The sequence below is a fragment of the Peromyscus maniculatus genome, chromosome 12 (assembly GCF_049852395.1).
Source record: "Peromyscus maniculatus bairdii isolate BWxNUB_F1_BW_parent chromosome 12, HU_Pman_BW_mat_3.1, whole genome shotgun sequence".
NCBI lineage: Eukaryota > Metazoa > Chordata > Mammalia > Rodentia > Cricetidae > Peromyscus > Peromyscus maniculatus.
The window spans coordinates 20,364,211-20,436,014 of NC_134863.1; the positions used below are offsets into that span (position 1 = coordinate 20,364,211).

Sequence of the window (71,804 nt, forward strand, 5' to 3'; positions counted from 1 at the left end):
CCTCACTTAAAGCAGTCAGCTGCTTTCCTAATCCAAAGTCCCCAAATCAACATTCCACCACCAAGCAGCATGGGCGGGCCTGTCACAGCAAAACCCCACTCCTGGTACCAACTTCTGTCTCAGTCACTGTTCTGTTGCTGTGAAGAGACACCAAGACCAAGGCAACTCTTAGAAAGAATCTTACTGGGGGCTTGGTTACAGCTTCAGAGGTTTAGTCCATTGTCACCCTGGTGAAAGGTATGGCAACATGCAAGCGGGCACTGGAGTAGTAGCTGAGAGCTACATCCTCTTCCCCAGGCAGAAAGACTGGGCCTGGCATGAACTTTTGAGACCTCCAAGCCCACCCACAGAATCATACTTCCTCCAACTCGGCCACACATCCTAATCCTTGTGATCTTTTCAAACATTTCCATTCCCTGGTGACCAAGCATTCAAACATAGGAGCCTAGGGGGACCATTATTGTTCAAACCACCAATGACCCCTCCTCCAGCATTGGGGTTACAGGTTTGTGTCGTTGCACCCTGCTTGTTACCTGAGTGCTGAGGATCTGAAACCTGGTCCTCATGCCTACACAGCATGTGCTTTACCAGCTGAGTTATCTCCCTCGCCCTTCAAGGAGATCATATTTGAAAAGAACTCAGAGGAGTACCTGTCACATGTTAAGCATTCAATGAATGTTGTTTCAGTACTTTTATAAAAAATTTTTTTTAAAAAAAATATTCCTGACAGAAATTTTACTTCGTCCATCATGCTGAATTTTCCACAGTGGGGTATTCTGTGCCCTGGCGGGGATGTATGGCTGCCACCATGGTCTAGTCACAGAACTTGCAGAGCTGAAGTTCTGTGCCCATTAAACAACTCCCTCTTCTTCCACCACAGCTTAACCTTCTGCCTTTGGGAATGTGACTATTCCAGAGACTTAATGTAAGAAGAATTAGGAAGCATTTTCCTCTTTTTGGCAACTAGGTCTAGTTAATACAATGGTCTTAAGATTCATGCATGTTGTAACATGTGCCAGGAGTCCCTTCTTCTGCAGGCTGAATAATATTCAGTCCTGTGTTAACTAACAGCAGCTGTAGTGGGTAGCCATTCCAGCTTGGATCTGGAAGTTCCAACCCCCATTGAGACTCTGGCAACTGTCACGCCTACGAGGCGGGGCGAGGGGAGGCGCCTGAGGACCTGAGAGCTGGATGGGCCAGCGCTCTCTTTGTGCGCTCTCTTGGTGCCGGTGCCGGGACGCAGGACGGTGAAAGGTGGATTGTGCAGAGCTCCAGAGAACACCGCTGGATTGCAATACACCTTCCCCAGACCCTGCAACCTACCCATTACTTAATTTGTGAGTTACACCATTAAATAAATATCCTTTTAACTACGTGGAGTGGCCAAAATAATTTCTCCAATAAGCAGCTTCCAAGTGTCACCCAAAAGTTGACTTGTTTGCACCTTAATTCAGTGTCAGGAAGGACAACCTAGTGGGAAACTCTTGAGTCCCTAATTTTTATTATTATTATTAATACTGTCATTCGCCCAAGCCCTCCTATGAAGAAAGAACTCAAGCTCCTGCTCTTAAGTCAATCAGCCAAGACATCAGCGTCTCCTTGCAGGTTTCAGTTCTCTGGCCTCTCATGCCCTGCACCAAACGTAACCACATTCCAATCCTCAATCTCCGTAGGAAAATACACAAAATATTCTCCTAGGTAACCAATTTTCTTTAAAGGTTTGGCCAAAATTTGAGGATGGATTGTCATGCATGGTTTCAACTCTGTTCTACCAGAAGGAACATTTTTCCTCCAAGACTTACTGCTATCCCTGGAATCATGAAAACCTTGTTATCTTCTATTTGCAGAGTAGTTTATTAATGTTGCCAATTTCCCCCCAAACTAGCCCAGGGCCCCCCCTTTTTTTAATAACGAAAGACCCATTAATAGAATTTCCATAAGTAAAAAAAAATTTTTCCTTGAAGATAAATCCTACAATTTCCCTAGAACACAGCTGTGGTTGAAGTCAGATTTGGGAGAGACAGGGAGGGAGAGATATTGATTGTTTTCTCCTACTTCCAAAAGAAATGACTGGAAACGCTAGTGATTTTTAAAACAACCCGGAAGATTGTTCAACAGTTTTATTTTCAGCCTGTCAGGGATAAACCAGAGTACACAGAGAACACTTAATTGATTTTTCAAGGAACAGCAACAAATCCATAGCCAGAGCATAAACGGGGTGATACCTGAATGCTCTGTAATCCATGATGTTAACAATTTAGGTTAAATAAACGCACCTGAGTTTTAGCTTGACATTTTAGTAAGAGATCTGAGCATGGTAAACAATGATGCGCTGGCATCTTCTATGCCAGCCTCTTTTCATAGCACAATTGAAGGATCTCAAGAAGCAAACATGGCCATTTGTGAAGCATTTCTTTGCTTGTTTGCAGAATTATAAGTCTGTCACTACAGCCGAGGTACCTACAGCTGCAAGAAAGGGAGGCGGGCCTCATCCCCTGGCTCTTCTGTGAAAGAGACTGTGTGGAGAAAAAAGACAGGTATTTATGGCTGCTTGCCTTTCTCTAAAAATCTTTTCACAGTACCTTCACTTCTGAAAAGTTGGGTGAACAATTTAAAATTTCCCCATTATTCAAAAGCCATAAAATACTACATATTTTATATCGGCATTTAATGAGTTTGCTTTAAGGACTAATTTGATGTGAAATTAGCCAGAACTTAATTGAGTTACAAAAATAGAAAATGATGGATCAGATGCCTGTGTGATGGGTACATATGAGTCAACCACATCAAAGTCACCAGGTGGGGACTGGCAAGGAAGCCGCCTGCTTTGTTTGTTTTGAACAATCAGAGGGATGAGTAGAAGGTGGGCATATTAGCAGGTGAGAAGGAATCCTTTTCCTGAGAGGATTTAGCCACCCTTAACTGGGATGATTTTTCAGTCCTTTGGTATTTATAGAGACCCTCTCATTGGTACCAAATTTCAAGAGGAAGAGTCCTAGTTCATTTAAGCTACAGCTCTCATAGGAGGAAATGCAGCTTCCCAGCCTTCTGGCTTGACAGGGAGCTGCCACCGGCTGCAAGGACTGACAGAGACACCTAACTGATTATCTTGGGATAAAAGCCAAGAGCCAGACGTTCACAGTGCTGTGCTGGACAGCTGGGGGAGCACAATGGAGCTTCCTAGTGAGGCTGTTGGTCAATATGCATTACGCTGTATGATTTAATTGTAATTTAACCCCTACCTTAAACACTTTGGGAAGTTTTCAATCTATATACAAACGCATAGATATAAACGCAGACATGTTATATGAATGGGCAGCACATACAGATACCATGGAACAATTAAAATCAGTTCCTATTAATGTACCAAAAAGCAAACGGAGATAAGGAAGGTAGATGAGATGCTCAGGACCTGGGTGATGTTGGAAGTGGTGACAAGTCAGTATTGATGGTGATGAGGGTGTTATATATTAGGTTTATTTTATTTTCTTAAAAAAATGGCTAGTCACAATGCTAGGGGCACATTGCATTTGACTATCACATTCATTTTGCTCCAAGAGTCTTGCATTTGAGTTAAAGGGAAGAAATATAAGTGGTGGAAAGCTGTATATAATTTAGGGTTTAATTGGTATCTGTCTGTGGCAGGTGCTATTTGTTTCAAGTAACTATTTTTTCATGATAGTTACACATGTTACACCTAGGTAAGTGATAGCTATATTATCTACCATCTATCTATCGTCTATCTGTCTGTCGTCTGTCTAATCTGTGCTGGCTAATTTTTGTTAACTTGACATAATCTAGAGTCACTTGTAAAAAGGGAACCTTAATTGAGGATTTGCTTCCATCCCATTGGCTGTGGGCAAGTCTGTGGAACATTTTCTTGATTAGCGATTGGTGTGGGAATGAGGAATGCCCAGCCCACTGTAGGTAGTCCCACCCCTGGGTGGGTGGTCATGTGTTGAGTAAAGAACAAGCTGAGCAGAAGTAGGCACAATCAAACAAGTAAACAATCAGCATTCCTCTGTGGTTCTGCTTCAGTTCCTGCCTCCTGTTCCTGTCTTAGCTTCAGTTGATGATGGACTATAACCTGTAAGATGAAATAAACACTTGTCTCCCCAAGATGCTCATTGGCCATAGTATTTATCTCAGCAACAGAAAGCAAACCAAGGCACTGTTATTTATTTATGTTTTTATCCTGAACGAAACCAGAAAATCAGAAAGTTAATTCAAACTGAAATTCTTTCATAGTATATATTAATTGTGCAAAGTAATAGACCTCCTTATGATACTTCACACACATCGATAATGTACTTTTATCATGCTCGCACCTCCATTATCTCCTCTTCTCCCCACCCCACCTGCTGGTCCCCTTCCTCTTAATCAAATAACGTTTAAAAAGCCTTATTAAAATGTAATTTTGAGTATACAAGGCACTCATTTAAAACATATAACTCTGTGATTTGTTACCTGTATGTCATCATAGCACAATTAAAACATGCAACTGCTCAGAAACTCTATAGTCTTTATCCATCACTCCCAAATCCCCCATCTCCCTGGCCAGATGCAATAATCAATCTGCTTTCTGCCTACAATATGTTTATTCTAGGCTTTCATATGAACAGAATTTTATAATCTGTGGTATTTTGTAACCAGCTTCTTTCCGTATGCATAGCGCTGCTTTACGCACTCAATTCCTGTTTTGGGGATGAATCATATCCCCTTCTACAGATATAACACTCTTGTTTAGTTTCTTGACTGATGAACATTTGGGTCGTTCCACCTTTGGGCTCTGATGAATAATGTATATGAATGTTACTATCCTGAACATTGACATACACATTTTTGTATGGCTGTATGGTTTTGTTTTTCTTGAGAATATACCTATGAATAGAATTGCTGGGCTATGTGGAAACTCCAAGTTTCATCATTTGAAGATCTGTCCAATTGTTCTCCAAAGTGGAAGTACCATTTACTTTCTTATAAGCAGGATGTCTGTGTTTTGGATTCTCTGCACACTTGGCCAAACTTGATTGGTAGTACACTTTCTCTTTAGACTACCTGCCCACAAATAATGACATGGAAACTTATTATTAATTACGAAAGCTTGGCCTTTAGTTTAAGCTTGTTCCCAACTAGCTCTTATAACTCAAATTAACCGGTTTCTGTTAATCTACAGTTTGCCACATGGCTTTTACCTCTCTCCCATTCTGTACACCTGACTTGTTCTATCCATCTTGCTGGCACTTCCTGCCTCGCCAGATTCATCCCAAGTTCCTCTCTCTGCCTGAAAGTCTTGCCTAACCTCTCCTGCCTAGCTATTTATTAAATTAATCAGAAAGCATCTTTCCATACAGTGTGATCAAATATTCTGCAACAGCTTGATTTTTTTTATTCTAACCATCATAGAATGTTACGTGTCATCTCGTTATGGTTTTGATTTGCATATTGATGTCATATTAATGAGATATGTCATTGATTTCTGCTCTAATCCTTCTTTCTGTTTGTTTTAAGTTTAATTTGGTCTTATTTTTTCAGTGTCTGCTATTGGTTGCTATGCTCTTTTGGGGGGCCCAACACCCAGCTCCCAAATAAATCAAACACAGAGACTTAACTATAAATGCCTAGCCTTAGCTTGGCTTGTTTCTTGCCAGCTTTTCTTAACTTAAATTAGCCCATCTACCTTTTTGTCTCTAGGCTTTTTCCTTTTCTTCCGTGTATCACTATTATTCTGTGGCTGGCTGGGTGGCTGGGTGGCTGGGTGGCTAGCCTCCTCCTCTCCTTGTTCTTTTGCTCCTTCTTCTGCTCCCAGATTTCTCCTCCTATTTATTCTCTCTGCCTGCCAGCCCTGCCTATCCTTTCTCCTGCCTTGCAATTGGCCATTCAGCTCTTTATTAGACCAATCAGGTATTTTAGACAGGCACAGTAACACAGCTTCACAGAGTTAAATAAATGCAACATTAATGAATGCAACACATCTTTGCATCATTAAGCAAATGTTCCATAACATAAACAAATGTAACACACCTTAAAATAATATTTTACAGCCATCCCACTCTTGGGCATATACCCAAGGAATGCTGATTCATACCATAAAGATACATGCTCAGCTATGTTCAGGGAGCACTATTTGTAATAGCCAGATCCTGGAAACAACCTAGATGCCCATCAACGGAAGAATGGATGAAAAAAATGTGGTACATATACACAATGGAGTACTACTCAGCAGAGAAAAACAATGAAAGCATGAAATTTGCAGGCAAATGGATGGAACTAGAAAAAATCATCCTGAGTGAGGTAACCCAAACCCAGAAAGACAGTCATGGTATGTACTCACTCATAGGTGGATTCTAGATATAAAATAAAGAACAATTAGACCACAACCCATAGAACCATGGAGGCTATATATATAGCATGGAGGTCCCTAGGATGACTGTGGCTTATAATAAATTTCGGTTTTACTCAAAATAATAATAATAATAATAATAATAATAATAATAATAATAATAATATACAGTTCTAAGTTTAGTTTGGTCTTAGTTTTTCAGTGTCTCCAGATGAGATGTTGGGTTAATGATTTGAGAGCTTTCTTCCTCCTTAATATAGTCACTTATGTTATATTTCCCCCTAACTTTCAGCTGCATTCTTAAAGCTTTGACAGGTCTTCATTTCCATCACCTTAAAATGTTGCCTTCTTTCTCTTTCAATTTATTCAAGTCATCCTTTATTTAAGTGTGTTTTAGTTTTCATATACTTGGGATATTCCCCACATTTTCCATGACTCAGCCTTCATGTTTCATTTCTCTATGGTGAGAGAACACACTTTCTCATTATTTAAATACCATTAAATTTACTAAGGCATTCTTTCTTGGATTTAATATAGCATTGGTCTTGAAGAGTAGCACACACTTGTTCTTGAGGAGAATGTGTGATTTGCTGTTGGATGTCTGTTAATTTAGTTTCTTGTGGGTTTTTTCCTGTCTAATTTTACCAATTATTCAAAGTGGGTCCTTGAAATCTCAAACTTGCTTTGTTAGATTTCCTTGTTGTCTTTGTTTTTCTTGGTGTATTTTTGTATCTGTTATCTGGTGTGCATATATTTATAGTTGCTGAATCTTTATTTGTTTTACAGTCTATGTGGTCTGGCATTGGTGTCTCTCTCTCCTCCAGTTTTCATGGACTTGCTATTTGAGTTTCTGGTCTTTTTTTTTTTTTTTAAGAGTCAATCTTTTTGTGTCTTTGCATCAAAAGTACACCATCTTGTAGATGACATGCAGTTGAAATATGCTTTTGGAAATCAATCTACCAGACCCACCTTTTGACTGGACTCTGGTCCATCCATGGTGTCACTGGTCAAGAGCCTGTGGGACAATCCTCAAGGATTGTGCCTCCTACACAGTGGCTGCTTTGTAAGAATTAGCTGATACTATGTTTATTCTCCTATAGCAGTTTTTTCTGGTCGTTTATACCATAAGGCTTTTAATGCCTTTAGCCAGATAGACTCATCATCACGTGCAGACTATTGGTCCTGCTGCATGTCTAACAATGTAGAATTGCCCCAGTGCTCAGGGTTGTAATGAGGAAAGCCAATGCCAGGCAGCTGAAAGATGCACAAGACACCTAGGAGGGAGCTTTTATTTGGCTTTTAGTCAGTGCTGGCAGGTTCCATGCGACTGAACTGAGTGCAACGCGTGGGCGCATTAAGTGGTACCAATGATAACTGCTGTTCAGTGCCCTTTGAGAGTGGACTACACAGAAATGGTCCAGGTTTCTAGGGCCCAGGTTGGCCTTTCATCTGGTATCTTAGTTAGGATTTCTAGTGCTATGATGAAACATCTTGACCAAAAAGCAAGTTGGGGAGGAAGGGTTTATTTGGCTTACACTTTCACATTGCTGTTCATCACTAAAGAAAGTCAGGACAGGAACTCAAGCAGGGCAGGATCCTGAAGGCAGGAACATATGGAGAGGCCACGGAGGGGTACTGCTTACTGGCTTGTTTCACATGGCTTGCTCAACCTGCTTTCTTATAAAAACCCAGGACCACCAGCCCAGGGATGGCACCACCCACCATGAGCTGGGCCCTCCTCCATTGATCATTAATTCAGAAAATGTTGCACAGCTGAATCTCATAGAGGCATTTCCTCAACTAAGGCTCCTTCCTCTGATGTCTCCAGCTTGTGTCAAGTCGACCCACAAAATCGCCAGTACATCTTGGTATTGAAAGATGTCTCAGGCTGTATTCTTCACTCTCCCTCCCTGAAGAAGACACTTACAGAAAACCTCAGCCCTCCCAGGAAGGTGTGAATAAAGCTGTACCATAGCCCTCTATCTGTCCTGGTAAACTTGCTACTTTACGTAAAGTTTTTGAGTCCTTCACAACCTCTGAATCCATAAAGGTCAGCAAAACAGGAGGGAAACACTCTTGGCTTGAGCTGCATAGATGTCCAGCTTTCCAGCCCAGCCTGGAATTCAGCCTCTGAGGACCAGCCTCTGCCTTCTCAGCTCTGCCAGAAAACCAATCCGCAGGGAAGCTGCTGAGCAGCACCCCCCCACTCCCACCCCCCACCCCCACCTCCGCATGTCACAAAACTGCATTTTCACAATGGTCTGGGAGCAGGCCCGCTGACAGCAGGTGAGGCAGGGCAGCTGCTTTTTATCAGCAGTATAATTTGGAGCTCGGAGCTCCCAGAGGTCATCCTGCACGTGCCCTGGAGGACACAGTCAGTCCCTTCACCTTACAGTCCATCACGTCCGAGGGCTCACGGGGACCTCGCATCAGACCAGGGAGAACTGGCGCTTGTGATGAGCCAAATGATTCCCCCGTGGGGACAAGAGTAAAGGGAGACTGGGGGGGGGGGGGGATAAGCAAGGGCAGCGTGTTCGTTTTCTCCATTCATCCACTATGTACTGAATTGCCCTACAGCAGCAGTTCTGAGGTAAGAGTCAGGAAGAGGCTTGGCGCTGAGCGTTCCCAAAGAACAGGAGAAGGAAGAGCAGAGACACACAGATGATAGGAGGTGTATTAGAAAGTTATGAACCGCGCTGGGTTCATGCTCAATGGATTAAGCAATTGCTGTGCGAGCGTTCAGGCCCCCAGTTCAGAACCCACATAAAATGTGTAATCCTGGTGCCCCCTCAGCGAGACGGGAGGAGACAGGAGAATCTAGGGATCTTGTGGAGGGGTGGAGGGCTGCTAACCTGTCTTCTGCAGCAGCGTGCAACAGAAGACCCCCTGTCTCAAACCAAGTGGAAGGCAGGGTGTGACACCCGAAGATGGCATCCATCATCATAGAAATGCTGTGGCTCCTGAGCACCTACGCTCATGCACAGACAAATCACACCCCTCCCAGTCTCTCTCTGTCTGTGACACACACACACACACACACACACACACACACACACACGCCAATTAAAGAAAAAAGTCATGACAAAGGAAAACACCACTTGCATGTTGAAGTGGTGCAGAGCTGCCCTTGACATACAAGGAGCTCTCACTTTTGAAACAGGTGGCGGGGGGTGGGGGTGGGGGTGGGGGTGGGGGTGGGGAGGGTATGACGGACATGGAAGCGAGCTGCCGTCTGTCAGGGCCAGGGAATTGTAAGTTGCTCAGAGCAGCTGGAACATATGGCATAGAGACCTAGGGTGGCTGTGTCAGAGAGGGAGGGAGGGAGGCGTGGGGATGAGGGCTGAAAGGTGGGGCCATGTGATGCCAAGGCTCACGGACTTACACTCTGTCTGCTGGTGGTTGAAATGGTCAGTGAAGGCGGTGACATGATCGGATCCATTCTTTCCAGGATGGAGGTGTTGGTACTCTTTGCCTTCAGACCCCAGGTGTATCATACGTGATGGGATGGGTTGGAATGGACAGCGTCCTGACAGACTTAAGCTTGAATACTTGGTTACTACTTTGGGGCACCATCTGGGAGATTGTAGAGTCTTCTCTTGGATGTGGGGCTTGGCAGGAGAATATGGGATGGCAGGGGTGTGGCTAGAAGGTTACATCTTAACCATGGTTCCAGCCTCAGTCTCTGCTTCACAAACTGACGATGTAACGGGCTGGGCAACAGACTCTCTGTAACTCTGCCTTGCCTTTGTCACCGTGGTGGACTGAACCCTCCTCCACCTGTGAGCCACCATCAACCCTTCCTTCAGTGGCTTCTTGCCGAGGGTTTGGTCACAGCAATACGGAGAACAATGAATATACACGACACGCCTCATGTGCTGAGACCACCATAATGCACTAGGAGGCGGTGAACAATGAACTCAGAGTGTGGGGCTCTGACGGCAGTGTCTCGTGTGCTCTCTGTGCACCTGACAGAGAAGTGACAAACTGTGTAGTAGCCTGCCAGGGAGCTGCCATGCTGTCAGCTCTAAACATGCATATGCCACACCACCCACCAGAAGCCACCTCCCTACACAGTACTTTTATGCAGCCTCAGGCTACAGCCCCTGAGCTGCCACTACGAGCTGGCTAAAACCCATGCCGAGACTCAGTAGCCCCAGGATCCCTGACAGTTGCTCTAACTGTCTGAAGGGAGTCGGCATTCAAGGTCTAAAGCTAAGAAAACAAGCACCAATTATCCCTGGGAAGAGCAAAGACTTGCTTAAAGATGAACCAGGGACCCTGCTCCTGGCAGCCTTGGAAAATGCCTGGTTAGCCGGCTCCGTGGTCCTAATTGGCATCCGTCAATCAGTTTGGGTAGAGAAAGAGGTCACTTGAGCAAAGCCTGTGGCTTCATTGATTCAGTTTCCTGGATGGAATGATTTGTTCCTGGCTAAGTTTTCTAGCCAGTTCAATTGAGAGAGAGAAAAGAGAGAGAGAGAGAGAGAGAGAGAGAGAGAGAGAGAGAGACAGAGAGAGAGAGAGAGACAGAGAGAGAGAGAGAGAGAGAGAGACAGAGAGAGAGAGACAGAGAGAGACAGAGAGACAGAGAGACACAGAGAGAAAGAAATTTTTTGTATCAACATTTACACAGGCCAATACCTTCAATAATTTTTGAAGCAAACATCATGCTATAATTTCTTACTAACAGGATTTAGAATTCTATTTATATGGAAATAAAATATGTTTCATCTCCTTTCCTAAACTGGTTTTATCAAAGGCCCATTTCCACTTGTTCTTCCAAGTTTCTGTTTACCAGCCATGTATGCACTCCAGAGATAGCGGTGATAACTGCTCATACATACTACATCTAACTCGCCAGGCAATGTTCTAAGAATTTACTACTTGTTAAACTGCGACAGTGCCCACCTTCGCCCAAAGCAGTCCATCTTCATCAAGATAAAAACACAAGAGATCAGGGAGCTCGAGCCCCCGCCACGGTTACCTGTCACCCACTCTGCCCAGCAGAGACAGAATGCACCTTCCCGCCTCTCCTGACACAGCACGGTCAAGAGTTCATCCGTGACAAGGACAGGAATGAAGTTGAGAATCCAATTATCTCCTCAGTCAAGTGTTCACTTCTCATGGTCAATCTCTCCTTAATTTTATCTTTAATAATCGAAAGCCACTTCTAATAGATCGGCAAGCCTGCTGATCTGATATTGAGATGGACTCGTGAATCCGCAGCAGGCCGGCATGCTCATCCCCTAGGCCACATTGACCGAAGGATTTTTACAGTCCCCGATGGTTTTAATTAGCTCCAATCACCTGCTGCCCATTGTGCTATTTTATAAGAGCTGTTGTGCATGGACATGCAAATGTCTTTCATTTCCGTTGTTTGTCCCACATCTCCAACGTGTGAAAAGCGCCAGAAGAAAACACGAGTGGTGTGTGCTACCTGGCGGCGGCATTTAGAGCCTCACACTGTCTTGCCCTCTGATTCCAGGACTCTGGCACTGTGGAACACCGTGGGACCTTCTAGCAGGTCTTTCTTTGGACTGCCAGCTCCCAAATAATGACATGGAGACTTTTTATTAATTCTGAAAGCTTGGCTTTAGCTTAGGCTTATTCCCAATGAGCGTTTAGAAATTTTAGAACTTAAATTAACCTTTTATATTACTCTAAGTTCAGTCATGGCTTGTTAACTATCCTCAATACCATACGTCCAACTTCCTCCACCTCAGACTGGAGAATCTCCGTGCCTCTGGTTCTTTCCCAGAATTCCTGTTTCCCCGGAAGTCCTACCTATCCTCTCCTGCCTAGCTATTGGCCACTCAGCTTTTTACTAAACCAATCAGAAGGTGCCTTAGCTAGGTGAGGTAAGACAGAGACACATCTTCACACAGTGTGCAAAAATATTATCCCAACAAGATCTGGTGGCATCTTAAGCCTGGCACTATCTTACTGATTCCAAGACTCTGGCCTTGTGGAACACTGTGGGATACAACCCTGAGGCGAGAAGAAAGGAAGATCTCCTGGCTTCCTCTTCCTGCTCTTTTGTCCTGGGCAGATTGCTCTCTTGCCTGTTCTCTGACTTGTCAGGCCTGCAGAATGCATCTTCATTCTTTCCAGCATGGATAGCTCATGGGAACCAAGAAGAAGAGCTTCTACTTGGGGCATGGAAATGCTAGTGTGATTTTTAGATCGCTTAAGGACTTGGAGGGCACTGCCACTGGCTACAGTGTCAACCTGCCAAGAAAAAAAGCTTTGAAGAAGCTTTTAAAATGAAAAAACAAAACAAAACAGTACTATGTAGTTATCTTAGCGTTTGGTTTGAAATGTTATATAATAGCTCCATCTCCCAGGTTTGGAAGAAGGCTTAGCTAAAGTGCTTGCCTGCCTTCCAAGTGTGAGGACCTGAGTTTGCGTCCTTCAAAGCCATCTAAAAACTGAGCAGGGACAGTGGCTGCCTAAAATCTCAGCAGTCAGGATGCAGAGACAAGGGATCCCCAGAGGCAGCTGCCAGCTGGACTAGCTGAATGACCTGGTGAGCTCTGGGTTCAGTGAGAGACCCTGCCTCAGTATGTAAGGTAGAGGGCAGTGGTGATTGAGAAAGTCAGCTTCAGGATTCCACACGCACCCACACATATCACATATGTTCCCACACGCCTGCAAACATGCATACACAGATACACACATTCACCCCCCCCCCCGACATATATACAAGCATCTCTCTCTCTTCTCTCTCTCTCTCTCTCTCTCTCTCTCTCTCTCTCTCTCTCTCTCTCTCTCTCTCACACACACACACACACACACACACACACACACACACACACACAAATCAAAACAAAAATTGGTCTTTGTTCTCTCATAAAAGGCCGGGTGGTGGTGGCATACACCTTTAATCCCAGCACTCGGGAGGCAGAGGCAGGCAGATCTCTGTTAGTTGCAGGCCAGCCTGGTCTACAGAGCAAGATCCAGGACAGGCACCAAAACTACACAGAGAAACCCTGTCTTGACAAAAACCAAAACAAACGAAAACAAAAAACAAACACCCCCCCCCAAAAAAAACAAAACAAACAAAAAAATCTGAAAAACGATCTGAACTAAAGTAGGCAATGTCGGCCTCTCTCTTCCACCCCCCCAACCCCCCAACCCCCGTGCCTGCCACCAGCATGCCAGCCTGGCTCGGCGGACCTTCTCTCTTATCTTTTCTTCTTTTGGCTGGTCTGAGGGAAGCATGACTCTGGCTGTTTCTCGTCATCTGACCACCCTGTTCTCCTCTTGTTTTACCGTCTGTCAGCCTCCCTTAATCATGGAAATACATAAGCAATCTTCCCACATAATGACTTGAGAAGGCTTTCATTTCATAAGAGTTATTAAATTGGAAAGATAAGTTATATGAATGACCGTGTTTTCAAGATGCAAAGGGCAGAAAAAGCCGGAGCACTGTCAGATGGAAATGCCTGTAAGTACGGTGATCTCCCGGATTACAAACCCTCTCCTCAGCCACGGGAGAGCTGCAGAGTGCAGTACTAGTCCTGGCATTTTACCGACATTCTGATGTTATTAATCTTACTGTTCTCATCTGCATGTCTGCCTCTCCACAGACTAGGAAATCAAATACATTCCCAGCTCCCTTGTAGACAGGGACAGCCCTTGACCCAGTTCTAGTCAATACAATGTAAAGGGAAGCCAAGCCTGCAGGGGAATTAATTCTAGGAAAGATATTTGTCTCCTATTAATAGAGAAATGCTTGTGGGGCAAGACTTGTGCCCACTGATTTCTGTTTCTGAAAGTGGCACATGAGCATGTGATGGGGGGAGCTGCAGCAGCCTTTTTGCTTCAAGGAGGCGAAGGTGCCTGGAATTGCTGAGAAGCTGGCGGAGAAATTTGTATCGCTCACTTGCAGAAGTATTCACATAACCTATGCTCATTATGTATCAGACATCATGCTGATTCTATAAGGTAGAACCCACATCCCTGTGTGTGAGGCACTCCATTCCAATGGTGCGCAGAGTGGCCACTAGTCAATATGTGAAAGGCAGGCTTTAGAGTTACAATAAAACCATTGATGTAAGTGAGTGTGTGCGATGTTTTATATACATTGATTAAAGAGTCTCGCTGAGACCTGACATTTGAGAGACTTGGAACATCAGGGCATGTAGTTCTTCAGGAGTCAGGAGACAGGAAGGAGGAAGTGCCCCCAAGAAAAAGGAACAGCACACACAAGTCTGGTGGGGAAACAAACACATAGACCCTGGAAGCAGAAGGAAGGTCAGAAGGGACAAGCTTGAGCAACTGGAAAGTACAGGAGATAAGAGAGATCCTGGGGCCTGACCTTAGAGGTTTGGAAACTGAGGAAAATTGGCGTCTGGAATATAAAGTCCCTGGAAGGTTGGGGTCAGGGGAGCAAAGTGGTTTTTGAAATTCGACAGTAGCTTTTTGACTACTGGATATGACCACCTGAGAGGACAGAGGGAACAGGCAGAAACATTCGAGAAATATCGGAAGAAGTAAGAGTGCCTGGCATAAGGTAGAAGAGGTGAGAGGCAGGAAAAAGAGAACTGAATTTACTCACATGTCAGCCCTACAAGGCTTGGCTTTGAAATCCTTGCCTGCTGACAACGAACCATCCTCTCCCTTAATGTGCCTTTGCTTACAGCTCAAAGTGTTAATTCAACCAGAGTCAAACTAGTGTCCATTCTCCTGTTCCCTCCCCCGAGTCTTACAATGCAAACAGAGTCATGGGAACAGCAGGTCGTACTAAAGATTTGGACAGAAGTTTCAGCTATAACACTCACTTGATTATTAAGCTCCATTAAAATATTAATTAGAAGAAAATGAAATTTGAATCCCAAAGAGCTAAAACATATTGGATAATCGTCACAAAGGGCCATCCACGGGCAACAAAATCATAACTCAGACCTTCTTCTGAGTCCGGGTTAGAATACAGAACCACCGGAGCTACTCTGCCACCGATGTCCCAAGGGAAGTGGCTGAGCCAGTGTCCACACAGGGTGGCAAGACCGTCCCAGGTGCTTGCTAAGCCTTTCTTAGTACTCACTGTGTTCCCCTGTGTGGGCAGGCCCACAAGGGACAGGGTCGGGAGGGGGTGTCCTGCCTCAGTGGCTCTCAGACAGCAAGCATGACAGAGGAGAGGGTCAGTTTGTTGACTGGACCTTGACATGGAGAATTGCACTGGAGCCAAGAGAAACCTGGCACATGACCAACAGGACCATTTAATGTCATCGAGAGCAATCCGTGTGACTATCTTCGTAGTGGGGAAAAATAAAATAAGTCAACTGCAAGATTGTGTAGACTGTGAGCACTCCATATTGAAAAATAACCACAAATAAATCTTGGAAAGCTGGGGCAGTTTCATCACAATGGAGCCGCACAGCAGCTACACAATGCCAGTCCCATAAAGACTTAAATACTTCACCAAGCTATTGAAACATTTTAAACAGGTTTGAGTGCAGTGTTAGTGTCAGCGCTATGACAAATATATGCAAGTCTTCATCAGAGTTTCCATTACTGTGATAAATGCCACCACAAAAAAACAGTGTGGGAAAAAAAACCCTTATTTCAGCATATAGGTCCATATCACAGCCTATCGCTGCTGAAGGAAGTCAAGGCAAGAACTCCAACAGGGTGGGAGCTGATGCAGAGACCATAGAGGGGTGCTCCTTACTGGCTTGCTCCTCGTGGCTTGCTCAGCCTGCTCTCTTACAGCACCCAGGACCACCAGGCCAGAGATGGCACCATCCCCAGTGGGCTGGACCTACCCACCGCAATCATTAGTCAATAGAGTGCACTACAGACCGCCTTCCAGGCAAATCTTATGGAAGCATTTTCCCAGTTGAGAGTCCCTCTTCCCAAATGACTCTAACTTGTGCCCAGTTAACATAAAACTAACCAACACACAGAATAAGACAGTTTAAAATGGGGGTGGGGGGGAGATATGTTTTGGCTTCAAGTTCGAGACTGGTTCCAGTGTACCATGATTTCCAGCTCTGTTGTCTCTGGCCCAGTGATGGAGTAGCGTACTGTGGCCATGGGGCAGGTGGAGCAACTGCTCCCTCATGGTGGTTAGAAAAGAGACAGGAAAGGGTGGAGACACGGACCAGCCTCTAAGGACCACTTAGAAGCCCACTCCCCCAGCCAGCCCCCACCTCCCAAATTATCCATCACTTCTTAAAATAGTGTCACAGGTGGGTGGCAAGTCTTCACCACGTAAACCCATAGGGGGCACTTCCTACCCAAACCATAGCCAGTGGTACGCTCTCGTTAATCCACCACACTCAATATTAGGCCACACATGCACCTGCCACATCTGAGGTACTGTGTGTGACCAAAGGCCACCACACTGGGTAATGTTTTCACACTCAGAGCGTGAAAACACGTTCCAGAGAGGAGAAAACACAGTGTTTTAAAGACCCACTAACAATTTTAGCTCTGTTTCCCTGTGTCAGTCATCTCGAAGTTATTGAAAAAGAATCCAGAACTTGGCAATAGAAGAGAAAATGGGAGGAAAAACGTATCACTATGTAACTAGGTTTTTGTGAGCATTTCCATTTTATTTCATTAGAAGCTTGGTCCCATTCTGTAACAACTTCTGTTTTCTGCAGGTGGTCCCTCTGACCTCCCTTCCCTCTGGTATTTCTATGCAGTTTTCTTTGAGAGTGACTTACAGGAATCACTGGCCAGGATCATATTTAAATCACCAAGAATAATCGGTGTAATAAAATTCGTGACATTTTCTTCCATCACGCAAGAAATGTGCTCATCTGTTCCCATGGAAAACTTTCGAGAGGCTCTGAGGTAGCCACAGATGTGGGGGGGGGGGGAGGGGGTTGCTGGCTCATCAAACGTTTTCTGATTGAAACTCAGAGTCAAGTACAGTGTATTCCAGGATATAAGTTCATGTAAACAAGCGTGGATTTTTTTTTTTCCTCACTGATGTCTGCGGTCTCTGTATGTCCCCATAATTAAATCTAGCAGAGGAAAACAAGCTGGTACAGGCCTGTGTGAGTGGCTGTCAGCAATCTCTCAGTCCTCCACAGTGCAGGAACACTCGGATCCCCCTCAGCCCAAGGATTAATACCTTAGGCTGTGAGCGCATGCGCTCGGGAGCTTCACACGTTTCCATGGATACATGAATTTTAGTGCCAATGCACATTTACTATTGCTTTTCTAGTCACCAAGAGTCCTGTAAACACTTGTGCCTTAAGATTGTGTGTAGCAATGTGGGCTTTTATGGAGGACTGGTCGGAATTACCCTTTTCCTGCTGCTTGGGAGGATTTTCCCCTAGGCTCAAGTCTACCCTACCCTCTGTGGTATTCTTTCAATGATGTGCTTTTATTTATAAGGCCAATAAAAGACAAAAAAGGTTAGCTGCGTTGTCAGTATACCTTCTAAGTGGCATAGTTATAGTATATAAGTGTTAAAATTGATACGTTAGACAGCTTATTCTGTATTTTAAAATTGAAAGAGGTAGAGAGAAACAGGAACATAATGTACATATATATTTTTTTCTTTCTATAAATGATGAAACATAAGTGTTATTTTCAAGGATACCCTTAGGTTACTATATTGAGTAATTGTAGTTTTCTTACATATATTAAGCTTTTTATATTTTTGAAAACCATTCACAAATCTGTGAAGATGGCAGGCTAGGGTATGATTCCCCCATCCCATTGTCACATAAGCTGAGAAGGTCTGAGGAATGTGCTCCTGTCCCTATAGTTAGCAAGGCATATACCTGGGGTTAGAACTCAAGCCTTCCATTTTACCGTCCAGACCTTTCCCCTGGGCAGAATGCATGCTCCTCTATAGAAGGTGCACCCATGTCCTTTGCCACGTACTGACAGGTCTCTGTACCTCTGATTTGGATTTCATGAAATCATCTTGTTTGGTAGCCAACCCTTGACTACCCCTGAACTTGGCTCAGTTGGCCAATTTAACAAGCTTAGTCATTTCCCACCTACCTAGATCTAGGCAAGAAACAATCAGAAAGACACCAGAGCCTGAAAGTACTGTAGCCACTCAAAGAATCAGTAAAGGCACAGATGTCTAGTTCCAGCCATCAGGACCAAGAATGTACAATGTAGAGCGGGAATGAGAGCAATTTGCACGCTGAGCAGTCCTTCTCTAGACATCTGAAGTCAAGGGAAAAGCTTTTACTTTCCCAGAATCATTTGATGAGAGAGAAGCAGGGTTTGAACTATTTAAATGACTGTCTCAATTCACTTGGGCTGATGTAACCCCCAGTTTCCGCATACTCCCAGTTACTGTCTTTCTAAGGCTGCGAGGTCGTCACAAAGACCAATTGTCACATTAGCTCTTATTTACCTTGTATTTGTGCAAGTCTTTTATTTTGAGAAGATTTTTTTTTTTTTGGTATATGCCGTGCTTATTCATTTTACCTTGATTTTAGAGATATTTAGTTCACCCCAGCCTCTAGCTTTTTTGTTTTCTTGTATCAGTTTTGTTTTTAATGGACAGATGCTTAAGCATATTTGTGGAGTACACAGTACAGTTTTAATACATTATACATCATATAATAATCAATTGAGTGTCACCTCCTTCATTTATTTTTTGTGGGGGAAAACATTTAAAATCTTCTCTTCTAACTATTTAAATATATCCAAGATAACATTGTTAACCTGTTTATTGTTGTTGTTGTTGTTGTTATTATTATTATTATTATTATTATCATTATTTTTAATACAGAAGTAAGGCTGTAGAACTCTGCTATAGCTCAGGGGCAGCACGTGTACTGTGGCATAGATGAGCCTAGGATTAGGTCCAAGCACCACTAAATAAATAAGATTTTGATTTTGCTGTACAAGGGAAGAAGGACTCTGGATATAGGATGACTCTCAGCTAAGAAGGCTGGCCTCTGTTACACCCAGGAGACTCTAAGCTCAGAGATCCGTGTCTCAGGCCTCTCAGCAACAGCTGGAAACCGAGGAGCTAGCGGTGTGAATGAGAATATTTTTGTTAAGTATAAGAAGCACACACAAAAACTGTGTACATGTATGCCTGGTCGGGGGCCTCCATCTAATGCCACACATGTCTATTGGTTTTTGTCTCCATATGGTAAAAAGACAAAAAATGGCTCTTGTTTTCTCCCAGAGCTGTTGCTTGGGCATGAGCTTAATATTTATTTAATAAAAGATGTGACTAAATTGTGTCCCTTATTATTTCAAGGTTTCAAACCTTACAACCCAACTAGGCTGTGACTCTAACAGCAAAACCAAAACCACACCAAACCAAAGAAAGAAAGAAAAACAACACCTGGGCCAATCTGTTCTCTGCATAGCTTTTGAGACCCCAGGATAACTCTAGATATAGACCAACTTTGCCTTCCACTGTCTGGGACTCATCCTTTCTGAATGGAAATGGTGATTATGTGTTGTTCACCTAATGGGATTAATCCACGGAGTCTATGTAACGAGCAAAGGAATTTATTGGGGGTTAACTCACAACCGAGGGAGATTTATCCTAGGGTCCAGGAAAGCTGAGCTATGTTTCATGCTGATCTGCCTGTGGTCCAAAATCTCAGCATCCAAAAACGTGAGATAGCAAAGAGGAGCACATATGTGCATCCCAGGTCTTAAGGGTTCCCCAGTGGCCACCTTCCAGGGGCATGTACCTCAAGGTCATAGGCAGGTGTAACAGTTACCTGCTGCCTCACTAGGGGCGGTGCTTCAGGTCATGGCTCACACAGCCACCCACTTACATTCACCCATATAGTGCCTGGGAGTGACCAACTCTCTCCCATCTACAGAGGTGAAGGAAGAATTTTGTTTTGCACAAAAAGCTTTGTCTCTCCTGTAGATTCCGTTCGGTGGTAGAATTGCATTTGCTTTTGGCCAGATGCATTTTCTCCACACCTGGCAGGGATCTAGAACTGAAATTACAAGATTTATTTCATCTTAATTCTATTATGAGGCGTTTAGTCACAAATACCCCCAAAATGAAGCGGCAATTTATCATCTTGCCCTGACTGAGCAGCTCTCCTCCGCTGACATTCATGAATCCATAATGCCGAGAGGAGGCTGGATGATTAAGTGTCCGATTAGAGAAAACAGATTAACCTGGCAAACGTCATAAATTTAGCTCATAAGCAGGATGGCTTTATAAATGCTCACGCTAACTCTCCTGTATAAAATCATACACCACCTCCTTCTGTGATGACTCAATTGGAATGGCTGAGGAAAGATCCCAAAGGGCATATCTGATTCGATTCATAACTAAATATGCATTTAAAGGGAATCTGGGGGGCGGGGGGGGGGAACCAATAACTCACAAAGAGCACTCCCACTACCCCTCAAGGGCTCACAATTCTACAGCGCCACTTGACGTTTCCAAAACGTCTCTCCTGACCCAGAGCTGCAGATCCAGGAAAACTGATCCACAGTCCTCATCATGGAACCTCATCCGTTTATGAAAGCAGCTGCCTGCTTGGCATTTCTCCCATGTGACCCCAAAACACATCAAATCCAGCCGCTAAGTTATGCATGGGTGAGGGTGTGTTTGGGTTGAATTCCATGTATACCAGGACACAGATCTAGAGGACGACCAGCTTCAAACCAAGTCCTGTGCAGTTCTCCGAGAAAGCTCACCGAGTCTGCCCGTCCTTCCCTGGCTGGAGTTTCTGGGCACGCTGTTAAGCCAGGAGAAAGAGGATCTTCGCCATCCACAGCTCTATTTTTAACCTCAATGGCTGTTTTTCTGAAGTCTTGGCCTGCCTGGTCTGCCTGGTTTAAAAAGGCAGGAGTCAAGCTGAGTAAGGGACCTCTTCTGTCTAGATCCAGGACATCTTCAGGGCAGAGGAAGGGAGGGGACTCTGACTCTGGTCCTTAATGAAGGCCAGCTCCATCCCATTCCAAGCCAGGTAACTTCTCACTTGGGAAAGCAGCATCCGAGGTCTAGGGGATGGAGGATAGACCCCCTTTTGCCCTTTCTCCTTGTCTCTCCCCACACTGAAGTTGATTTTGGCGTGTGGGTAGGGTCATGGCTGCTCAGTGTGCCCTCGCTGGCCCTTGGCCTCTGGGTCAGTCTAAGTAGGACTGTTTTGTATGCATGCATGCAGGTGTGTGAGTTACGGGTTTTTTCTACAGCAACCCATCTTGCACTGGTCGTTGAATCAAAGACCTAGATGTTTCTTCAGGGTGCAGGCAGAGGAAACAAACCTTTGGCCCAGAAGGAATCCGTATCCACCTTGGACGTGGTATCCTGTGTATCCATAATGACTATACCCAAATATTTCTGCGCTGCGCACAAAGGTCATCCTTAAAACTGTTAACACCCAGCAGGGACAAAGCTTGATACCACAAAAGTTTGTCACAGGAAGGTCCTGGTTGCTGGGAGGATGAAACCAAGCAGGCACCGGGCTGGGGTTGAGCTGTGAGCAGGTTTGTGTGTCTGCTTCAGCTGGCTTGGAGGGCCCAGTGGTTGGCTGGCCAAGGTAGGGTCCCCACGCAGGCGAAGGGTGGAGGGAGCGACTAGCGGTGGTGGTGGAGCGGGTTGGGGATGGGGGCGTCGGCAGCCCTGAGCCCCAGAGTGTGCTGAGAATCTTCGGAGCCCGGGCCTACAGTGGGCACAGATGATCTGGGGGGGGGGGGTCTCCAGCCTGCGAGTGTGCACGGAGAATCTGGGGATCCCAGGCTTGGGGTGTGCCCAGGGTGGCGGGACGAGCGGGACGAAGAAGGGGTAGGGGAGCCTGGGACCCACCGTGCCGTGCAGGAGCCGCCCGGCTGGCGGGCGCGCGCCAGGAACCCGCGGAGGGAGCAGGGGTGGCGCGGCGCGCGGGCGCTGGCGTTGACGCTTCAGAGGGCCGCTGTGGCCTGGCCGGTGGCGGTGGCCTCAGAGTGGTGCGGATGGGGTAGCCCAGGGGCTGCTGGCGGCCCTGCTGCGAGGTCCGGGAGAGCCCGGCGAGAGCCCGGGGAGCCCGCCGCTGCCTCCCGGGCGACAACACCAGCCCGATTGAGCAGGGAGGTGCGTTGGGGGAGGGGAGGGAGGCTCTCTGGGCGCTAAGCAACCTTGTTTTGATCTGTCGGAAAGATCAAAGGTGAGAGAGCACCTGACTTCATCCAGCCGCCCCTCTTGTTATAAATGGGGAGCAGGGGGATGAAAGAGATCTGCTTCCAAGACGGGAAAACTGTCGAGAGGCAGATACGGGGAAACTCAGTCCGCTGGGCAGGGCCTACTTCTCAGCTCTGGTCTCACCGAACTGACTGCGAATAGGTGACAGTATTGTCTTAGATCTCGGAACCGTGGACGGTGGTGGTATTATCTTTGGCATTCGTTTAGTACTATGATTATGACTCAGATTCTGGAAAAACGTGAACAGGTCTCGAGTTCTTGGTGCCTTTGTTTGTTTAACATTTGCCGGGCAGGTATTTGTGCCACGCACTCTTCTAGAAACTGAGCCTTCTAGAGGTACACAAGACTCAGCCCTCTGCAGGGGAAAGCAGAGAAGGTCCCCAGACACCAGGTACAAACGCAAGTTCAGGAAGGGGACGGGCGAGGAAAAATAGAGAGGGCACCAGGGAAATTTCAGGAGGTGTCATTATGGCACATTGAGGGATGATAGGGGATGGGTAGTGGGGGCGTCAGAAGATGACCTCCTGCCTGGATCTGAAATAAAGCAAAGGAGGCTGAGATTAAGATGGAGGCAGTACTAGGGAGCCGAGGAAGATTCAAAGCCCAGTATGGCTCTGTTGTGTGTTAAAGGATGGTTTGGGATGGATTTGTCCCCAAATGAAACCTCTCAGGTGCAGGTTAAATCCTGGTTTAAGGATCCATGCTGCCCCAGGGTTGGAGTGGAAGGCAGTCTAGAAACAACACTTCACAGAAAACTCTCAGTGTAGCCCTGTTGTGGATGGAAATGGGTAACCATCCAGATGGAACTGGAAAACTCCTGGAGACTGGAAAGCCCGTGTTAGGTCGTGATGGCAGTTCACACTTCGGGTAACATTCTTGGAGGTAGTCAGTGTAAAGTTCTCCTGGGTGTCCATCCTTCAACACAGGCGGCCTCGTAGATACCTGAACAATACTCAAGGAACGCAGAACACTTACTTCTTTTGATGTGTCCCCAGATAGATCTGACATAGGGCAATAAACAACAGAACAGCCCGTTTTCGTAATTGAAAAAGAAACCCCTCGTACATGACTGAGTGCCCGCGTTCACGTCAGTCTGCATTGTATTCTCTCTGATCCTGTGCAGGTGAGCTGTTAGGTAAACCTTCATAGCCCTTTGCCCAAGGTCTGATTCTAGGAACTAATAGGTGGGTCTGGCATCACCTGGAAAGGCCTCCAGGCAGAAGAGAAATGGAGACGCCCTAGCAAGGCTCCACTGGTTCATAGATCTTCGCGCTTTCGTATCTTCTCCCTCTAATGGACCTCTGAGAAGCAGGAAAGAGGCCGTGATATATATATTTTTTTTAGCAGCATTTCCTCTGATTAATTATTAATTGTATTTAATGGTGTGAAAGGGCATGAAATTGGTGTAGGAAGACAGACTTGAAATTGAATTTCAGACTTGTCAACTCCTTGCCTGGGTGACTTCAAACCTGGCATGAACTCAACCAATCTCTCTAATCAGCTTGCAAAGTCGCCATTCCAACCTTTCACTGGCCATCATACAGCCACACCACCTCCCCCCCCCCCCATCGTTTCCTGAAACCCCAAGAACCACCATTCAGCCCCTCAGTTTCAAACTTGGTCATTTCAAGAACGTTATAGGCCGGAATTACAGAATACAACCTTCTGACGTTGTTCTTATGTTTTTATTTTTTTTATTTTTTCTGCTCAACAAAATTCTCTGGAGGTTAATTCAGGTTTTGTTGACAAGTATTAGTTGTACATATTAAAAATGTTATATTTCCATATATGTGTAAAGTGTACACTGGTAAAATTCAGCCACTCCCTCCAGGACCAGTCAATGATTTTACTTTCAAATTTACTTTTAAAGCTTCGGCATGAAAAAGAATATGCAGAACTTGCCTTTTTGTGTCTAGCTTATTTCATTTATTTGTTTTATTGGACTGTGTTTTTTGAAATTCCTCATGTATCCTGGATGATAGCCCTTCCTTGCCAAATGTATAGTTTACAAATACTTTCTCCCATTCCATAGGCTGTTTTTTCATGCCTTTGCACATTTAATTGATGATTTGGAAGGTTTTGGTTCTATGTAATCCCATTTGGTTATTTTTGTTGTTTCCTATGCTTTGGGAAGTCCCACCCAGAAAATCATTAGCCATGGCTATGTCTTGAAATGACTCTTGTGGTTTCTTCTATGACTTCTAGAATTTCTGGTCTGATATTCAGGTATTTGGCCCACCTTGATTTTGTTTTTAGATAAGCTTCCTGCACATGGATGTTCATATCTTACTCAAGATTTAGGAAAAGTTCTCAGCAATTATTTTATTGGACAGATTTTCTGCGCCTTTAATTCTAATCTTTTCTGGTATACCATCTGATATACCAGAGATGAGAGAGAGAGAGAGAGAGAGAGAGAGAGAGAGAGAGAGAGAGAGAGAGAGAGATGTATATACTCTTCAAATTCACATATTATTCCTTCCATAAGTTGTTGAGGCTTTCAAGGGTTATATATTTTATTTGATTCATTGACTTCCTCATTTCCAAGATTTCTGCCTGATTCTTTCTGCAGAATTTCCATTCACAGCCCACGCCGTCTGCCTAATTTCGTTTAGCTGTGAATCCGTGTTCTTGAGGACCTCATTGTGATTGTTTTGCAATCATCCTTTGAGATTTCATCCACTTCCATTTCTGAGGAATCTGTTGCTTAAGAATTACCGTGTTCTTTTGGAGATAGGCCGTTGCCCCCTTTCCACACGATCTGTGCTCGTACATTGAGACTTGCACAATGGCTGGGTCCGCTGTCTCTACCACTTTTAAGGGGGTAGCCTTGATAAATGGCTTTCTTCTAAAGACGTGTCTTGGAGTGTCAGCGGGTTCTGTGATGGAGACTTCGAGTCTAGCTGAGTATTGTAGTATCATTCCCCTATAACTCCCATGGCTATGGCATACGAGTTTGGGCCTGATACACAGTGTGGCAGCGTGTCAGACCCACTCTCTCTATGTGCTGTGAGAGTGGAGATGCTTCTGAAGTTCCGATGGGTGTAATGTTTACAGCAGAGGCCATGGCCTAGTCCCCGTAGATCTACTTCTACTATAATCTTGGTGCCCCATCAGATGCTGGTGTTTCCGTCCAGCTATTGGTATTCTGCTGCCGGTGAGGACCTTTACTTTCAGGAGCCAGGACTCTTAGAGTGGGACCCACTGCACTCCTATTGGGGTGCTCTTGCCCAGTCCTAGTAACATTAACATCAGAATGGACCAGATGGCAGCCACACACAAGTGGGGTAGAAGGAAGAACTCCAGTGTTTCTCTCTGCTGCTTCAATGACTGTCCCTGCCCGTGAGTGGGACCAGGCAGGGGCAGAGCTGAGCCACATTTCTCTCAGCAGGTTCTATTTGGCAGTGTATGCCTCAGGTAGGGCCTGGACTCATTGAGTTGTGCTGGGCCCTCCCATCAGGCCCCCGTGTGTTTGAGAATCATGGGCGTTCACGTCCCACCTTATTCATAACAGGCACATGAATACAGGTCTTGGGGAGAAGGGCCATGGGAACCACGTGATACCTCCCTTCAGTCCTGACCCTGTCCTCATCCACACATGGCTAACTCTACCCTGGGTCTCAGAGAGCAAGTGTGCTAGTCTCCTGGTGTTCAGAGGCAGCAGCACCTTCCAATCTCCTCTGGTCATAGCTCCCAACCCCTACAGAGCAGGGCATCCCGCAGGTTTAGCCACAGTCACCCTGCTGTGCTATGTTGGATTCAAGAGGCAGCTATCTGCCCGGCCAGTGCCAGGGAGTGGTTGTGTAATACGGGAGAAGGGAGCACGCAGAGATGCTTTGATTCTTGGAAACAGAGGCTGACTTCTCAAGATAGGTACTGGCTACCATACCCTGGGCCTTCCGTAGGGCCATGTGAAGACCCATTTCTAAAGCCAGGCTGCTATGCAGAGTTCAGGCTACTAATCTAAAGGGACTGCAAACTGGCTATCTGGTAGCTAGGATTATCAGCACCCACATGGATGGAGCCTCCTGGAACTCTCTCTTGGACCTCACTCCTCCAAAAGGATGAACCCCTAACTCATACTGTGGAGCTGGGGTGGCAGATGCTGGAGTGTTTTGCTTCTCTTACCATGGTGTCTGAATTTAACTAGATTTCAGCCTGTCATGAGGATTTCCAGTACTCTGTCATTACCATTGGCCTCTAAATGCATCTCTACATGGATTGCTCGGGTTGGTCTTTGTACAGGGGGAGTAATTATTGGTCATTTCCTTTTGACTTTTTTTTTTAAAAATAAGGGACTCTTATTTTTTAAAAAAAGTTTATTAATTTACTTTTTAAACTTAAGCCTCTGTGTATGCACCTATGTGAGTTTACAAGCCTGCGGAGACCAAAGGGCATCTGGTGCCCTGGAACCGGAGTTACAGTGAGCTGTCTGATGTATGTTCTAGGAAGGAAACCCAGGTCTTTTTCCAGAGCATTAAGTGCTCTTCACCACTCAGCCATTTCTCCAGCCCCACGGATTAAGCGTTTCTCTTCAGCCATCTTGAATCTTGAGAGAGCGCAGACGTTTGTTGCCGTTCCCCCATCGCAGGTCAGCTGAGCTGTTTGAAGTTATTAGGAATAAAGCCACTATAAACACTTGCATACCCGTTTTTGTTGAACATAAGTCTTCTTTGACTTGATTTCTTGAAGGTCAGTGCTTAAAGACACAATTGCTGGATCCTACCTTGGTAACGAGGTAAAAACGTAAAGACATTGACAAACTGTTTCTGGTGTGACTGTATTCATTTTGCACTGCCCCTAGCAGTGAACCAGTGAACCAATGGCTCCGCATCTTTGCCAGAGTCCGACATCACCCCTCTCTTCCATTTGAGCTGTGCTCAAGGGCCTGCAGTAATGTTCCACTGATTTACCTTTCCCTAATGGCTAAGGATGAACACGGCTTGTTGGACATCTGTGTGATTTCTGAAATATGAAAGGTGTCTTCATTCCTCCTGCTTATATTCTGGTTGAACTGTTTGCTTTTCCTCTGTTGAACTTTAAGACATTTACTTATTTGTTGTTCTTAATTCTGTGTGTGGAGAGGTGAGGATGGGTTTGTGCCCATGAATGCACTGTCCACAGAGGCCAGAAGGGGGCATCAGATCCCCTGGAGCTGGAATTACAGGCAGTTGCAAGCCATTTGGTGAGGACACTGGAAACTGAGCTCAGGCCTCTCCAAACAGCACTTGCTCTAAAACCATTGAGCCACCTCTCCAGTCCCATCCTGAGAGTTCTACATGTGCTCTTGATTCTGTCTTCACTTTTGTGCTATGAATATTTTTTTTAATTTTGAGGATGTCTAGTTTATTGAGTTTTCATTCTATGGATCATACTTTTGATAGTAAACATAAGTACTCTACCAACTTTTAACACCAAGGCTCCTCCCCCTTGCCTATTTTCCCAGAGAGAGAGAGAGAGAGACGTAGAACTTAAGTTGAAGTCTGTTGGAGGTGGTGGGATAGTTTCCCACTGGAGATAACTCAATTACTCGAGCACCAATTTTTGAAAATCTGTTGTAAGATAACAGATGATTCTCATTGGTTGAAATTATTTGCTGAGTTCACTTGTTTTTTTTTTTTTTTTTTTTTTAAATCTTAAGAAATCTTTGAACTTGGACCTGATGGTTGTTATTTAAGCTACACTGCTAGGTGTTCTGTGATGCCAGAAGCCAAGTTTAGGAAAGCGGTGGACTAGTATCTGAGGTTCCTTTTTGCACCAACTTGCTAGAATATGTAAGAGTCTGTCAGGGTGGAACTCACACTTCCCTCCCATGTTGTTAGCATGGAGGTTCTTCTCTTAGCTTCTGGGGGGTTATTTACATGGCATACTTGTTGTCCTACCATCTCTTTTCAATGAATTATGACAGGCTTTGTGTAGCTAATTCACTGACACTTTATACGATGGGTTTTGGACTGTATGTCAGAGACTGAAGAGCGTTAGGTATTAAAACGTTGCTGTGAAGTCACCCATTCCATAAAGTCATATGTCATGTCTCAGAGACAGAACAGGGACCAAGTCACATACAAACCATGGTCCAGTATCAAGCAAACAGCAACACTGTCTTATCACCCACCTGTGTAGCTCCTGCCGGTTTCCTCAGGGTGTTCATAACATTTGTAGCCCATTCCCAAGGAATGCTTTCCAGTTTTCTGAGATAAACAAGTCATTCTACTTGTTATATCTGTCTTTGTGGTTGTTGTTTGGTTTTTCAAGACAGGGTTTCTCTGTGTAGACCTGGCTGTCCTAGAACTCACTCTGTAGACCAGGCTAACTCAGAGATCCACATGTCTGTCTTCTACATGAGGCAGTTGAGGCTCTGTCTGAGTGACTGCCAAGTAGTAGAACCAGCAAGTGGCAAGTAGAATCCAGGGAGTTTTATCAAAAAGTTGGAGTTGAAAAGACAGCTTTTTATCTGTAGAATGGGCTCATAACATAATACACTCAAATAGAAATGAAGGTTTTTCAGTTAAATAGAGTTAATTGAGATAATGTTTTTGAAAAACTTGTTACATTTCCACGTATTCCCTGTTCAAATGGTGGCTATTAATAAAACTTGGCTAGAACAGGCTTTGACTTCGGCGGGCTGTTGGGGGCTTGCTGATTTCTTCTCATGGAAAGTATGTTTATCTGCATCAGTAGGGACAAAATTGTGAACTTTTATATTCAGTAAGACTAAAACATGTTTGAGAGGATGGCTAGACTTAATGCTTCTATAGAATTGCATTAGTAGTTATTTTTCAACAGATGGATTATTACATCTGGCTGTGTTTCTGTGACAACGTGGTGAGTGAAGATATTAACCCACAGCACACAAATATTCAGGGAAGCACCCTTCCAATATTAATTGTTGTTGGAAAAAAAAAAACCCAGACTTCTAGAGTACCAAGAAAGACAGAGACATAAGACAGACAGACAGGAAAAGAGGGAGGGAAGAAGAGAGGAAGGAAGGAAGGAAGGAAGGAAGGAAGGAAGGAGGGAGGGAGGGAGGGAGGGAGGGAGGGAGGGAGGGAGGGAAGGAAGGAAGGAAGGAAGGAAGGAAGGAAGGAAGGAAGGAAGGAAGGAAGGAAGGAAGGAAAGAAGGAAAGAAGGAAGGAAGGAAGGAAGGAAGGAAGGAAGGAAGGAAGGAAGGAAGGAAGGAAGGAAGGAAGGGTGTATCCCTAAGTCCTTAGCCTGTGCTATTACGATCATAATGTAGGTGAGTTTGAAGTTTCTAGCACTCGTATTTCATTGGTGGGGAGTCTGCCAAGTTGCAGGAGGGTGAGATGGTGAGGAGCAGCCCTGTCAAGTAGAGACTAAGCATGCACATGGCATTTATTCTCCCTTTGATTGTGGACAGATGCACACCACTTCCTCTTGCTGACTTATTCTAGTCCTGTGACGACACAGAAAGTGTAACCTCTACAAAAACCAGCTGTCAGAAACATATGCGCCTTCTAAAGGGCATTGATTTAGAAGGAGAAAATGCTGCCACCTTGGAAGTTTCAGGCCAAGGTTCATCACTGCAGTGAGCTTCCCCACCTTGCAAATTGTCTGCTTCTGAGGCGGACCACCTTGCGGTGTTTCTGGAATCACAAGTGAAGCAGTCAGGGATGGGGTGGGGCAGGTTGTCATGGTTACAGTGACAGAAGACACCTGAGACGTAGCGAGTGGAAGCCAGAGCTAAAGATGCTACAGTACAGAGCACACTCGGAACTCGGAAGAAATGTTCCAGAGCCTGCATTGCACCTGAATGTCTGGCTTGATAGCCATCTGGCTTGTAACTTGTCCCTGCTTAAAATAAAATGGCAGAGTGAGTTTTGTGGTACAAGATATTTCTTACATGTTGTAATGTTCACAGTGTTCAGCATCCACCCACACACCTTTGCTTCTTAGTTGTACCGTGCAGCACAGAGCCTGAAAGAATTCTAATCTTACACTCTTGACCCCCGACTTCTTCACACTGGATGCAAGAGCAGTAATTCTTAGCACATTTGCATAATAAAACAAACATACCTTTGCCTTCCCTTTATGGCTCCTTCCTGTTCCAAACAAGACGTATTTTAATACTTAATACTACCGAAATTTGAAGTACAGGGAAGTTCTACAAACTATGGATTCTGGATTTAAAGAACAGTCCTGTAAGGAAACATTGCTGTAGAGAACTATGCAAGAGCTAGCAAGTACAGAATCATCCAAAGAAAACACACTGTAAGTCTGAGTCATCTTACCGGGGAAGGTCATCTAAGTAATTTCTGCGCCCCTCTGCTAAAGTGAAAGCCTCCCTTGGACTCTCCTTCTGTGAGTTGTACCTGTGAGACCATCTCTGTACCTGTTGTTGCAGATGGCGTTTCGGGACTGCTTCAGTCTGGCGTATCCTCACAACCCTCGCCCAGCAGACTTGATTGAAGTCTTCCGTCCTGGCTACCAGCACTGGGCACTGTACTTGGGTGATGGCTATGTTATCAACATTGCCCCTGTAGGTAAGATTTGTTCCCGGGGGCTCCTGGGAGCTTTATAGTTGATTTGAAATTAGAAGGGATCATGGACAAAACCATAAAGCAGATAAAGTATGAAAAATAATCCCAAGTAATTTAGAAAATGATCTTCAAAGATCAAAGCATCATTTAAAAGATTCCACAGACTAGACATTAAATTAAAAAAAACAAAACTCTATATTTAAAAAAAAAACACTAATTACAAACAAATGACTAGCTGAGGAAGATATTGGCCCCAAACATGACTAAGTTCCATGTTCTTATGTCTCACACGAGTGGGTGGTTTTAATTAATTCAGCAGCTATTAATAGGTTGTGCAGTATGTGCTGAATGCTAGTCCAGGCACCGGGGCTACACAGCGATCCAGACAGCTCCATGGTGGTGCCCACATTTTCGCAGACAGAGGGAGAGAACAAGAGGAAATTATAGACCTGTTAGGAAGGATGTGGAAAAATAAGCGAAGACGGTGGTGGTTTGGGATGTGCTGAATATAGGCAGACAGGAGGGCGGAGGGGGGTGGGGATGGGGGTGCTGTAGTGAGGGAACTTCTACAAGGAAGCAGCAACCAGCAATGGAAGTGGAGCTTCAAAGACTTGAGGAAACTAGTTCCTGGGGGGGGGGGGGGCGCGGGCGGCGTACCTGGAGGATGGGTGCCTCAGAGGAGAGAAAGCGAATGCGCCACAGTCGGGGGAAGTTTGACAACAGTTGACAAAAGAATAGAGCAGACATTTCAGCTTTGTAGTCACCTGCACGTTATGGGTGAAGACACTGACCGATGGTTTCATGCCTGTCTCCTTAGCAAAGGATACAGTGAGAGCCGTCAGCAGAGGCGGAGACAGTGAGATGAATACCAGTCTATCAGTGGAAATAGAGACTGATCGTGCCATTCACAAAAACAGGAGTCTGAGAAGATTTCTTAAGCTCTGCATCTCATTTTGCTTACAGGAGTCTAGGGAAACATTCAGACACGGGGACCAATTTCATTTCCAGTGGTTTAAAAATGAGACGGTCGCTGCGTTTTCAGTGGGAGGGGGCTGGTTAAGCACATTGCGATTCAGCCGCTGGGTGTTAGGTATCTGCGCTTGTTAGAATTCTCTGGTTGCATGAAACGGAAATAAAGCTGGCGCTCGCTTAAGCAAACCACCAAAAGACGAGTCCATGGCTTCATGGGAGGAGACTTCAGGAAGGGTGGGGCTGACCTCGGAAGTTCCCGGGCCTAGGAAGGTCATTGCATGAGGGCCTTCAGACTCAGGTGTCGCATCCCTCTTTCTGGGTGGCGGCGTCATCCTCCTGGCTTTGTTCCCAAACCAAGACTCTCGTTCTTAGAGTTGTATGACTCAACAGGAAAGAGCTAATCTGTTCTCTGTTTGTTGGAGTCTAGAAATCATGGAGAAGGACTCTTAATTGGCCCGTTGTGAGCCACAACCCCCTTTCTGGAGAATGAGATGTAATACAGTGATCAGCTCTGACAGGCATTTGGGGGAAGAAACAGGCAGTGGTGGAATGGATGCTAAAGCCACTATAACAGCCATTAAAAGGCGTATTTTGGGACATGCTTGACTATTTAGGAGATGGTCTTAACGTAATATTTAAAAAGTTCTAATTAAAGTGCAATATGTGATGTAACACCACACTTAAGCAGTACTATATTCATCAGTATACACAACATCTGTTCCTGTACCTGTCTAGTTACAAGAACCTGATGGCCTTGCACAGCATGTAGGCACATGTAGAGAGAGACCAGTTCCCCCCACACACTAGGCCAACCCACGAGGCGTCATCTGTTAGCCTCTGGTGCTGACATGACAGGACTGGACACCATGGTTCCTGGCCATCGAGGCAATGATTACCAAGAGAGGTATCTCAGAGAAAGAGAAGAAACAGAGAGGATTGTCCAGACAAGTAAGACATAGCATGGGGCCCCATCTGTGCGTAGTGTCTACTGGTAAAGTTAGCTTCAGGTTTAGAAGGTTAGTTTGCTGGCCAGAGGAGATGACGGAAGAAAAGCCGGAGTTTAGCTGGTTCCTCACAGGACTGTGCAAGCGTCGCAGCGGGAAATCTGGACTCACATTAAAACCTGGGGAAGAGCCAGTGTATAAAGAAGTGAGAGGTACAGTTAGGTGGATCAGCAGACAAAGAATCAAAACACACTGCTCGTAACCCCTAAGAGTCAGAAGGTTTCAGATGCTGAGAAAAAACAATAGAAAAATTGGGCAATGATCTTATCCATACCTTGCTAGAACTGTGTGCAAAGATATCTCATAATAATGCCAGTCGCTAGAGAGCTTGCTCCCCAAGGACAGGCAGAGAATTTCGTGCGACTTGTATTCTTACTCGTAGAGTGTTGTAATCGATGACACAGAATACGTGGATAAGATCAAACTCTTTTGGTTTCTCCCGTGAGGAGCAGGGGTCAGTCTAAGGTCCCCAGCATCTCCAGCCTTCCTCGATGACACCCGTACTCTGTGGACTGGATCACTAAGCCCCGCTAACCAACATTCCCCTCACAGATGGTATTGCTTCAGCGCTTTCAAGTGCCAAGTCTGTGTTCAGCACGAAGGCCTTGGTGAAAATGCAGCTTCTGAAGGATGTTGTGGGAGAAGACAAGTACAGAGTCAACAACAAGTACGACACGACCTACCCGCCTCTCCCCGTGGAGGAAGTGATACTGCGGTCTGAGTTCGTGATCGGGCAGGAGGTGGCCTACGACTTACTGGTCAACAACTGTGAGCATTTTGTGACCTTGCTCCGCTATGGAGAAGGAGTGTCAGATCAGGTGAGGTTTTTGTTTGTTTGTTTGGTTTGGTTTGGTTCTTTGTTTTGTTTTGTTTTGTTTTGTTTTGTTTTGTTTTGTTTTGTTTTGTTTTTCAGGAGGCATGGGAAGCTGGTGTGGAGAAAATCCTACCTGTTATGATAAAGCTTTTAGGCTTCCCCCAAAAGGCAAACAATAAGAAAATGTGGAAAGACTGAAGGGCAGAGAAAGACACTGCTAAGAATGCAGAAAGTTAGTGAACGGACTGAAACTTGGACAGCTTGAAATTTGGGCTAGAAGGGACTCAAAGCAGAATCAAGTCCATAGCTTCCTCTCAGTCTTATCGACTCCATTTAGGCACAGTTTTCTCCATTACACCCCCATAGAGCAATCTCAAATCGTCAACGCCATGTACTGAAAATAATGTAGCAAAAGGGAAGATGAATAGGAGGGGTTAATTTGTAGATTCTTCTCCAGTAGGGAATAGCGGCCACCCAATGCCGTGCCTTGATGGCTTGGTAAATGTTTCCTGTTTCCTTACAATACTAGTTTTCAATGAATGGTTATGATTTTAAGTAGCTGTTTGATTCCTCGAGCTTCTAAATGACTTCTAGGACATTAACTGACTCCAGCGTAACTTGCAGCCTCGTAGATTTCCAGCACTATTTTGTAGTATCATAGCGGATTCCCGACAAAGTGAACCTTTGCCTCCCTCGCCTCTACTAGGCCTGTCCTGGGCTCAGTGGGAGTCCATCTCTGCGGACTTGTCCCAAGGATCCTTAGGGTGACGCAAGAGAGTGAGTGAATAAAACTGTGAGAAGGGAGGCCCTCTTTGTCCAACATACATACAAACATGTTACTTTTTAAACTTAAATGGCCCAAAGGGTTTAAAAAACTATTAACCTCCAGTAAGTTGCTTCTTTAAAAGGAGACTGCCACTCAGACAACAATACCCAAACGTGAACATATTTTAATAATCCAAACTTACTCAAGGCTTCCTGTTCCTTCTAAAGATGGGAATAGCTATCAAACAACCTTCTACGAAGTGAGGTTCCTTTCTTCTCAGAACTGAGTTCAGACAAGTGGGAGACAGAACACGAGGAAAAGATATGTGTATTTTCTTTAGGAAATTGGCCATGTGTTCCCATCAGGAAGTACATTAACAGTGGATGTTCATTCAGATAATAATATGTATGTTTTTTAAGCCACAAGCCAGAGGCCACACACAAATTCCTCTTTGTCTTTGTGTTGAGAACTAGTGCTGTTGTTAGGAAATAGGTTCCATCTGCTTCATTGGTAATTACCCAGCTAAGTGGCACATTATTTACCCCAATAAAGAGCATGTGTTATGCTTGGGATGTATAGTGTCCCACGGAAGGCTTGCCTGGCGTATTCCTCAGGTGTTGGCTGTTGGTGAGACATAACCAGATTACGGGGTCTTTGGTAATGATTAATTTGTTCACCACATCAGCAAATAATATTGATTCATATAATTTCTGCAACTGGGGCAGGGCCGTGGTCAAAGAAAACAAATTTCTCTTATACCAAATAAATCAATTCCAAGATCTACTCTGTAACATAGTATCTATGGCTGAAAAGCCTGTGCTTTTATTAGAAATATATTTTTTATATATTTATTTCTTCCAAGAAGGTAGCTCTTAGGGCTAAATGCCCTTATAGCAACAATAAAGCCAAAAAAAAAAAAAAAGGATAAATCTACTAACTAACCAACTAAAAATCCAAACCAAAACAACAGAATCAAGGAAGATGGTTGTCAGAAACCTGTGGAGGTGATAGGTAACTGTGGAGCACTGATTATGATGACATTTTTTTTTTTTTTTTGGTTTTTCGAGACAGGGTTTCTCTGTGTAGCTTTGCGCCTTTCCTGGAGCTCACTTGGTAGCCCAGGCTGGCCTCGAACTCACAGAGATCCGCCTGGCTCTGCCTCCCGAGTGCTGGGATTAAAGGCGTGCGCCACCACCGCCCTGCTTTTTTTTTTTTTTTTTTTTTTTGTACTCAGTTTTGTACACAGTTTTGTGCGCATTTATCTCCCTTGATATGCTACATGGTTACCTTTTGATATTTTTGGCAAAAAATTTAAGTAGTGATGCTGAATTATAAATAAAATAAGCACAAGACAACCAAATACATGAAAGTAAAATAGCAGAAGAAAGCAGGATTGTTCAGGCAGACCAGGTTGTTCACATGACTCTTTTCTCCACCAATTGGGGACTGGCCAGAGGCAAAGCTGTGCTTTCATTCTGTTTTAAGGACCAGGAGCATCTTAGGGGAGGAAAGAGTTAGTTTATAGATGCAGTCCACCACTGAGGGATGTCAGAGCAGGAAATCAAGCAGGTACTTTGAGGCAGTCCTGCACTCTCTTGGATACAACATTATCTCCAATCAAGGAAATTACTTCACATCAAAGCAGTACAGCAAGGGGAAACTACTTGATTCCTGGCTCGTGGGCTGGCGTATACCTGGCTGGCTTTCTTAGGCAGCCCAGGACCACCTGCTCAGGGAATGGGCCCACCCACAGTCGACTGGGCCCGGCTTCATCAAGACCGCACAGACAAGCTCACAGGCCATTCCAGTCTGGGGAATATCTCAGTTTGTTCTCCCCTCTCGGGTGACTCTAAGCCGTGTCAAGCGGGTAGTTAAAGCTGACTAGAAAAGACAAGGAGTCGCAGTTGTGGGTCTGGTCCCTTCTGACTCCGGGCAGAACAAAGCGAGCCCAGCTGTCACTGCATGGAGCCTGCACAGCCCTCTGTCCTGCCACTTTCCTGCAACAGGGAAGCGTCAGTGAGGGAGACAGCACAGAGCTTCAGAAATATGTAAGTGGAGGCTCCATGGGAAAAAAAACAAAACAAAAAAACCTAGGAAGAGGGAGCTCTCCACAGTGAGCTTGGCCAGGTTTCCAGATGCTAGACCAGTCCCCAGACATTTGAGGAAAAGGTTTTGCTTCCTCTGAAAGCCTTGACTCTTGAGTGCTGGAGACTAACGTGTTGTCTCCAAAGCATCCTACTATGACCTTTCAGTCATAAAACTGCACTCAAACCCATGAGGATGCAAGGCAAATATTAGCCGAGTGCCATGGAAACCATGAATATTCATTAGCTGCCCTCACCACGATGATGATTAATACTCTAATGGCCATGAACATCTGAACTCTTTTATAGACAATTGAGTTTGAGAATGGCTTATTCTGCCTGTATGAAAACCAATTCTGTCTACGTAAAAAACCATGGTAATTGACTAATATTGACTCGTAGTTTCCTGTGATAAAATACTGTCCAAAAGCACAACTTAAGGATTAATTTTAGGGTTAAGGTTGGGGCTAAGAAATGGTTTGTTTCGGCTTACAGGAGACATTTCATCATCACAAGAAGCTAGGGCAGGAACTCACGCAGGTGTCAAACCGGAAGCTACAGAGGAATGCTGCTTGCTGGCTTACTCTCCATGGCTCGCTCACCTTGCTTTATTTTACAGTCCAGGGCTTCCTGCCCAAAGTTGGCACTGCCCATGGTCAACTGAGCACTCCCACATCCATCGTCAATGGAGACGGTGTTGCCCCCCCCCCCATGCCCACAGGCCAATCTGATGGAGGCAATTCCTCTACTGACATCCCCTCCCCGCAGGTGACTCTAGTCTGTGTCAGCTTGACACAGACTGGCCAGCACATATCTAGCAAATAAGAGTTTATAGTTATTTAGCTCCGATCACACTCCTGGACTATTTGAGTAATAGGCATCCTTTAGTTAGACACACACACACACACACACACACACACACACACACACACACACACACACCTACTGACCTTACTCGTGTACAAATCAAACTGTATAGAGGCTGCTGGAGGGAGAACATGCATCTGTGAAGCTCTGACTTACATCTAAACATCTTGGTGGTATGATTTTGGGCAAAAGAACCATTTACTCACAGCCTACCAAGTTTTGCAGAAGAGCACATTGTTCTCTCTCTCTCTCTCTCTCTCTCTCTCTCTCTCTCTCTCTCTCTCTCTCTCTCTCTCTCTCTCTCTCTCACCAGAGGATTATGAGGAGCAACCAGGACCTATGTTTATGATGACTGTCAAGAATAGAAAACTACGTGTTTTGTATAATTATAAAAAATAAATAAATTATATCTTTTGCATAATTATAAAAAAAAATTGTAGCTGGTGTGGTGGCGCACACCTTTAATCCCAGACCTTGGGAGGCAGAGACAGACTGATCTCTGTGAGTTCGAAGTCAGCCTCATCTACAGAGTGAATTCCAGGACAGCCAGAGATATGCACAGAGAAACCCTGTCTCTCTTTATATATATCTTATTTTACCTTGGCACTGGACTTTAAATACATTCATTATAATAGATCTTTGGTTTAGGAAAGAAACCAAAGCTTCACGTGAACACTAACATCTTTAGAATAAGATTTTTTTGTTTCTTTGTTTCTTGGTTCCTTTTAGGCCAACCGAGCAGTAAGCACCATTGGGTTTGTGGCGGCCGCTATCGATATCTTCACGTTCCTCGGCTTGTTCCCAAAGAGACAAAGAACAAAATATTAGCAGCTTATTGAAGAGATTGAAATTGAAGGAATCTGCGAGGAGACAGAAATTCTGGGGTGAATACTTATTTTGAACGCATCATTATTTCTCCCGGTCCCCATGATGGATGGCAGACTCTGTAATAAATTGCTTGCTGATTTTAATCTTATCATTGAGACAAGAAAAGTTTTTCCCCACTAGTACAGACTCGCTGGGGCAGCGTGAACACAAAGCGGTTGCCTTTTGATGGGGCCAGCTGAGGCTCTTAACAAAATCAAGATCACGTTTTATCTTCTGCTGTAAATATTGCTTTCCTTTCCCCTAGGGACAGCTATTTTGCCAGAGGTGTGGAGAACCATTTACATACGCTTCTGAAAGACAGTTATTAGGGCCAACATCTAAATTCATATTCCTTTTCTTGTCAGAAAAAAAAGGCAAGAGGATATAGCCAGTCTTTGCTTAGGCAACCTAAGGCTCTCTGAACGACAAAGTGTTTTTGCTAGTACCCCGATATGGCTGCACCTGTGTGGGTGTGATCATGTAAGAAGAGGGTTGGAAGGGCTTTTGTGTATGCATAGAAACTTAGAAATCGTTTGCCTGTGGAGTGACAGTCTTGGTGACAGTCTTTGCTCTTGCCCCCGCCTTTTTTTTTTTTTTTTTTCCTGAGACAGGGTATATTGTCCTTCACAGCTTATGGCAGGCTAGCCACCCCATGAGCTTCCTGAGAGTCTCATGTCTCTACCCTCATCTCACTGTAGGAAATACAGTGAATCTGGGATTACAGATGTGCACTACTAAGCCAAGCTTCTAGGGACTCCGGGGATCTAAACTCAAGGCCTCATGCTCATGTGTAAAATGTTTTGCCTACTGAGGCATCTCCTGGCTTTTGCCTGTACTTTCAGACCTGGTGAGTTCCCTAGAATCTACTTACTTGACAGGAATCAGTGATGAGCAATGGGTTGTATTTTTATTGAGTTAAATTGTTCCCTCTAGATTGTATAGTAGCATGGTGGTTTGACCTTTGAGCCTTGGCAAGTGATCATTAATATTGACGTAAAGTGCTATATTTAGAACACAAAATCCCATATCCCTTTAAAGACTTTTACTGTAAGCCAAGGAATTCCATTATTTTATTCTTCTGTTTTATTGATTATGTGTTGAATTAAACTACTTTTTAAATACCATGCCTGTGGAACTCTTGGTAGCAGCAGCCCAAGAAAGGTGGAATGTAAGTCTTTCTACATGAAGATGATGTAAGGTTGTCATAGCATTACCCCATAAACCACACAGCCAGCCTGGCATCCTTTTTGTACTATTATCAACAGCGTGTCAGTCAATAAGGAAACTGTGTCAGTAAACCTGGGGATAGGATGTCATTAGAATATGGTAAAGTAACCACTCAAGACTCAACGGAAACCTCACACCTATGAAACTTGTTTTACCCTGGGGCTCGACACACTCAAGCTAATGGGAGTGGGCAATAGTAATGGTTAACTGAAGAAGCGTGTGCTGCCATTCCAGCCTCAGAGACCCTCTGTCTCTTCTTTATATGTCCTTAACAGGTCCTTCTTGTTCTAACCCCCAAACTCAGTCTTCCCCACTTGGTGTTGTGAGAAAACATGAGGTCACTTTTATCCTGGATGCAGGGCTCTGTTCCCGAATAACAAAGACTGTGCCCTTTCCTAGGGTTGTCCAGTTTAGGCGAGGCGGGCTGCAGCAGCTGGGTTACTTTCCCCTGGTGTGCCAACTTCTCCATAAAAGGTATTTAGAGAGGGCAAATCAATTCATAGCAGGGCATTTGTCTTTGGCAAAATTACTCCACTATCCAGGAAGAGGAAGTAGGAGAATTCAGGACCAAAAGCCTCAGGTGGCTTCAAGTCAAACCTTTCTCGAGAGCTCTGACATCTCCACTCCAGAGGATAAGCAACACGCACTTTTTAACTCATAGGTTCATTTCCTCGTTAGCCGTGTGAGGCTTCAGCAGCCTCAGTTTGCCATGAACATGGTCAGTCTTAGGAAGAGCAGCTCAAAGCAGCTGGCTTTGGTTTCCTGTAGGTACTCATTACCCATGCGATTAATGGAACTTGTACTCAGATCAGCTATTTTCCCAACACTACGAAATGTTGTAGGCATATTTTTAACAATCAGTAATGAAGTTCAACTCTGTCACATTCCAAGAAATGAAATGTAAAGATTACCTGCACCAGGTGATATAGGTTGTTGGTTAAGACTGAGAAAGAAAAGCCTGCATTTTATTGAATATGTACATGTGGTGATATTTTATTTACGCTCTAGCAAATAGAGATTACCTGGGGAGCGGAGGACAAAGCCAGCCACTGTATTAAACACAGAGGTCAGGCAGTGGTAGCACACACCTCTAATCCTAGCGTTCAGGAGGCACCTATTCATTCGGATCTCTATGAGTTCAAGACCACACTGGGAACACAGCCAGGTGTGGTGACACACGCCTTTAATCCCAGCACTGGTAAACCATAGAGGTCTGGAGGTCGGTACAGACAGACAGGAAGTGATAGAGCTGAGTGGAAAGAGGAAGTGATGTAGCTGGGCAGAGAGAGGAAGTGAGATGGCAGGGCACGGAAAGGATCTAGGCAGGAGTGTACAGGAAGTAGCTCTCTTGGGCTGAGGATTTCCCAGTGGTAAGAACTTGTGACTGTGGCTTGTTCTATCCGTCTGATCTTTCAGCTTTCACTCCAATATCTGACTCTGGGTTTTTTTTTTTTTTTTTTATTTATTAATAAGACCATTTAGCAATTCATGTTACATCTACATATAACAAATAAAATCTGCTATCTAAATGTCACACTGTATCAACTGAATCTATTCCTTCTAAGAGTCAATTGACTGAGTAGGGCTGGCAGCTAGAGGAAACTTTTGCCCATATAGTTTCAAGGATGCTTTACATTTTTTTATGATAAGCTAATATGCTTTAAAAAAAACAGATTTATTTTGTTTTTTTAAGTGCGTATGTGCACGCATGCGTGCCTGCAGACGCCAGAAGAGGTGCCAGCCAGATCCCCCAGAGCTGTTCGCTGCTCAGTGTGGGTGCTGGCATCCACACTGCTCCTCAGCAGCGCTCAGCTGCTGAGCCATCTCTCCAGCCCTAAAATCTTTTTTTAAAAGACTTTTAATTTTGTTGTTTTTGCTAGCCACTGCATTAGTTACTTCTCACATTGCCAGTTATTAAATACCTGACAGACGCACATTAAGAGAAGAGGGGTTTCCTTGGCGCACGGTTTTAGAGGGATTGCAGTCGGTCACCTGGGAAGGTATGTCAGCACAAGTGTGGAGCATCCGGTCACACAGTGTCCACAGTCAGGATGTGAGAGAAAGGAACACTGGTGCTCACCTTTTTTATTCCATCAGGGACCAGGTCCATGGACGGCACCACCAACATTTTGGGCAACTTTTCCCATCTCAGTAAAAACATTCTAGAAACATCTTCACAGGCGCACCAGAGATGTCTTCCCTACGTGATTATTAATTGTTACAGCCAGTAAATTAGACAGCTTTAAAAATATTACTCTCCAAACAGCTGTGAACACAGGAAAAGCTTACATATTTGTTTGTGCACATATGCCCATTGGTACTGCTGGTTTGAGTAGCAGTGTTCAGAACGCCATTCACAGTCATAGTTTGCTAAAATGTTGAAAACTAAAGATGTCAGAATGGTAAACCAACAACTATCACATAGTGAATCCATATATTGTGGTACTAGTCACATAGTTGATATTCGTAGCACTCAACTGATAAATTGCCTATCAATTTATGATTACAGAAGATCTGTTGAATTAACAAACTCAGATTTAGTATTTAAAGGAAAACCTAGTAGTTAATTTCAAATAGTCACCAGAAATATTGCCTCTCAAGCTCACAGCACAGGTGATACACATTAAAGGAACTAACTCGTGTGGAGAACACATTCTCCTGTGGTCTTTAATGGATGTCTACGATGATTTGGATAATTAAAATTATGAAATGGGCTGCCTAGCAGATCTTCATTCTTGGGATCAAAACCTTCTTCAGAATTTTGTTTTTAAGATGATCATAGATGAGTTCAGGGAAACTTCTAAAGTTAGAATTTGGTATTTTTGTGTGTCAATGGTAATAATAACAAAAGTAACATACTTTATAAGTGAAAAAACACATTTAAACAGTTTATTTGATTACTTTAGTCTACTCTGAACTGTCAAGTTCACTGGCCCCATACAATAAGCTTTGGGAATGTACAGAGTTGGTGTAGTTTGCTTACATTTAAACAATGCCCATACCATGATTCCCAGTGATTTGCACCTATCTCTATTGTTCCCACTTCCACACAACTCTGGCTTTCTGTGCAGTCAGGGTGGAATTATTCATTCCTTTCTCTCTCTCTCTATTGAAGCCATACCAAAGATACAACAACAGGGAGAATTCAGTGATTCGGGGCCAAGATGTATACAACAATGTGCTTCACAAGTTAACATAAGATTAAGGAAACTTAATATCAATTCATGCATCAGTCAAATTTTCAAATACTAAATACTTCCTCAATGTTCCTTCTCACTTGATGTCCATACATCTAGTTTCATTGCATGAGAACAATGCAGTTAAAAAACAGTACATTATGAATACAGTTTATTAAAATGATGATCTGAGACATGCAGTTTTTTTTTTCTCTCACTAGTGAAGGATAGCATGAATGCAAGGGTTCTTTGCTGCAAGGCTCGATATATTGAAGTGCTTTGAATGCTTAGATGGAGGAGAAAAGGAGAGTATACAATTTTTACCTCTCCACAACGGTTAGTTTGGGAGACAAAAGGTGATGTTGGGGAACAGGCATGGCAGCTATTCAGGTTATAGTCTGGTCCAAAAGTGCTGTTCTGCAGCTTGCCCTCCCAGCCTGAGTTTCCCTCTGGGGGCCTGTTCAGAGCTTTCATAGGCTTTGTTGATGTAGAATCCATTTTTGCCATCGTCTGCATAATCCGTCCTGTTCGTGGGAGGCCAGGTAGAGTCTTCTGCCAGCTTTCTCTGCAAGATCCTGTACTGACTTTTTGAGTAGAATCCATATTCTTTCTTTATAAACAGCCAGAGCTCTCTATTTTGAAGGATGGCATCCTGAAAAATCGGAGGAGGGGTGACAGTGAAACCATTGTGCTTATGCGAGTGAGCCCCTCACAGGCAGACAGCACTGGAAGCCTGGCACCCTGGGCTTCCTCTCTGCTGAGCTCAATGCAGCTGCCTCTGATGCTGTCCTGTCCCGTCTCCCCACCCCCCTACCCCCCACCTCCCCCACCCCGGAGCTGAGATGTTTCCAGGCACAGACACCTGCTGACCACCAAAGGCCTTTCCTTTCTGCAGACTTCCTGGTGAAATCCTGGCTGGATATTCACTTACAGTTCTTTCCCTAGGGGGCTCAAACTAACAATAACACACCACATATCAAGAAAATAAAACAGAAGAAAGGAGATATGGGAAGAGAGGAAGGGAGGGAAGGGGAAGAAAAACCAAGAAACGGAGTCCTGCCACTTGCCACATACAAAGTGCCAAATTTTGTTGACTCAATAATTAGTCTGCAGCAATCAAATATTTTTAAAATTTATTTTTATTTATGCATATGTGAGTGCTGGGGTGGGGATATGTGTGTGTGCCTACAAGAGTCTGCAAAGGCCAGAAGGTGTCAGATGACCTGGAACTGGAGTTACCCAGGTGGGAAGCTGTCTGATATGGGTGTTGGGAAACAAAGTCAGGTCCTCTACAAGAGTAGCAAGCACTCATAATCACCAAGTCTCTCTAGTCCCTCAGAATTATTTTGTTTCCCATCCTTTTGAGTTCCCTTTTATTCTTTCTTTATGCAGTTTTTACAAACAACAGAATTAATCCAATTTTGCATCGTACTTTTCCTTTGTTTACACTAGATTTTCTGTCATATACAACTTCTCTGTAATTATATCTTTTAAGATATTTTATTGTAGTTAAAGCTGTAGTTGTCTTATTATCTTTAAAGACTCCAGCATTTCTTCATAAGTATTTAAACACATCATTCGAATTATATTTTGCTGCCGTACATAACACTATCACGAATCTCTTCATACAACTTAGGATTTAATTTTTTTTCTGTCTCATTTAAAAAATTGGATGTAAAGGTGGAATTCCTGGATGAAAGAGTATTTGAAATTTACACACACACACACACACACACACACACTCCTACTTAATTTGGCTGGTCTTTTCCCTCCAAAGACTTGCTTATTTTTCGAGTCTAACTCCTTTTGAAAAACACCATCCAAACCGTCTACTGCGTGGGTGAGCCATTCAGCTCTGACTAGAAGAGACCACTCATGAGAAGGCCTCCAAGAGTCACAGTTGCTGACATGGAAAGTGGGCTTCCTTGTTTTCCTGACTAGAGGAGCCCCTCTGAAGATGCTGCTTCACTCTGTCTGAAACGTCTCCTCCTGTTTCAGAGCGGCTGGGTCACCTAGGTCTCGCTTCTTGATGATTGAGAAGAGTAGGGAGTAAATACAGCGCCCCTTGCGGCAAGCGCTGGAACTGAACTGTTGTTTTGCTTTCTATGGAGAAAGACTCGAGGAATATTTCTCAGCAGTCTTCCAAGAATTTTAAGCCATACTCCAAAGAATTCCTCCCAAGAAGATCCTGCCTCAGTCTTCAGAAGACCCTTACTTATCCTTTTGGGGAGAGTGAAGAAGTTGCTGTAAACAGTGAATGTATGTTGAGAGTGGGACTCTGAATTTACATATCTACCTTTAAAAAAATCATAGGAGCCAATACTTTACCTCCACGAAGAAGATCACACAGAACTGGACAAAGGCTGCCACCAGAATTGAAACTCTCCATGATGTGATGGTTGGGATGAACTGTTGAAAAAGAATGGCCACCATTATATATTGTATGTTTTACATTTTGAAAAAGTACACCATGCTTTTTACTATTTAGAATTTCTGTATTTGTAATAACCCCGAAGTTAGAGGGTGGGCATTGTTTTCTCTGCTTTGCAGATAGGAAAGCTGAAGGCTGGCACACCTCATCCAAGGACTTACTCAAAGCCAGAATCTGAACTAAAATGGGTCCCTCCACAGCCAGATGATGTCTGTCAGGTTCGTCAATAAGACGCCTTGGTCAGTGAAGCAAAGGACACTTTGGAGCTCATGTGGCCCTCTTTATTTATGCTTTAAAACATGGTGGAGAGGACATAAAATTAAATCATTCTTCTGCAATTCTTACGGTTTTCTGTGCTCCTAAAGCAAAAATTTACATGGAATTCATTGTTGTTTTTTTTTTTTTTTCCTCCAGCAAAATTGACTTGTAGGTTAAAAAAAAAAACATAAGACTAAGGTTGCTTTGACTGAGTATGATGTTTTGGACAAATGTTACTGGTACCAAACAAATACTACAACCCATAACAAATACTACAGGGTCACAGACTCACCAGGAAACATGTCCGTTTATTAGAAGTGAGAGCCACACACACAGCGGGTCAGGAGCTGTGCAGCCCAGTTTCTGATGCACGGAGAGTTAGATGGAATGTGCAGGAATCTGAGGTCGAAAAATCACAGAACCCTCTACCCCCTGGTGTCTGACCCGGTGGTCCTCAACCTGTGGGTCGCGACCCCCATGCGGTCGCTTACATAGCAATGCATAACAGTAGACAGATTACATTTCTGAAGCAGCAACTAAAGTAATTTTGTGTTTGGGGGTGTGTGGCTTATCATAACACGAGGAACTGTATGAAAAGGTCACAGCATGGTTGAGAACCACTGGCCTAGCCACTCACTTCAAAGTCTCATCCGCATCCCGGGATGGGCCCTTTCAAGGCACTACTTGGCCCTTTGTTTCCCCAAGCAGGGACAGCCTCTACCTGGGCTTTGAGGCACAGCACATTAGGTGGAAGGAAGGCTGTGGAGAAGCTGAGTCCTATACCCTGGCCCACTCAGATCTCATTGCTGCCTCCACCGTTACGGGGAAGGCTTTTCTCCATCCCCGGCCCGGGGAATGGTCTTGGTTCGGAATTCTTCACAAGCAGACTTTCTTCACTTCCCAATTACTCGGAGCAACCTCTTACTTAGCTTCTGTTCCTGAACCAAGCACATTCCGGAGCTCTGTAATTCACGGGCTATGGAAGGACTGCCCGGGTTTTCATTTCCTGTCTCTCTGTTGCCTTGCTGTCCTGCCCGTGTTTAATTAATCTGTTTGAGACGTCCTTCCAAGGAACCTTCAGCGTCTCCCTGTTATTTTGGCAGGAAGTACAAAGATGGTTGGCTGCCTTGGAGGGTGCCTGCCTCGCTCAGTTTCCTCTGTTCTCCACGCTCCCCAGCACAGCACCTGCCTCTATTTTAGAGACCTTTCTTCCTGTTCTGTAATGCAAGCCTTGCCTTGATTTTCATCACTACCATCCACATTCACTCCGTTGCCAGAACCAAAGTTGTTCTTTGAAAACCAAAAGATCCTCAGCCCTTCCTCTCTCCTGGTGCTGAGGCAGTTCTGCACATCCAAAACAGCCTGACCTGGCAAGATCCAGCCTGTGTATCAGGACCCTCACCAACCCATGTTTCTTCCATGAGGCCTTCATGGCTGTCACAGCAACCGTGAGAATTCCTTCCTACCTTCTTCTAGCTCTACTTTTACATTCCCTTCAAGCATGGGTGGCAACAGACAGCCAAGTTACATCTCAGTGAAGAATGGCTAGTCTTCAAAACAAATCTACAGGCTGACAGCTTTTAGAGGTCTCCCACAAGACTGGATCTAAGAACAGCTTTAATAACTTCCTGATGAATTTAATTTCAAACTAGGGTATTCTAGATCAAATGGTGGCCACTTAGATGATACTCTCTACAGCCAATTTCTGGTATAATAAGACTGACTGCCCCAACCCTTTTCTTTACAGTTACATTTTAAATTATGTTTTTACTATGTTTTACTATGTTTTTTAAACATATAAGCTTGGAGAATTATTATGTTAGTGCATTAATTTCACTGTGTTGATAAAATACCATAAGATAAAGTTTTAAAGCAAGATAGTTAAAATATTTCTTTTACATTTAGTGTGCAAGCATACATGTGCTCTCTCTCTCTCTCTCTCTTTCTCTCTCTCTCTCTCTCTCTCTCTCTCTGTGTGTGTGTGTGTGTGTGTGTGTGTGTGTGTGTGTGTAGGGGGGGGCATACATGGCACAAAACGCATGTAGATGTCACAGGTCAACTTATGGGAGTTGGTTCTCTCCTTCTTCCATGCGAGTTCCAGTGAATGAACTCTGGTCATCAGGCTTGGAAGAAGACACATTTACTCTGTGTCATCTTTCTGGTTCCAAACAATGTTTTAGGCACGAACACTATAAACATGCTAAAATGATGACACTATTAATATCAAAATGTATGTGAAATACAAAAATATTTTCTCTTCTAAAAAACAAAAGTTCATATTGTTTAGTGAGTCAGAGAGAATAATGATTGACTTAGAAACTGCAAGGCAAGTACAGCTTTGGCACATATTAGTCATAGCAGATGTATAATGTACAACACTTACCTCCATTACACGGTATAGATCTTGAAAATCAGAAAACAGAATGAAAATTGTGAGGCCCACAGCAGCTGTCAGCAGAAGTGAGAATAAATCTGAGGAAACACCAAACACGATTTTCAGGTGCGAAGAGGATGCCTCTCATAACTTGGCACATGCCAACAATCGGTTCATGTTGGGCAAATGGTAGCTGTATTTTCAGATGTTTTGATACATCATCATATGTTTTAAAATATGTTCTAATGTTTATAAGATAAAGGTGTTATATTAAAATCTCTCCTCATAAAGATGGAATCAAGCATGTTATAGAAACTTCCCCGAAGGAATCATCTTGACTGAGTGTCCCTTGGGTGGAAACATGCTGCCGTGACTAGCCTGACTGAATGGTTACCAGAGAAACCCTGCTCATGCTCACACCATCTAGTGAGACACACACGTAGGATGCACCAGTCCCGATAGCATCTTCCTCTTTAGTTCCACGAGGATGAGGGACAGGAATCTGCCACTGGCACTCGGGGCTTTCCAGTGTCAGGCCCGCCAGGCTTTCTGAAACCCTCTGCCCACTCACATTCTGTTCCTGTCAAGAGATCCTTAAGTGCCCAGTGTAGGCAATATTCCTTCTACCATGGTACATTTCACTTCCTCCATGTAACGAGCCCAATTCACGTACCATTTTTCTTCCAACTCCCTAACCCTCCCTTACGAAGTTTATTTCATATCACACATCACATTCTGATTTGTATGATCACAATGGATCTCTCAACCAGGTTGTGGCTGCTCAGAAGTGGCTGTATCTGGAGCTTTGGGACTCTGACTTGGGAAAGGTAAGTTAGAAAAATATGCAAAGCTGCTGGACTTCTCACTTCCTGCTTGACTTTTAGAACATAAGCATCTCCAGTGTATTATATTAAAATCCTGCTCTTAGCACAAACGCCTACCCACTCCTGTGTCTGCCCAAAGAACTCTGCAAATAGTGCCTTGGGAATGTTTTGGATAGGGAGATAGCCTCGGGCTCTGAGCACTAGAATCCACTGAGTATTACCACGATTGAGCTGATTCTTAAATCCTGTCTAGGTTTTCTATATCTGGACCAACTAGAAACCCGAGATGAGTCCACAGAAACTGTTTCTGAAGACACCAGGGTTGGTTTTACCTTTAAGCACCTGTACCCACCCTTAGCATTTCCCCCAAACATTCTCAGAAGAATGATCACACTTGCTTAGAAGGAGAGTGAGGCCCAGAAAGAGAGAGAGGGAGAGAGAGAGAGAGAGAGAGACAGAGACAGAGACAGAGACAGAGACAGAGAGACACAGAGAGAGAGACAGAGACAGAGAGAGACAGAAAGAGAGAGAGAGATGCTCCCAAATAGTGCCCATGATGGTGACACAAAGATCACAGGAGACAGCAACGTGTTTTTTGCATTTGTTCCACTGTTGAGTTTCCAGGACCCAGAAACTAGAAAAGGAAGGTGACATCAGCTGCTAGTCCTGCTGAAGACCCGATTCTTATTAGTGACTGGCTGAGTCTTGTACGTTCAATGTGTCCTCGGGCTAGTGATCTGCAAAGCAGGCCCTCTCTCTTACTTCAACTTTGGTTAAAAAAAATGCAATGAAGAAACAAGAGTCTGCCCTCCGTGGTTAGCTGCTGCTGATAAAGAACGGGGCCCTATGGAGGGAAGTAATCTAAGAAACAAATACTGCACACCCACTGTAACCTGTTTTCAAATAAAGGAAGGGTTGGTAATACTCACACTTGTTTACGGAAAAAAAAAAGTAAGTGTGTACTTTTTCTGTATTTTGTCATCATAAAGCTGAACTCTCAAACACCGATTAGAAAAGCATGGTTTTTGTTATTCCAAGATGAAATCACTTATATTATGCATCTTAGTACCTCTGAAGGCTTCTGAATTCTAACTCGGAAGTTTATAGTCTGTAATATTATGCATTGGGGCAGGCGAGGCAGTTCGGGATTCAAGAGAATATACTGCTCTTACAAAGGACCCAAGCTCTGTTCCCAGCATCAACACAGCATGGCTCACTGCCACCCACCAGTCCAAAGCCCTCTTCTGGACTCCATGGACACCTTCAGTCACGCGTGCACAGACCCTGCCACACACATATACACATACTTTTTTAAAAAAAAAATTTAAAGATTATGTGTATTAGAATATTTGGTTATAAAACCTCTCTCATTTATTAGTTACATCAGTGATGTGGCTCAGGAGATGAATGTATTTGCCGCTGCCCTGGTTGGGTTTACGTTAACTTGACACAAGCTAGAGTCATCTGAAAGGAAGGAAATGCAGTTGAGAAAATGCCATCATAAGATCTGGCTGTGAGGCATTTTCTTAATTAGTGATTGACGGGAGAGGGCCCAGCCCATGGTGGGTGGTGCCATCCCTGGGCTGGTGGTCCTGGGTTCATGCTAAGCAAGCCATGAGCAGCAAGCCAGTAAGCAGTACCCGTCCATGGCCTCTGCATCAGCCCCTGCCTCTAGCTTCCTGCTGGGTCTGTGCTCCTGTCCTGACTTCCCTCAATGTTATGCTACAATGTGGAAGTGTAAGCTAAATAAACCCTTTCCTCCTCAGCTTGCTTTTGGTCATGGTATTTCAGTGGTTCTCAACCTTCCTAACGCTGCGACCCTTTAATATGGTTCCTCATGTTGTGGTGACTTTCAACCATAAAATTATTTTCATTGCTACTTTATAACTGCAATTATGCTATTATTATGAATCATAATATTAATATCTGTGTTTTCCAATGGTTTTAGGTGACCCCTGTGAAAGGATCATTCATCAACAAAGGAGGTCATGACCCACGGGTTGAGAACCACTGCACGACAGCAGTAGAAACCCTAACTAGGACAGCCACCAAAGCTAAGGGCTTGAGTTCAATCCCTGGAGTCCCCTGACTCCTTCCCACTGGTTGCTGTCCTTTGCCTCCACATGCACACAATAGCACACACCACATGACAGCCCCCAACTGGCGAGGATGACGTGTCTACCATGAGATAGCAGTTTTCCTTTAAGCTTCAAGTCCCCATGTTGTAACTAATCTAACTCTAATTCACTCCGTGTGTGTGAAAGTCCCTTGTATTGTATTCACTACTAAAGCACCAGGCAGTGAGACTATCCCACTTAATACATTTACCTTGGAAATAAGGACTATAAGAAATAACCTCAAAATATAAAGCAGAATCTTCATTTGTTGCAACAAGAGTCAAGGGTACGTTCAAACACTGCTTTCAAAACTGAAGGAAATGATGAGAAACTCCGACGTTGACAGGAAATGAAAGATCAGAGGGAGGCACAGTCATGATCTCAAATCCTTTGAGAAGACAGCTTTGCCAAACTTGTTCAGGAACAAAGAGAATCTGGATAATATAATTGAATGAAAGTGCTTCAACAATAGCTGCATATTTAGAACTTAAGGCCAGGAGCTTCACATATACAATACCAAAACTCCAAACAGGCGTCGGAGGCTAGGCCATCTAGTCACAACTACCAAAACAGACATTTGTGACCTAGTTTAACTGAAATGCACCCCCACCCCACCCCAGGTACACAAATAAGAAAACTCATTAAAGTCTATTATATAAAAAAGGAAACAAAATGTATGTTTATGAACTATTAAAAGAAGAAAGAAAAAGGAAAACGAAATCTGACACCACCACCATCACCCGTGCCCCCACAACAAGTAAAATTTATTGTTCTGAAAAGTGTTAAGCCAAAGAAGAAACTGAGTCAAAGTTACTGGTAGGGTAAAAAAATAAAGAAGGAATCCAAGCTACAATGACTAGTCTTGAATGCTTTCCTACTCTTAAAAAGATGAAGAGACGTACATGGACCGTGACGTTAACTCAAAACAAATTCAAGGAAAGAAGGGAAAACAAACCTTAATAAGTGAGAAAAATCAAAACCAATACAGAATTAAAAGTCTGAGAGCTATTTTGTTACGAACCATTTTTAAAAAAAGTGCATTTAAGGCAAGAAGAAAAAGAAAGAGCAACACTCCTGTGTTTGGATCTGAAACATCCACCAAAGGCTCAGGAATCGAGGGCGTGGTCTCCAGCGCAGCACAGAGGTGGTATCTTCAAGGGGTGGGTAGATAAGGAGGGGGCTAAGCTAATCAGGAATTATCCCACTGGCAGGCTCACAGCTGAACGAGCTGTTGTGAGGTTGTAGAAAATTGAGACAGCAGAACAAAGTTAGCAGGACTGTACACCTGAAAGGTACATGCTGTCCCTGGCTCCCCCACCCGACCCGGGCCGCTTCCTTTCTCGCCTCCCCCAACCGCCATGCCCCAGCTTGCCCACGCCCTCCTGCTTTCTCCTGCTTCCTGGCCTACAGAAGATGAGCAGCTTCGCTCTACCATGTGTTCCCTGTCAGTATCTCTCCCACACTGAAGCCCCAGACGCACAGACAAGAGTAGCCACAGGTAAAGTTTAAAAAAAAAAAAATCCATTAAATTTTTTTTTAGGTATTTTGTCACACTTAGTGAAAGCTGGTTAATACATACATACATCTCATCAAGACCATAGTAAGGGTCACAGAAAGCAATTAAAACTTTAAGAAAAAATCCTACCCTGAACTGTATGATCAAGTTTGATAATATCAATGAAATGGTATTATGTGAGCAAAAAAAAAATATATTATTTAAAACATTATAACCCAAATCAATCCTTAAAACACCTTCTCAAAGGAAGGATTTAGAGCCAAGTAATTTACTGCTAGATTTTTGTAAGATGTCAAGGAAGAAATCATTCTTATGTATTAAAATCTTTATAAAGGAAAGAAAAAGTCAAGCTTTTGTCTAAAAGCCAAACATAACAAAAATGTGCAAAAAAAAAAACCTTCTGAAAAATACAGCATGAAATGTAGTTCTTAAAAAAGCTACAAAATTCAAACTAGTAAAAGTTTAATCTACTATAAGTAAGTAGGATGTTTTCAAGAATATGATTTAATAACAAAATGATTAATATAATACATCTGTACACTGAATAAGAAGATACAAAAACGAGTATTCATCTTGGTAGATGGTGGTAAGCCATTGTTGAAGTACGTCTCCTAACAGGATTTTAAAATCTCTCTTGATTAGAAGTATTTTATTTACATAATGGAAGCTTTCCAAGATGATTTCACCAACAGCCAAGAATATATTTATAAACAATGTAAGCGACAATAACCACAAGTGTTGCTATTAAGGTGTATTTTCATCCGTTAGCCTTGATATTATCTGACTTTGTGCTGAATTCTGGGTTTCATTCATTAGAAAACATAGGTAGATATTTAATTGTTTAAAAAGAAGAAGGAATAATTTTGTTTGCACTTACTAATCTGTGTTTTTCTAAAACACTTAAGACTCAAGGTAACAACAAAGGGCAGGAAGGAGTCTGGGTGAAAAGTGAAAGTAATACCATACCCTTCCCATGTCACAGTGACATGCAGTTATCAATGCAACAGAAAGAAGCCATTCGTAACACAAACAGGCAGGCAAACAGGATTAGATTCTTTTTTTTTTTTTTTTTTTCCGTTTTTCGAGACAGGTAGTTTTGGTGCCTGTCATGGATCTTACTCTGTAGACCAGGCTGGCCCCGAACTCACAGAGATCCTCCTGGCTCTGCCTCCCAAGTGCTGGGATTAAAGGCATGTGCCTCTGCCACATGGCCAGGATTAGATTCTTAAAGCACAGAACCTATAGTGGAATAAACTACAGACATTAATGGATAAATAGGAAATGGGAATAAAGGTGAGGCGTGGTATGTTTTGCTTGTGAAATATCCCCCATAGGCTCACTCATCTGAACTTGGTCCCAGCTGGTGGGCACTGCTTTGGAAGGTTGTGGGACCTCAGGGAGGTGGAGCACCGTTGGATGAAGGCGGTCAGTAGGAGTAGGCCTGAGATATCTCTATAGTGTGGGCCCACTTCCTGTCAACTTCACTTCCTCCCTGTGAACGCAGCATGGCCATCCATCGCGTGTTTCTGCTGTTGTGCCCTCCTGGCCCTGAGGAACTGTGTCCCTTCAAACCGTACAACAAACAAGGGCTTCCTCCATCAGGCTGTTTCTTGCCGCATCCTTGGTCAACGATAATAAGAAAGTAGCAAATGAAAGTGGACTGCTCCTATGTGGGAAGATTAAATTATATAAATCCATAAATTCTTCCCAAAGTGTCAAGATCCCAAGTGAGAAATTTTGAAGCTGGACACTTTATTTTACAATTCATTTGGAAGAAAAAAAAACATGAAAGTAAGATAGTGTTAAAAAAATAAAAGAAGAGAAATGAGAATATACTGCTGCTTATTAAATAATAAGCTTATTATTAAGGCTGCTTATTAAATAAACCATGAAACTATGCTTAGTAAAGTGCCATTGTGCATAGTATCAGTGAGATAGAAAAGACAGTGTGAAAGCAGAGTAACTGCAAAAATATGTACTATATGGCGGTAACACAAAGGTACAGTATCTAATACAAGTTACCTAGAATTAAACAATAACTTACATGAACATAGATATGATAAAGCTGGTATTATTCTTAGTGGGAGAATAAGTGAATGAAAGAAATATTAGATATTCAATAGAACAAAAATCTGCTAAACATTGATTAATTGGGTAAACTAACTTGACTCACATGGTAATCATATCACATTGTATTAAAATTTAAAAAGCGTTTAAAATATTTTTAAAATAAATGAGTGTAATCTGCTCTGTTTTGTGATTAGAAAAACCTTTCTCTGCATAAAGGCAATGGGAAAAAATAACTACAAAGGAATAAACAGCTCATACAGATAAATAAGGAAAGTAGCAGAAATCTAATATGAAAATAGATTAAAATGTACACAGATAAGCCATAGATGACATGGTTAATAATACAGATCTGTATTTCCCTTCACTGAAGATAAAAAGCCAAATTAACACTAAATGAAATACCACGCTCTAAAAAGTCTTATCAGGTCAGCAAAAGTTTGTTTTTAGTACAGTATTTTCACATCCCTTCACGAGAAAACTGTTATGAAATGACTGTCTAAAAAGCAACAGTGATAACTGCTATAAATATCCTGGAAATCAATATAAATCATATCTCAAAAGCTGAAACATTTTCACCTGCTTTCACCAAATAACTGAGCTGGTTTGCTTAAGGAAATCATAGGGCCAGTTGAGACGATTTATAGGAGTTTTGCTTTGGTTTTATTCTTTGTAACCCAAGCTGCTTCAAATTCACCAGTAGCCCAGAATGCCCCCGAATTCCTACCTTCTTCCCTCTGCCTCCTGAATGCTAAGGTTGTAGTCATGTGCCACTACTCCTGGTTCGTGTGTATTGGGGATTAAACTCGGGGTTTGCGGCATACTAGGCAAGGGTTCTAGTAACTTAGCTACTTTCCCACGCGGCATGAGTATGCTTTGACATGGAATTTTTTACAATGCTCACATGGCAAAGCCAGCTGTGTGGAAGACAAGATGCCCATGCATCTGGATTTCTTAAGGTTCTGCTTGAGGTGGCATAATTACTGTCTACTTCCACTTCCAAAAGTGTGGAAGGACATACTCTAGCTTGTTTGTTTTCCTGCCTAGAGGTCTTGAGTGTAGCTCCAAACACTTTGAGGGTTTTGATTTGGATTTGCCTTTATTCTGCTTAGAGAAATGTATTGGGGAAGTAAGGCTTTTTTAAAAGCATATGCTATAAATGTGGGGACATACTTATGTGTTGCACTAGACTTTTTACATAAAATGCTTTGTTTTAATTCTCACTATAAGACTGAAGGTCATATAATATTCCCATTCCACACATGAGAAAAACAGGGGCATAAGAGACTTAATGCAACCACTCTGGTTTTATGAAGCTACTAAGAGGTTTTGTGAGTTTCTTAAAGACCTTCTACAAAAATCTCTTGATATCTAAGCTTGTGTAACAAATGATTGTAGATGACTCATTTGACCATTTAATAATGACTGTGCATCCTCAAACGAGCAGGTTACTGCCCTCAGGCTCTCCCATCTAAGGCCGTTTTATTCCGTTATCATGCCAGAGAGAGGCAACATCTCATTTGCTGGTAAACTATGACTCGGGGAAGGAAGCAGGAACAGAAAAAGACTCAGAATGGAACCACTTACAGTTTGTGTAGATGGGTTCCCGAAACGGCTTTCCCTTAGAAAAAATGAACGCAGCTGAGATGCAGTTGAAGGTGACGATGGGCCACATGGTAGTGCTCTCAAAACTTAGAACGGAAGCAGGAATCAGAGTCGCGTTTCCGGTCCAGTTTCGCTCCAAACTCATATTGGTTGAGAAGTTACTTTGGTTGGTCAGAAAGCATTCACTATGAAAGAATTGTCAGCATTTATGAAATATTTCTATAACTTTTTAAAAATCAGTTAGTTGACAAAGTAATTTAATGATTACCAGGTGACTTCAGCTTTTTAACCTGCTCCTGCTGGTGGCTGACAGGACAAAGCTTGTTCACTTCTTACAATGACAAAGCAGAAATAAAATTCAAAAGAAATCAAGATCATCCTGTCTATCCTTCAGATAGAGCAGATAATCTGTCAACTATCCAAATAAATTGTTCTGTGGAGTTCCTGTCAAATCAAATAGTCAATGTGTGTATGTGTTTATGTTTGTGGATATGTATGTATAGGTATGTGTTGTGTATATTTGTGTGTGTGTGTGTGTGTGTGTGTGTGTGTGTGTGTGTGTGTGTGTGTGTGAGTGCAAACTCTCTTTCATTTATTGATGTAAGCCTCCTGACTTGCATCCTTAGGTGTGGTCCTAGTCCACACTCTCCTCAGTAGTTAAGGGATCACAGTAAAGACCCAGCATAGCCCTTCTGATTGTGAGGTATCTCCAGCTCTAGCAAACTGACAAGGTAAGCTCAGACTTCTCAGCCTGACTTAGAAGACTTGCATGTTCTGCCCCCAACCTAGCTTTCTGGTCTTATCTTTTGCAAGCTCCCTACCAAGACCCCTTATTGTCCTAACACAGTATCTGCTCTTCCTGAAATACTACACATTTTTTTTGAGTTGGATGTGCAGTTCCCATTAATTGCAGTATTACTTATTCTTCAACCCTCATTATATCTAACTCACTTTGTATGGGAATCAGTTCTAGTTCCTCTCCTCTGTTCTTCCTTCTTGCTGCATTTAGCTCAGTATTTTGAAATTATTTGGTTGAGATTTTTTAATTTTCATCCATGTATTATGAGTTGCTTTTGTGTTTTTTATTAGTTAATTTACAACATTTTTTGGCATCTAGCATAGTGAGATCATACAATATTTATTCAGCAAAATATGTCTTTCAGATCCAGGCTCTGTCAGCTCTGATTGACTTATTTGCAATGTTCTCCTTTATTACAATAATGAAACCCAAAAAATGGTTTTAATTTGCTTTCTTGTTTAGCTTGAAACTTTTAAATTACTTTTCAACTGCTTATAACTTATTTTCCAAATGTGAACTCAAATGCAACAAATGAAAGGAGACTTCTCCTCCTCCTCCTCCTCCTCCTCCTCCTCCTCCTCCTCCTCCTCCTCCTCCTCCTCCTTCTCCCCCCTTTCTATTCTCCTCCTTCTCCTCCGAAATAGTGGCTGGTTAGTTTGATGTCAACTTGACACAAGCTACAGTCATTTGGAAAGAGGGAACTTCAATTGGGAACATTCTTCTATCAAGTTGACCTGTAGACAAGCCTGTAGTATCTTGATTGGTGATGGTTGTGGGAGGGCCCAGCTCATTGTGGTAGTGCCATCCCTGGGAAGATGGTCCTGGGTGGTATAAAAAAGCAGGCTGAGCCAGCCATGAGGAGCCAGCCAGTAAGCAGAATCCCTCCATAGTTTCTGCTTCAGTTCCTGCCTCCAAGCTTTGCCAGATTCTGCCAGTTCCTGCCCTGACTTCTCTCAGCAATAGAGTGTGATCTTAAAGGTATAAGCAGAAAATAAGCCCTCTCCTTCCCAAGTTTCTTTTGGTCATAGTAGTATATCACAACAACAGAAACCCTAACAAAATGAGAAAATGTCTTGCTATATAGCCGAAGTTGGTGTTGACCTCATGATCTTCCTGCCTCAGACTTCTAAGTGCTGGGAATATAGGTAAGCATCACCATGCCCAGCCAGATTTAATTCTTAATATCTTGGGGTCTTAAGATCAATAAATGGGCTTTGTATATAGTAGATGTTCAGTTTGCTAAATACTGTTTGCAAAGAGCCAGCATTCTCGAGATGGGTGGGTTGATAGGCTGGATGCCCTGGATTTCAGAGCTTAACACAAAAAAAGTATATAATTCTGTCCAATTATGTTACAGATAAGGAAGGTGAGAGCTGGTGAGGTTGAAGTATAGAACCAGGGCCATCTTGATTTCCTGGCCATGCCTCTATGGTTCTACCCTGCTTCCTCCTATTTCCAACCACGGTCGTATTTCTCTGTGTGTATTTGCTCCAAATTGGGGGACCTTCTGGTTCTGAAACTACACAGGACTAAGTCACACTTGAACTGCTGACTTTGGAGTCTGAATGAAGACCTTAAACACCACTTGCTGGTTCCCCATTCGTGTTTCTGAGCTCTGGGGTTCCGATGCCATTAGGTTCATGGTACATGCTTGAGTTCAAAAGGAGAATAATATTTCTTCAGGAAAAAGAAAGCTTGAGTTTACATATTGCCTGTGGCTGTTCCTGTACTATAATAGCATCAACTAGTTGCAACAAGACCACCCTCCCCAGAAAGCCTGAGATGTTCTTCCCTGACTCTGTGCAGGGAGTGTTTACCAACCCTCGTTCTACATGAAATCCACACCCCAAGGAATGGATACATTCAGTCACCTAGCTGTTAGAGCATCTCATCAGCAACCATGGTGACAGACCTTTCCCTGCCCACTCCACATGCTCATCCAGCATGCTACCCATTAAACGCATTCTGTTCTATCATTTATGATTTGCAGTATGCAAGTATTATTTTAGAGTCTGTGTTGACACCGGGTTAGATAATGTCACTGTGCACTGCTTGTATCAATCTCAGGACAGAAACCGAAGGGAATGAACTCACCTGTACCGATAGACCTCACAGTACCAGGGCTGCTGCTTCACGGAGAGAAATGCAGACACCAGTACAATGCAGGTGAAACAGGAATTCAGGAAGACTGAGAGTAGCAGCTGAGGAGAGAGCAGTTGTCCTGCTGGTCTGTATGGAGCCAACTTCGGGTAGGCATGATTTATGCTCACTGAAAGACAGGTATACGTTTTTTCCTTTGCAATTTCGTTGTTGAGGATAAAAGATGAGATGCGTAACATCTTGAGTCTCTGGGTAAGATTCAGCTTGAGAAAACACCAGTCGAAGGTTTCCACCTACACCAGGCATTATGTCATCGCCTATCCATGCATTTCTATTAATCTTGATCTCCTCTGTGCTTTGGTTTTACTTTCAGACCTAAAGCGTAATGGGCTGAAAGGTCCTGTAATTGATGTATTTATCATACCGCACAGTGCCCATATTTTTTCTATGGACCCAGCAGGGATGATACATAAAACAAAATGAGCAGTACCAACATCTCTCATGAAGGAGGCAGGTGGATAGTTGGAATGAGGGATTAAGTAGTCACCCATCTTCACTCATCTCTGTATGGTAATTAAAAGAAAGCATTCACTCTGCTGTTGAACCAATAGTATCCAAGCACTTCAATGTGCCAGGCACTGTGATAGATCTTAAGTTGTGCTTGGTTCTTTTCTGGATACACAGGTCAGGGGGAATTGCTATTGCACATTCCATTTGGTCTGGTAGAGGAGGTGGGCTCATAAAAAATTTGTTTTCAGATAATGATTTCAAAGTATATTGCATTTTCAACTCTGGGGTTTGTCATTTAAAGTGATTAGAAATGCAAAAAAAAACAAGTTTTTTTTTGTTTTTTTTTTTTTTTTTTTTAAATATGACTACATCCTTTGTAGATGCTTCATGCTCTAACAAACCAATGAGCATGGCATGTGCTCTGCCTTTCAGGACAGAGCAGGAAAGAGGCATGGAGAGCTAACAATTGAGAACATCTCATTTAAAGGTTTACATAATTCATGTTTTAATCCTCCTTGCCTTCCAATTACTCATCTCATCCCCTTTCTCAGCTTGTTTCTTTCTAATTTTAAGAAATTACAGCACATGTACGTCAGCTTATGGTCATGCATGTAGAGGTGGGGTGGGAGGGAGTTGATGTAAACTTTGGGATAATAAAACTCTCAAGTAGATTCTGTTCACTATATGATCTGGGATAGCAATGCAAACTCTCTGGTACTTCACTTTTTTAAGTAAAGTAGGAGTATGACATAATGTTTAAGTGCTTCTCAAAGGCCCTTCCAACTAATTTATTCTAAAGCTCTATGACTACTTGAGGCATGACTGTTACATTTCAATGTGTTTTCCCAGCAGAATGTCAGAGGTTGTGGCATATGCAGGGTCACTTACTCTGCCTTCCAAGTTTTAAGTCCAGTGGATACACAGAGGCCGGTATTTTTATTACCAAAGAATATGATGGGCACAAAGATACTAATTTAGAGTACAGTTTGATCCTATATCCATTTAGCAAAATACTGGTAGTAAGTTTATCCTGAGGCCTGTGAGTTCCTCAACCATGAGTTCTTAGCCATATTTATAATATCAGGCACACTATATTTCTTCCTATGGATAGGTCCTTAGTTACAAGCAGAAAGTGGATGGTTACCTCTAAAACATTTGTGCCCCTACTGCACTCATGGAGGAATCTTGCAGTACCAGTCATTATTGTAGTTCACAATGTTCACAGCTGACTAAGATCTGCTGATGGCTTTTCTCTCAGCATCCTACATGGCACTTTCCAGCACTAGGAAAGCTATCTAGCAGGGAGGAAGCTTCTTTGTCTGTATCAGTTTGACTTTCCTATGTCCTATGACCAAAATGTGTTATGTCTTCAGCAACAGGGTCTTACCATGAAGTTGTGGTGGGAAACCAGAGCAATGTCAGTAGCTTATATTGTTTTGGGGGGTGTCTCTTGGGTACTCATGATGAACAAGTTGAGAAGTATTCCATTCCCAACACTGTCCTTTTGATTTGGCAACCTATGACTTCTAGGAATACTATCTCTTATGTAAGGTAACTCTAATACTTCTATACAAATATGTAAATATATATTTTATAAATATATATGAAGCTTATAAAATAGTGGGTTTGCATATGACCTTTTAAAACATCGTTGGTGCTAATTATCCCTTCTCCTACCCCTAACCTCTCTCCTAACCTCCCATCCAACCTACACCTTCCCTTTTCGCCAGTTCTCATCAGAGAAATTTGTGCAGTGGATGGAGGTTAGCACAGAAACTCACGACTGATCAAAGTGCAGAGAATAAGTGGCAAGTTCAACCACAAATGGGACATCTATCTTCTGCCACCCACAGGGTTCAGGGACTATCACCGAAGAGGGTGGTTGAAAGATCCTAAGAACCAGATGTCTGGGAGGACCAGAATGAAGCAATGTCATTTGGACATGACAGGACCACTGCATCCATGAATTTATAGCAGCTCTGCTATATAAATAGTATATAATGACATAAAATCAAGCAAGACAATATCATAGCATGGAGAGAGAGAGAGAAGCCAGGAGCCCACATCCCTAGTCATGAAGTTACTGACAGTTTGCTATGGCTTCTGATGAAGAGTCAGTTCTCTTTAAGGGCCCATGGCAGGTTGGCCATGCTCCAGCTGGTGGCCCCACACCCATGAGTATGTGGACAGCACAAACTGGACATGATGGTTTCTTTTTAAAGAGGATATGAGCTTAGGAGGTGGAGGATGGGGCTGGAAGGGGTCGGGTAGGGAGGAAATGTAATAAAAACACATTGTTTGAGACTGTCAAAGAATGAATTCAAAAGGTTGTTTTAAAAAAGAATACGATAGGCTTTTGTCCCTAGTTTCTAAGATACATCCTCTGAGTCCTTGGCAGTTGCTAGGTGAGAGGAACATCTTTCTTTTTCACAATGGGCCCTGACAGTTTATGCTAAGATTACTGATGCTAGGGTCTGGGGAGATAGCTCAGTAGTTAAAGAATGCTTGTTCTTTTTGCAGAGGACCTGGGTTCAGTTCCCAGAGTGGTTCTCAACTGTCTGTAACTCCATTTTCCAGGGGGTCTGCTTCTCTTCAGGACTCTGTGGGTTCTAGGTACATATGTGGTGTATATATACACTCAAACAGACAAACACTCATACACACACACAATAAGTCTGAAAGTAGCTTTTAAAAGATGAGTGTGGTTTTGAAGAGAATTGGTGCTAATGATGTCATGCAGGAGTGCAGCTGGCCACAACCTTATAGACCACCAGGAAAACTGGAGCTTCAGGTTATATATCTGCCTGACCTAGAAGTATGGGGGGGGGGGTAGCAAAACTGACCACAACCCTATAGACCACCAGGAAAACTGGGCCTTCAGCCTATATATCTGCCTGTTGTGGAAGAGGGGAAGAGCTAGAGATTGAGTTCAGCCTCATGGCAAGTGATTCAATCAGTTGTGTTTAGATAATGAAACCTTAATACAAACCCTGGACCTGGAAACTTAGTTGAACTCTGGTTGGCAGTATTCTGTACATTATCACACACATGTGTGTGCCAGAAGGGTAAAGCATCCTGATTCCACAATGGAAGGACAGCAGAAGTAACCTATAGGATCCTTCCAAGAGTTTGTCCCACATGTCTCTCCCCTTGACTAGTTCTAACTTGTATCATTTTTCTATAAATAAAACCATGATAATAAATACTACACTCGTGTGGGTTCTGTGAATCAGTGAATTGTTGAATACAGGATGGAGGGTACTGGAACCTCTAACTGGTAGATAGCTAGTCAAAACACAGTTGGTTTAGGAATACCAAAAGTGGTCCCTGGTGTCTGAAGTAAAGCCATTCTTGTGGCTGTGTCCTCAACCTGTGATATTTGGTCTACCTGTGTAGTTGGTGTCAGAAGTCACTATTGGAGTGCACTAAGAAGTGGACTGTGGTCATACAATGTGGATGGTCATACAAGTGCATATACAATGTGGAAGGTGGTCAGTGCTGAAGAACTGCAGGGAACTTGCATCTAAGTCACAGGAGGCAGAGGCTGTAGAGTTTAGAATGCCTTCTACATGTCATCATCCAAGATGCAGCTATGAAGTTCATGAGGAGGCTGTGGGCACTCGGCACAGGTACCATCACAGCTCTGGGAGATGTCACCCTACCCCACTGATACACTCTCCCACACATGCTCATTACGGTTCTTGCCCCTCTTCAACACAAGAACCACGGGAGATTGGGGAATTGGTTTGACAGAGATGGCATTTATTTGTGGCTTACTGGCATGATTATGATCATGGCGATGTTAGCAATAGTTTCAAACAATCTTGCATGGCTCACCATGTCAGACTCTGCTGAGTATACCATCTGGCCCTTCACTGTGGCCCTAGAATGAGGAAGTTGGAGTTGACCTGAGCTCAACTTGATGGAAATAAACTATTTACAGTATAAAGCATAGTGGCGCAGCTGAGAAATCTAGATCTGCTGGATGACAGTCAACAACTAGACCCATACTCTGGGAGAGTAATTGCTTGGTGACATAAGCCACTGAATTTGGGGTGAGTTGTGATGCAGTGATATTGTGGAACCAGCTGGCTGATATTTTTATACTGGGTATTTTAACTTTTTCTATATCAGAGACTCCTAATATTTCTAACAAGAAATCTATATTGTTGGTTATTAGAAGAAAATGATTACTGGTTTGGGACATCCATTAAACTCTATAGCTGGTGCTGAGTAGTTTTATAAGTACTATCTTTCTTTCCTTAAAAACCAATGAAAAACAGGTAAGTTTTGCAGATGAATAAACACGTTGGACTAGACTCCCTTTCTTAAGGACACGGTGAATAGCACAGCAATGATATGTACAAAGGCGGGTCTGATCCTAAAGCCTGTGGTCTCTGTCTGCAGCTTTTGCAATAGGATGGATTTCCTAAGTTTAAAAGGACACAGTGGGACTCCTGAACCAGCTTGGAGAGCAGTATTGTTTATAACCAGGCAGGAAAATTCCAATTACCCAGATTTTCTTAAAATGAAGATGACGACATTTGTTATTAGATTGCATCCAGAAGAATACCAACTTATGAGATGCTATATTTTACCTAAAATTAATCACCCCTTTTCTCAGTTCTCACAGTGTATCATTTATGTTGATGGCCTCCTGCAGGATGTCGTACATTAAACCATATTGTTCACACATGCAACCCTGCAGACTGTGAACTCTGAGAAAGAAACCCTGCCTTGTTCCACTTTTTATCTCTCACTAAACCTCACACTGGGCCTGCTACAGGGAGTAATTGCCATTTCGAATTATAGTCTTTAATTGTTTAAAATAATTTGATGCATTTATATTAGAAATTATAAATCATGGGAGCCAAATTTCAAGGTGACCATAAATTCACCAAATCTATAAGCAAAGCTCTGAGTGTGCCTCATGAGGTTCTCTGGATGCACATCCTCCGTGAGAGTCTCCAAGGGTCACAGGCAGAAAAGGTTACTGCCATTTGGTGAGGTTTATGTAAAAGATGCATGTGTGTAATAGAGGGATGCCTGCTCACACCTAATTGTCTCCAAGTGGCCTCCTCCTATCTACTGAAATATTTAGTCTTAATGGAGCTGGCTGGACTGTCTTAAAGCCATGTTACATCAATATGTTTTCTATTTAAAAGACTTGCTGAAGGACCAGTGGAAGTTTGGTATCATTAGCTATGGGAAGACAAGCGAACAGACATAAATGATGGTACTTCAGCTGTAGCATCGCCTCTTGGGACATTTGCTGCAGGTGAGTAGAGGCCAACAGTTTAAAAGTGTAAGAGCTGGACTCAAGAAGAGAGAGGGGCTGGCTGCTTGAGAACAAAGAGATCTCATGTTTGACCCTTCAGTGTGCAAGAAATATATTTTTGATCACCTCCTTCCTGTATTTTCGTGATGTAGTCTGAATGGATCTTGTTGAAGATGGCAAACGTGTTGCTAGTACAAACTCCCACCCAGATTAGGGTCAAGTTGGACTTCACAGTGTGCATTTTCTTAACTGACTTTCCTCCTGGTATCATTTTTTTTTTTCATATATCATGTCTTGTATTATTAGCTGCATGTGTCCCAATCTCTGTGATCTTTGGCAAGTTATTTAAGAAACAGTAATTTCCTTGAGTGAAATGGCATTGGCAGGTTCTGCACTTCAGCTAAAATGATGCTTATGGAGGGCCCATCACAGTACAGGGAACAGCAGACTCACAATACGCTGAATGATCTCACTATGAACCCTTCGCTTCCATCTTTTGGGAAGATTCGCCATCTTGGTGAGCACTTGAGAAGAATCAAAATGTGTTCAACAAGGTTGGTTTCTTCAGAAACTCAAAACCACGGACAACAGTTCTAAACTTGCTTCAGAATTAGGTGGAATTATTCTGGGCTTTCCCACACTCGCCTGCATGGTATTAGTTGTGGAGCTGACTGACACAGAGGTGGGGCTACCACACCCCTTTCTGTGGCACAACCCTGCTGACTCTTTCTCTGTTGTTTGCCCTGTGGAACTCAGTGTCTCCTCCAAGCACTGGCTCAGCTGGAGACGGAGATGACTCTATCCAGGGCCATAGCTACCTCTAGAAGAGTTTCTCAGAAGGGTGACAGGTCAGAAGCTGTCCTATTAGGACAGTAGCACTTTATCCAACAATCGACAGTCAGGCAGCACATTCAATCAGAGGGCTGAACTCTGGGAAGCCCGGGATGGTGAGGCTAAAAGTGAGAAGGATCTACTTTTGTTTGTTCATCCCCCATTTGCTTTCAGATGTTGTTTTCCCATCCCCATAAGTTTAGTCATAGCCCAGGTAGATCATTTCCTGGTCAGTGTCAGCTGTTGAAATGATCTCACCTCTCCACGTGAGAGACTCAGTGGCTTGGCACTAGCAGTGGGAGAGAAGGAATTGGCTGCCTCTGTGGTTCCCTGGTGTAATCACCTGCTTTTCGCCTGCTTCAGAGAGTGGGGCAACCAGGGGAAAGCTCTTATTTAATCCCAGATGTTGTTTCCTTCCTGGCAGATGCTCTCAAATCAGCAGCTATGGAAACTTAGGCTGTCCGAACAAGGCTCATTGGTGGGTTCTATACTGCTTCCCTGTGGACTGGTGTGAATGGTAACCACACCTGAGCTGGTGTGAATGGTAATCACACCTGGGCTAGAATGGTAATCGTACTTGGGCTGGTGTGAATGGTAATCACACTTGGGCTGGTGTGAATGGTAATCACACTTGGGCTGGTGTGAATGGTAATCACACTTGAACTAGTTTGAATAGTAATCACACCTAGCCTAGTGTGAATGGTAATCACATCTGTGCTGGTGTGAATGGTAATCACATCTGGACTACTGTGAATGGTAATCTCTCCTCCTGACTCCTCAGGAATGTTTCCTTCAAATATCTCCTGGAGTAGATACCATAAAGACCTCTGTAGCCTGCCCTCATTGGGCAGCTTCTTGCTATGATAGTTCCTGCCTGAATAAGTTCCATGGCTTCTACTTTACCTACAAAACGACTGATATATGGCTTCCCTTCATGTCTCTCCTCTCTCTCATCTTTATTATTATGAAGAAGTGAGCAAAAACACAATGTCCCCTCAAAATCATCCAGGCTTTCCTAGAATACTTCCTATGACTCTCTTTTTTATTAAGTGGGGCACTCCTGAGAGGAAAACAAGACTTCATAGACCTTTCAGTTCTCCTTAAAGCACCCTTCATAACCACTGCTACAGTTTTTCATGGAATCAATATGCAGCTAATGGGTAAAGAGGGGGATGTGTTCACAGTGGAAGGACCAGTAAGGATCTCTTGAAAGGATACTGTGGAGATGTCGCCATCATCTTTCTTCATGCTCAATTGGCACTGTCACTCACTGTTCTCAAGTATTCAGGTCAGCAAACCTCCACCCAACAGGAAAACATCATTCAGCAGCCACTCACACCAGCATCCCTTTCTTACTCTGTGTTAGACACATACAGACACCTGGGGCATACATGGGCTGATGGCTTGGGTTTAGAAGGGGGAGATTATAAAATTTCTTGGGACTGGAGATGTCTCAGTGGATAAGAGTGGGTATTGCTTTTATAGTCCTTGGGTACTGTGTTCACATACACAGCACCTCCACAACACATACACATAATTTATTTTTTGTTTGTTTTTGCTTTTGTGGGTTTCTTTTTGAGACAGAGTTTCTCTGTGTAGCCCTGGCTGTCTTGGAACTTGCTCTGTAGACCAGGCTGGCCTCAAACTCAGAGATCTGCCTACCTCTGCCTCTAGAGTGCTGGGATTAAAGGCATGTGCCACCACCACCTGGCATAATTGAATTTTTTAAAGGAGTCTTTTACTAAAAGAAGGACATTTCCATTGGAAGGAGTAGCACTCATAAGAGACAGTAGATAAATATGGGATGCAAAGTTTTTAGTTTGAGAGCAATGTAGAATAAGGGAGAGGAAGCGGCAGAAGATATAACCTGAAAGCCCAGTTAGGCCAGATCAGAAGTGGGGTCTTGACTGCCAGGCTGAGAACTGTGGATGTTCATCTGCTTCCTTTAAAGTTGAGGACCATTGGACGTGACCTCCATAAAATGACCCTCATCAAGGCTCCTTATGTTTCCTAGTCCCAGTGTAAAGTTTATACTTGGAAAAGCCATTATTGTCACAGTTTTGTTATTTACATTTGTTATTTATATCTGTACATGCCATGTCTTGTTCCCAGGAGATATTTGCCATGGCCCTCGGCCCCTAGCACTGCCTCCTAGTACAGACTCTGGAATCTCCCGGGGTTCCTTCCCTTTCCAGCATCCTTCATAAATAAATCATTCAAATTGCTTAAAAATACCCGGCATCATACAATCACTATCACTGATTCAAAATTATTCAGTTAGATGAATACTAATAACATGTAGTAGAAAATATAAAATAGGCTTGGAATAGACACTTCAACCTAATAATCAAAATTGATATTACTTATATCATAGAGACTGGTAAATTTTATCACTGGGTAGATATAATAGATGGCTTCAATATCAGTTTTGTACTTTAAGATGCGGCACAAAATTGTCAAGGTTATTAATATCCTGAGACGCCTGATATTTTTCTGTTGTTTTTTCATAACACCTCACTGTTGAACAAAGAGAAAGTGACATTGCCATTCTTCTTCATGCTCTCTGTTGAGACAGTCACCTTTCTCGCTTATTAAGAGTTAGCATCAAGCCCTAGGTTCCTTGATCAAAAGTACTTTATCAGTGTCATCTCTAAAGAAGGAAGTGAGCAATAGCCAACGTGAGCCACACCTCGCTTCCGAGAGAACTGCACTAGAATAAAACATCAGCATTTTTTCTCACAAGTCAAGGACCTAGCAAAAAGCTAGTTTTCTATCAATGTAAAACAGAGTTGAATAATGGAAAGTGACCTTTGGGTCTAAAAAAAATCCTTTCTTGATTTCATACCCATTTTTCTATGGACAGGACACAAAATTATAAAGAACTAAGAATACGTTGACAAGTTCTTAAGGCAAAGACCTATTAATCATCAGGGTATTTTACTGCAGCTCTGGAGACCCCAAGTGTCCACTCACTCCTCATGGTACTTTAAATAAATTCTCAGACAATGAAGTTTTACTCATTATGTTCTCATTTTCTTATGATGTTCTCATTTGTATGTTTCGGGGACTTCACAAACAGACTTACATACATACCAACTTACTTGTTAAGCTGACCATCAGTGTGATGGCCACATCTTGCAAGAGATACTGGTAATTGCCAAAGATCTGTAGTTGCTGGAAAAAGAAAGAGCCAGTGTAAGTACCATGCCTGTTTTTGTAGCGTTTCTCACTCACAGTACTCTTTTTAAAGCAAAGTATGGACTGAAAACCATCAGTATCTCATTAGAATAAATGACCCCAGTAACTATTTTCTCAGTATTTAACTCATTTCTTTATCACCAGAGGCATAATCAGAACCCAGCCAGCCTCCTACTAGGCACGTTAGCCCTGGCAGGCATCATCGCACCCCTTACAGCTGAATTCTCAGCACAAGATGTAAAAGTCTGAAAGTTTCTAATGGGATTTTAAACAAAATTTAAAGTCAAGGCCCCAATTCATTTAACCGGTGTGGGTCTCCACTCTTGAGTATGGATTGAGTGACAACATAATGAAGTTGAAGTTCACTCACTGAACAAGGCTTTTCCCTACTAAAGCAGTGGTTCTCAACTATCCTAATTCTGCGACCCTTTGATAGAGTTCCTCATGTTGTGATGACCCCAACCATAAAACTACTTCGTTGCTACTTCATAACCATAATTTTGCTACTGTTAGGCATCATAATGTAAATATCTGTGTTTTCCAATGGTCTTGGGTGAGCCCTGTGAAATGGTGTCTTGACTCACAGAGAGGTCTCAACCTACAGGTTGAGAACCACTGCCCTAAGTAAACACACTGCAGACTCTAGTCTGCTGTCTCTCCTTCCTGAGGTCTGAGTACACACAGAATTTAGCTTTTCAGTTCACAATTTTGGAGCTGAACTCGTAAGGCCAAAAAGTCAAACCATTATTCTTAAGGAACGTCCTTGCTGGACCTTGAGCAGCCAGACCTGTGGACCTGCTTCGTAGCTAGTGACCGAATTCTACACTGTAATCTGACTCTGATGTGTTGCCAATGTCTGCATGTGAACGTACACTGGCCTTTCTAAAGGCTCTGTACTAGCTTCCAGGTTGAGGTACTCAGAGGACACACCCATCAGGCTCCAAGCAGCAGTGGACAACTGCTGAGTGGACTGATTTCAACTCTAACACAGGCACTACAGCTCTGTGCCCAGTTTTATGAAAACGTAGGAGCATTGTGCTTCCTGATCCCCAACTGTTCTTTATCTACCCTCCACTCTGAGTGTGTATGCGTGTGTGCGTACATGCGTGCGTGTGTGTGTGTGTGTGTGTGTGTGTGTGTGTGTGTGTGTATTGAACACATTCTGTGTGCACTTGCATGTGAAGGGGTATGTGTCTCATGTGGAGTTTGGAGATCAGGATCAGGTGTCTCCTCTATGGCTCTCCACCTTATTTTTTTTTATTTTTCGTTTTTAAGATGGTCACTCACTGGACCTGGAGCTCACCAGTTGGCTAAACTGCCTGGCTATCGAGTACCCAGGATCTTCCTGGGCCTGCCTTTCCTCACTGGAAGTATAAGATATATGTTACCAAGCCTAGCTTTTTTTAATGTGGGTGCTGGGGATCTGAACCCAGCCAGCACTCTGCTGACTGACTTATCTCCCTGCCCCCTGGTTACTTCCTCTTACCCTTGTCCCTGTGAGTGCGAAAATTACATAGGAACAGAAACACAAGGAAAACTGTCCATCAGCAGCCTCGGAGTTTTCAATAAGAACAGCTATCCTAGAACTGCGGAGACCTTGAAAATAGGTCACTAGCTTTTCAGAGGTGGGAGCTGGCCAAGGGCAAAACAAAAGCTTTGCAGTTTGGATGGAGGGAAGGTATGAGCGGGGCTTCCTGACCCCTCCCCACCTGCTGGCCATTTAGCCTCCCACGTGTGTCCTTGCCAGCAGTAGCCAACAAGATACCCTAGTCCCTGGTCTCCTCATTCACCTCTTAAATATCCTCCCGAAGCAATAAAACAGGTGAATTCCCTAAATGTCCTTTGAGTCTGTTGGGTCATTGTCTTGTAGAGCAAACTATGCTTGAAATAATGAAGATTATTTTTGAATCTATATACAGCTCCTCTATGCAGCTAACTTCTAAATAGTTATCACCATTTGTTTTTTAGAGTCCTTTGTAGTTTTAAGGAATGACCAATCTTTCACTGATGATGCATCTAACACTATTAAATTCTGAGTAGGTTCAGGAGCACAACCCCACTGTGGGAGATTTTCCAGCATTCCCATCCTTCAAAATCAAATTCAAAACCTTCTCTTCCTTTTCATCTCTTTTGAGTCTTTAACCAAAAATATTCCACAGTTGGAGGCAGATCCATTTCCTGCCAAGTTATATTTAGGCTGCTCTCAAACTCTGTTTATACCCCAAGGAGGAGACAGGGGATTGTGGAGGTCAAGAGTCTTCGGTTATCCTGAGAAAACCAATGCTCCAGACAACAGATCCAGAGCTACTCACTTCTAGCCTCAGGTTGCATGAAGCATACCGGTTCTCAAGTTTGTAGGCCACTGTTTCTGAGAAATTCCATGTATTTATAAACATTAAATAGGGTGTAGGATCCGCATCCCAAAGCTATAAATACAATTAGAACTGAGAAGAAATGATTTTAATTCATACCCAATAGAGAAGTGATGTTCCAATAAACTGGATGATGCCATACATGGTCAAGTACTTAAATACACCAAAAGATGAAACCAGCGCTGCTCGGCCCTCCCTATTCAGAACAAACAAACACAAAATCTGCTTATATAGGCCACACAGCTCCCAGTCTTTATATTTCAAAGGGAGTTCATTTAAATTTTTTTTCATTCTTTGACGATTTCACATATGTATATAATGTATATAATACATCTGGTAACTCATTGCTCTACCTTTCCATATCCCCTTCCCACCCTTGCTAGGACCCTTACCCCTTGCACAAAGTCCCCCTCCTACTTTTGTGTCTTCTGGTTATGATTTTTGTTTCTGCTTCGCTTTAAGCCATTCTATTATAGGTTTAACCAGAGGCACACATATGAGCATGAGAATGAAGCTAACCACTGAAGCATGAGTAACTCATCACTGATTACATCTCTGAAGACAGCCCTTGACTGGCATTAGAGCCTCATGAAGGTTGCCCAGGAGAGTTCATAACTAAATGTTTACTAGTTAGGTCTTTTGCATGCCCTATGCAGGTAACTGCAGCTGGTACAGCCATCTCTCACTCATCACATAGACATATTGTTGATCTCTTGCATTCTTTCTGCCCCCTCTTCCGTGATGTGAGTGAGCCATTAGAGGAGGTAATATGGGTGACCCACTTAAGGCTGAGCAAGGAGTTCATATTTAATAGCC

At 43.4% G+C, this 71,804-nt stretch overlaps 2 protein-coding genes across 9 annotated transcripts in view; one reads left to right on the top strand and one right to left on the bottom strand.

Moving 5' to 3' along the window:
* The first annotated feature begins 21,086 nt into the window (after positions 1–21,086).
* On the top strand, positions 21,087–38,414 carry Plaat1 (phospholipase A and acyltransferase 1). Of its 5 annotated transcripts, none has more exons than XM_006974467.4 (4): positions 21,087–21,225; positions 30,796–30,934; positions 33,460–33,725; positions 38,168–38,414. In XM_006974467.4, the coding sequence occupies exons 2-4, from the start codon at positions 30,796–30,798 to the stop codon at positions 38,264–38,266; spliced, it is 504 nt and encodes a 167-aa protein (XP_006974529.1). In that variant the 5' UTR covers positions 21,087–21,225; the 3' UTR covers positions 38,267–38,414. The 5 variants fall into 5 exon arrangements, with proteins under 5 accessions (XP_006974529.1, XP_015848785.1, XP_006974530.1 ...); XM_015993299.3 differs by lacking the exon at positions 21,087–21,225 and adding an exon at positions 21,727–21,798; XM_006974468.4 differs by lacking the exon at positions 21,087–21,225 and adding an exon at positions 22,119–22,328.
* A 3,988-nt stretch (positions 38,415–42,402) lies between these two features.
* Atp13a5 (ATPase 13A5) overlaps positions 42,403–71,804 on the bottom strand; it is a 128,009-nt gene continuing 98,607 nt past the window's right edge. For all 4 annotated transcript variants that reach the window (XM_076548668.1, XM_042259124.2, XM_076548666.1 and 1 more), the window contains 7 exons: positions 71,088–71,184; positions 68,520–68,592; positions 58,794–58,968; positions 55,883–56,085; positions 47,781–47,869; positions 45,037–45,117; positions 42,403–43,360 (listed from right to left, as the gene is read on the bottom strand). In XM_076548668.1, the coding sequence (XP_076404783.1) occupies positions 43,100–43,360; positions 45,037–45,117; positions 47,781–47,869; positions 55,883–56,085; positions 58,794–58,968; positions 68,520–68,592; positions 71,088–71,184 (979 nt within the window). In that variant the 3' untranslated portion in view covers positions 42,403–43,099. The remainder of the gene's footprint in view (positions 43,361–45,036; positions 45,118–47,780; positions 47,870–55,882; positions 56,086–58,793; positions 58,969–68,519; positions 68,593–71,087; positions 71,185–71,804) is intronic.

Excerpts from the sequence above, each read along its gene's own strand:
- Plaat1 (XM_006974467.4), top strand. The coding sequence starts at position 30,796 with ATGGCGTTTCGGGACTGCTTCAGTCTGGCGTATCCTCACAACCCTCGC. Across the intron at positions 30,935-33,459 it reads TATCAACATTGCCCCTGTAG|ATGGTATTGCTTCAGCGCTT; the intron begins GTAAGATTTGTT and ends TTCCCCTCACAG. Across the intron at positions 33,726-38,167 it reads GAGAAGGAGTGTCAGATCAG|GCCAACCGAGCAGTAAGCAC; the intron begins GTGAGGTTTTTG and ends GGTTCCTTTTAG.